The 72,089-nt window shown below is 40.8% G+C and overlaps 1 protein-coding gene and 1 long non-coding RNA gene across 2 annotated transcripts; one reads left to right on the top strand and one right to left on the bottom strand.

Moving 5' to 3' along the window:
- Positions 1–24,270: 24,270 nt before the first annotated feature.
- Positions 24,271–46,533, top strand: LOC122655646 (importin beta-like SAD2). Its single transcript, XM_043849904.1, has 22 exons — positions 24,271–24,448; positions 24,958–25,093; positions 25,176–25,263; positions 25,662–25,814; positions 26,782–26,944; positions 27,066–27,250; positions 27,388–27,561; positions 29,754–29,899; positions 29,990–30,113; positions 30,195–30,375; positions 40,876–41,035; positions 41,149–41,190; positions 41,287–41,405; positions 41,506–41,704; positions 42,368–42,499; positions 43,946–44,049; positions 44,208–44,387; positions 44,791–44,930; positions 45,090–45,229; positions 45,332–45,489; positions 45,786–45,912; positions 45,995–46,533. The coding sequence occupies exons 1-22, from the start codon at positions 24,359–24,361 to the stop codon at positions 46,147–46,149; spliced, it is 3,096 nt and encodes a 1,031-aa protein (XP_043705839.1). The 5' UTR covers positions 24,271–24,358; the 3' UTR covers positions 46,150–46,533.
- Positions 46,534–54,497: 7,964 nt separating this feature from the next.
- LOC122656210 lies at positions 54,498–70,340 on the bottom strand. Its single transcript, XR_006332060.1, has 3 exons — positions 70,216–70,340; positions 59,396–59,400; positions 54,498–54,531 (listed from the first exon to the last, which is right to left on the bottom strand). It is a non-coding gene; the product is annotated as an uncharacterized LOC122656210 (long non-coding RNA).
- Between the last annotated feature and the right edge of the window lie 1,749 nt (positions 70,341–72,089).

Raw genomic sequence — 72,089 nt, 5'->3', positions numbered from 1 at the left:
TGTCGAAAATCGAGTGGATAAGATACAAGCAGACATGGCCAAAATGCGGCAACTCATGGCACAACTAGTCCAGTTAGTCAACAAACTGTCTAAGGGCGGATCCATATCTAGGCCAATAGAGCAAGAAGTTTGGCAAACCAACTCCGTGACCCCCAAAACTCCAATCACCATACTGGTAGAAGAAGGGGAGGACAGCCACCCTACGGACCCTCCTGAGACTGAAAGGGAGAAGAAGATGAGAGAAAAAGTAGCCAAACTGGAAGTGGTTTTCAAGGGCAAAGTCAAAGAAAAAGATGAGGAAGACCTGGTGTTCTTTCCCGAAGGAAAAATCCCTGAAGATTTCAGGTGGAAATTGGATAAGTTCGATGGATCGGGAGATCCTAGGGCACACCTCAAGATTTTTGCCACCATTGCTAGATCATGGGGACTTTCTGAAAACCAAATGAGACAGGCGTTCTTGTATTCTTTGGCTGGATCTACTTTGAGGTGGTTAACACAGCTCGATCACACTCAAACCCAGCCATGGGCCTCCGTGGTTAAGGCATTCACTAAGCAATATTCATATAATACTGAGATGGATATTACCCGGAGAGAATTGGAGACCTTAAGGCAAGAACCAAGTGAAGAGTTCTCAAACTACATCATGCGATTCAGAGAGAAGGCCACAAAGATGTGGAACTGCCCTACTGAGGAGGAGCAGGTCGAGATATTGTTAGAAAATCTATACGGGGAGTACCGTGAGAAGATATACTACCAACATATCAAGACATTTGATGCTCTTATGACGATTGGGAAGAAGATTGAAGACAAGATCTTCAAAGAAAGGCAGAATCAGGGCATGACCCGTGAGGCCTCAGGAAGCTATTCGTCAAGGAAGAGTCCAAGAGCTAAAGGAGGAAATGCAGTAGGAACAAGCAACCAAACGGCAGAAGTCCAAGTGGTAACCGTAGGATCCACCCCTCTTGTGATCCAAACTAAACCCGAAGCACCCAAGAGGACTTTTAACTTTGGAGGAATGACACCCTCGTTGTTATTCACTAAGCTCAAGAAGCAGGGAATGATCAACTCAGTTCCCCCTAGGCCTATGGATTTGAGCAACCCACCAGCCTGGTATAAGCCCAATCAGTACTGTCATTATCATGACCAACAAGGCCATCACACTGATAGATGCCTATTTCTTAAGCATGTGATCCAGGACTTGATTGGCGAGGGTAAAATTGAACTTCAGAAGAAGCAACCGCCAAATGTCACCACAAATCCTCTGCCCAATCATGGGGTAAATATGCTTCAAGAAGATGCTAAGCATATAGATCGTACCATTTTGATTCACCCAGTAGGGAAGAGGAAGCTAATGAAGGCATATGTCTATATAGCAATGTTGACCAAGAGACTTAAAGAGGAAAAAGAACCACAGACTCAACAGGAGATGTCTCAGGAAGTGGATCGACCCGATTCCCCTTTCTATCATCCAAAGTCAGAAGGTGCCACCTGGGCGGATTACCCAATGCTTGCATGGAAAGTCTCATAACCACTGGTGAAGGGGACTTATTCTCCAGAATCATCTACAGGATCAGTAAACATGTTGTAGGAAGAAGCACCGTTCCAAGATCCTACTACACTGATCCAGCCCATTCCATGGTATTTAGGGAAAGATGACCAGCCACGGCAAGTACGAGAAGAGAAGATGCAGGTCTGCATATATTGCGACAGAACTAACTATGACGGGAATGTCCGAACAGGCGGACAGCCATGTGATTGCGGCAGGGGCATAACATCCATCAATCGGCTCCAAAAATCGGATTTCTTAGATTTTGGACTAGAAGGTCTCGAGTCAATGATGCCATTGTGCAAATATGGCTTCTCACCATCCAAAGTATGCCACCTGGTCCCTGAAGAAGAAGAAGGAAATGAAATCACCAGAGTCACACCCCAACTCCTCAAAGCAGTCTCAGCACTGGCTATTGGTCAAGCTCTGTCAGAAGAAGTCTCTCTTATCCATATAGGGGGAGATACTGATGACAGCTCAGATGAGGTGGACGACCAAGAAATCCATGAGGAATGGATAGAGTATGCCGAGCAGAGTCCGACGATGGATGATGAAGGAGTGGTTACAATGGATTGGGTGAATAACATCGGGAGCGATGATAACAGCGACCCAACCAATCTCATCCAACCCATATCGTCAGATGAGGACAAAAGCAGGGATGACGAGGAAATATCCTCACCAGAAGTCCCCAGAAGTGATTGGACCGTATCTAGAGAAGATTTCAAGCATTGGAGCATGAGCGTATTCTACCAAGTGGCAGATATATTGGATGTTTCCACCAATACTCAAGAGATCCTTTACAAGGCCACTTCTCTATTCCCAGACCTCGTGTGCAGTAATTTCGCAGCACGATGTGAGAAATTAGTGGTTCCAAATGAGAGTGATGTACTCGTTCGGACCCTCCATGAGTTGCAAAACATGACTTGGTTAGCCAATGCTTTGGCTCGGGACCTATTTGGAACCCCTCCTGAAGATCTGACTCTGTATTCGGATTCATTCTCCAATCCGGACCCACCTTGAAGAAGTGAAACATGGGATGCATGGATCAATGATATCAGTCTCGGGGAATTTTAGAGTAACCCCACCAGGGGCATCTTTCCTATAGACATCGATGATGAAAGGGAAGAGCAGTTAGAAGAAGAACAATCATCTGAAGAAGATGAAAGTGAGCAAGAATCTGCATCAGAAGAATCCGATGATGAAGAGTCCGCAGGGGAAGAAGAAATAGAGGATGAGAAACCTTGGCAACCAAAGACGCGTCTGAAAAAGTATGAAAACATCTACGGACCCGTACCATGGGCTTTGTCATTCCAGGTGAACAAGATCCATCGGGATGTAGACAATATCCAGGAAATGCTTATGAGAACGGTGGTCTTGGATGATAAGTACCAAAAAGAGCTTCAACAGCTAGAACCCAACAAAGAGCAATGGTCACTCCCTTAAGCAATCAATCACTTGGAGAACTCTGTAAAGCTAACTTTAGCTCTGGCACAAGACCTAAGTGGGACTCCTCCTCTGTCCCCAAATCGGGGCAACAGAGAATACCGTGCGTGGGTAAGAGCGCATGACAGTTTCCATATGTGTCATGTTAATGAGGAAGGAACGGTCAATGACCCAATAGGGAACATCCACCCAGTTATTTCAAACCCTGAAGAGAGTTTCGAAAGTTTAGGTTCTCAGGAAAGGAAGGATCGTAACTTTTACAAGTCATTGGCGGAAGCAAGAAAGATGTACCAAGCGGCTTTGGAAGCTTTTCACGCCATTAGCCAGTTCATACTAGAAGATTCTCATGTAGTCCAACAAGTGGCTAAGAAGCAAGAAACCCTATTGAAAATCCTAGATCAAACCCAGAAGTCTATTGTGGCCTTGTCTGATGAGGGAGCTAAAATCTGAACTTGTCCCAAGGGTTCCCTTATCATCACTGATAGTGACAAAGAGGATGGTGACTTTTGTCCAATTAAGTTGGTCATCAAAGGAAGAGAGTCAGAAGTTGTGGAAACCAGGAGTGGCCGAAACTTCAAGAATAAGGATTTGACAGTGGAAAAACATTGGTCTAGCCAATCAACAATGGTCGTTGAGCCAGAAAACCGAGTACTAGACCAATTAAAGAAGGCCCAAGCCAACATCTTAATCTAGGAATTATTAATGGCGTCACCAGCCCACCGAGAAGCTGTTTTGAAAGCTCTCACCAAGGTTCAAGTGCCCATAGAAATGGGACCTGAAGAATTATCTCACATAGTGGGGGCCACTTATGCCATTCAGTCACTCTTTTTCTCAGAAGAGGACTTACCCCCGGGAGGTAAGAACCACAACCAGGCACTCTACATTACTGTGGAATGTAACAAGAACCAGGTCCCCCAGGTTTTGATAGACAATGGGTCCACCGTCAATGTAATGCCTCTCAAAGCAACAAGATGCATGGGTTTATCTCTAGACAAGATGAAGTCATCCAGTCAAACCATCAGGGCATATGACAATTCTAGGGGGGAGGTAATTGGGATTCTTACTACCAATGTCACGATCGGGCCAGCCCACTTTATCATAGACTTCCAAGTCATCGACATTCAAGCATCCTTCAATATGTTGCTTGGAAGACCATGGTTGCATTCAATAGGAGCCTTGGCATCAAGTCTTCATCAGAAGTTAAAGTTCATACATGACCAGAAAGTGATTACCATCTTCAGAGACCCAAAAATGGTGCACACTTTGGCCAACATTGAAGTAGGTGGTTCACCCTCACAGGAAGTACAGCTGGGTAGGTTTAAAATTGACCACATTCGTACTACCGCTGCAAATGGAGAAGATTGGAGTCTAGAGAAATTTCCGATGATATGGAGCAGGTCCTCTATAAAGATCATAAACAAGATGAAGTACTTTTTGGGACTGGGGTTAGGAAAGAACCAACAAGGGATACCAACATTCCCAGAGATACAAGCCAATACCAACGGTCAAGGTCTAGGGTTTATTCCGAAGGATCTAAAGAAGAAAGCCTCAGGATGGAAATACAGTGCGGCAAATGGTACTCCGTACTTTAAGACTCTGAATGGGTACTTTGTGAAGGAGGGAGAAACCTTCCCTTACTATGGAAATCAAGAACTATGGTTCAATCAAGAGCAGGGCAAACGTCTACCAGGGCTTGAAATATTCTTCGAGAATAAATTGGATTGGGTGGCCATGGAATTGGATCAAGCTAGCAAGAAAGAAGCTCAAGGAGATCATGGGATCGGCGAGCTGTTCGAAGTGGCAGTGATCATTGAAGAAGAGGAAGAGGGACCAACACCACATCTTCTCATACAACCCCTCCAAGGATCCATAGCAAATTGGGTACGAATGATGGAAGATTTTCATATTAATGAGTCTAAAGTTATAACCAGCTCTAGCATAGTTCTGTCTAAGTTTATCCCTGAGTCTGTATCTGAGTCCCGTGGAAATGTCTAGTCCATTAGGTTTGTCTGTACTCTTCCCTTTATCATGAATGAAATTGTTGATTCCAAGTATGTTCTTTCTTCTTCTTCCTATTCTTCTGATGATGATAATGCCTTAGAACATCGTAATCTATTAGAACAATTCGAGTAAAGCAGAGCTCAACCCGTCTGAGAGGACACCCATCCTATAAATATAGGGACCGATCAATGCCCTCGAATGATCAAAATTGGTTCTTCTCTCAACGATGATGAAACATCTCAAATGATCTCTCTCCTCAAGGAATTTGAGGAAGTCTTCGCCTGGTCCTATAAGGATATGCCTCGCATCGATCCAAAGATTGTGCAACACGAATTACCAACATATCCGGATGCTCACCCAGTCAACCAGAAGTTAAGGAGGATGCGGCCAGAATGGAGTGAGAAGATCAGGGAAGAAGTCATCAAGCAGTGGAATGCAGGATTTCTCCAAGTAACCCAGTACCCTCAATGGTTATCCAATATTGTCCCAGTCCCTAAGGAAGATGGGAAGGTCAGGATGTGTGTGGATTTCCATGACCTAAACAGGGTCAGCCCTAAGGATGATTTTTCGTTACCCCACATTGACATTTTGGTGGACAATACTGTAGGCCATGCTCTGGTATCCTTCATGGATGGTTTCTCAGGATATAATCAAATTAGTATGTGCCCGATGGACAAAGAGAAGACTGCCTTCACCACACCATGGGGAACATTTTGTTACAAAGTGATGCCTTTTGGGTTGAAAAATGCTGGGGTAACATATCAAAGAGCGGCCACGGCTATCCTACACGACATGATACACAAAGAAGGAGAGGTGTATGTCGATGATATGATAGTCAAATCTGTTGACCGACAGGGCCATTTTGCAGCCCTCAGAAAATTCTTTGAAAGAATCAAAGAATACAAGCTAAGGCTGAACCCTCAGAAATGTGTGTTTGGGGCCAAAGCAGGAAAATTGTTGGGGTTTCTTGTCAGCGAAAGAGGAATAGAAGTAGACCTTGACAAGATAAAGGCCATCACAGAAATGCCACCACCCCGGACAGAAAAGGAGGTACGAGGGTTCTTAGGCCGTATCCAGTACATCAGCAGGTTCATATCTCAATTGACATCCACTTGTGAACCTATCTTCAAACTCCTAAGGAAGAAAGAGCTGAAAGAGTGGAATGAGAAATGTCAAGATGCCTTTATGAAAATCAAAGAGTATGTACTCTCTCCTCCTATACTTGTCCCTCCAGTGCTCGGTGAACCTTTGCTCCTATATTTGTCAGTAGGAGAAACAGCGGTCGGATCAATGATGGACCAAGTTGGCAAGGCGGATGGAGAAGAACACGCAATTTACTATATGAGCAGGAAATTGTTGGAGTATGAAACTCGATATGCTCCTGCGGAGAAAACTTGCACGTCCTTGGTTTGGGTAACTAAGCATCTAAAGCATTACATGGTATCACATCCTGTCAAGTTGATCTCGCGAATGGATCCAATTAAGTACCTTTTCGAGAAACCAACATTGACAGGGAGGATGGCTAGGTGGTTGTTGCTATTATTAGAATTTGACATAACTTATGTCAATCAAAAATCTGTGAAAGGGCGAGCAATCTCTGACCATCTGGAAGCATTCCCCTCAGAAGTTGATTCCCGACCAACAGAGGACCTTTTCCCAGATGAAGATTTGCACTTCATAGAAGCGGAACCAAATGAAGGGTGTCAATTGCACTTTGATGGAGCCGCCAATCAAAAAGGATTTGGCGCAGGGGTATTACTAATAATCCCAGATGACTTTTACTTGCCGATGGCCTTCCAGTTAGAATTCAGTTGCACCAATAACATAGTAGAGTATGAAGCTTGTGCTATTGGGTTAGAAATGGCTTTATCTGTAAGGGTGGACAAAATTAAAGTTTACGGAGATTCCTCCGTTGTGATTTGTCAAACGCAAGGAAAGTGAAAGACTAAGGATGAGAAGTTAAAGCCCTACCAAGTTTATTTGGAGCAACTGATCCAATGCTTCAAGGAAGTCTCTTTTAAGTATCTACCCAGGAATAGCAATCGATTCGCTGATGCTTTAGCCACTTTGGCGTCCATGGTGGAATGTGATACTCAAGACAAGATCCAGCCTTTCCTAATAAAAAGAAGGACCTGCCCAGCATATGGAGAGCCGGTCAATGCACTCACCGATGATGGAAGGCCTTGGTATGCTCCAGCGATTGATTACATCAAGGAAAGGAGGTACCCTGAAGAGTTTTCAAAAAGAGAGAAGAGGCACTTGCGGAAATATGCTACTCAATTCATCCTCCAAGGAAACTTGTTGTATAAGAGGTCTTATGATGGCATCCAGTTATTATGTGTAGATGAGGATCAGGCTCAAACCATCATGGAAGAAATCCATCAAGAAATATGCGGACTACACATGAATGCAAGGATGTTAGCCAAGAAAATTCTCAGGATGGGATATTATTGGGCCACTATGGAAGTTGAATGTGCTGCCTTCGTAAGGCGATGCCATAAATGCCAGATATTTGCCAATATCATTCATATTCCTCCAACGGAGTTACACTCATTAAATGCCCCTTGGTCATTTTCTACTTGGGGGATTGATGTAGTTGGTAAGATAACTCTGAAAGCTTCAAATGGCCATCAATTCATATTAGTTGCCATCGACTACTTCACAAAATGGGTGGAGGCTCAATCTTATGCAATCTTGACTTCCGCCAAGGTGGCAAAATTCATAAAAGAGACCATCATCTGTAGATACGGTGTCCCTCAGTAATTGATTTCCGATCAAGGCTTGCATTTCCAAGGAAAAGTGGAAGAACTCTGTAACCAATTTGGCATTAAGAGGCATAAGTCTACTACTTACCGTCCACAGACTAATGGGGCAGTAGAAGCAGCCAACAAAAATATGAAAATCATACTGCAGAAGATGGCTGATGCACATAATGACTAGGCAGAGAAACTTCCACTGGCCTTATGGGCATATCGGACATCTATCCGAACCTCTACCAGAGCTACCCCGTATTCTTTGGTATATGGGACAGAAGCTGTGTTGCTAGTAGAAATTCAAGTCTCTTCTCTTTGAGTCTTACTCGATAGTCAATTGCCAGAAGGAGAATGGATAAAGGCTAGATACGAAGAGCTCAATCTTCAGGATGAGAAAAGGATGAAGGTCATAGACAATCTCAAGAAATATCAGCAAAGAATGGCTGGGGCATTCAATAAAGGTGTCCGCACTTGAAGCATTGAAGAAGGAGATTTGGTCCTTAGAGAGCAGTGAGCTCTGATTCATGACCTGAGAGGAAAATTCCAACCCAATTGGAGTGGACCTTATAAAGACAAGACCATATTGCTAGGCCAGGCAGTCCAACTCTCTGATCTTGACAGAGAAGATCTTCGGGGATTGGTCAACATAGACCAGTTAAAGAAGTACTTGGGATACGTAGGCAACTCGATGTATTCGGGGTTTGAACTATGTTTGACCTGATTCCTCTCAAGGGATACGTAGGCAACTCGATGTATTTGGGTACGGTCTCATAAAAAAAAATAAAAAAAAAGAGAGAGAGAGAGGGCATTGTGTTGGTTTCCTCCCATGAATTCTGTCAGCCGATGTCCCTTGCATATATGGGTAAATCTCGCCATTTGGCCTTCTATTCTTTGACCTAGCTTAGGTGTAGAGTCATCTAAAGTTGGTTATTAACAAAGGATTTATTCATTCTATGTCGTAAAATGCTAACCCGATCCTTGATGCAGGTAGTATGAGGGGACCAAAGAAAGAAGGGCTTGACGAACAGTTGTGCCGGTGGACTCTCCAGATGAATATAGATGAGCCTACACTTCTAGAAGATCACCATTTGACAATACTGGGAAGAATTGATTGTTTCAAGCTCCATCATAACTTACTAAGGGAAGTGTCAAAGTGCTAGAATCCCCAATTACATGCATTTCGATTTGGAAACGTCTGGTTGGCGCCGACCATTGAAGAATTCTGGGCTTACATGATGGCACCCCCTCGAGGAAAATTGTTCCTCCCAACCATGAAGAAAGAACAGCTTTTCAAAGATTTGGAAGATTTCTTTGCCATGAATAAGAAGGAGGCGAAGCAAGTTCTCAATTATGACAAGGTGGACGCGTTAAAAGTTGTGAAGATCTTCAACAACCATAGGTTTGAAGAAGAAGGACAAATCAGATGCAGAAAGAGGGCATATTTATTTTGTATGATTAGGAGGTACCTGTTAGCATCTCCAGGAAAAGGCATGTCTCTAATGATTACGAAAGTAGTTAAGCAGATTGAAGGAGGATGCGACATCACTCCCACTATTTTAGCAGAAACGTTCAAAGGGTTTGATACCATGAGTCAGTCTCAGAAATACGGAACACACTTCCTTCATGGATCTCTGGCAATGTTCCAAATGTGGTTGATGGAAAAATTGAAGTTGGTAGCACCAATTCTGTGTCCTCACCTCCGACCCATGCATTATCAAATAAAAAGGGAAAAGTCAGAATTCCACAAGATCCAAGACTGGAAGAAGTATTTGGAAGAAATAGATGTTCAAGAAATCCAATGGAACTGCCCCTGGATGAAGACCGAGGTAGAAAATCAGAAATACTCGGGCGCAATTATATGAGATTCATGAGTCTGACTCACACCAGTTTTTATATCCCTTCCTTGGTATCTCCAAGGCAAGAACAACCTAAGTTGAAGAATTTCAGAACTCCAGAGATGTTGACATAAGAAGTGGTGATTATGTTATCCAAAAAATGTTGTAAATAAGTGATATCAATCCAATGTTCCTATCTTTACTTATTTTTCTGTCCTTTCTCAGTTTCTCTGTCCTTTCTCATGTAATGAAACCATTTGTCAATAGAATTTGTGCTTCTAAAGAAAGGGGTTGAGTCATGTGTGCATTCCAAAGAAGGAAGTATCCAATGAGTTCATAAACACCTTGTTTATGTATACAAAAAAAAAAAAAAGAGAGAAAGTGTACATAAAAAATCAAAGTAGTATTATACAAAGAATAAACAAATATATATAAAAAAGGGGGGAGAGTAAATGTACATAGTTGTGACAATATTTCCAAAAAAAGAGGGGTCACGACTCAGGGGAGTAATCGTCAACATCCAAGTCTCCCCCCTCACCACTCTGAGACATCCTTAGAGCATCTCTCTCAACCTCAGTTTGGGCCAAATCACCCTATAGCTTCCTGATTGTGAGCCGCATCCTCTCATTCTCTCTCCGATAATGGTCAAGATCGGTCCTCTGAAAAAAAAAAGAACGAAGAGTCGAATAATCAAGAGATAAGTTTCATGAGAAAAGATGAACAAGAAAAGGAAAAGGAAGAAAATATTACCAACTGGTGGGTCACATCCACGCGAGAGATGATCATCTCATCCATGCTCGCCATCATACACCTCATATCAGCGTATCGGCTCGCGTCCACCTAGGCACAATATTCATTCAAGCTGTCAAGAACTTGAAAAATAATGGATAAATACCAGGAAAGTTAGATATGCTTACCCCATCATAAAGGAGAGGGAGGCCTAGGTCGGCATCTGCAGCGCGAGGGGGCGGCAAGATGACCTCGACCATCCTAGGGTCGTGGTGACAAATGAACCACGAGCGATACCCTGGGATGTGGTCATCTGGACCAGCAATCCACATAGCTGGGACCCCTCCAGAAGGCCCAACACCCGACTCCGCCTCCATTGCTCGAGAGGCGCAGGATGAACTCCCACTACCATAGACCCCCGGAACTACAGGGCAGTCTGGGAACTGTCAAGAAAAAAAGCAGAGCAAAACAAGAGTTAGCTTTCTACTGAGTAAATAAAAGAGTGAAAGATAGGGGAGGTCTTACTTGAGGCCCCTCTCGGGTGAGGGGGATGCAGACTGTCTCCCGATGAAGGAAGATAATGTAGTCTGTCTTGACTAACACTAGCCCTATCCCAGGCTCGCCTGCCCTCCAATGTTCGATCTCCCCTCAATCCATCAGGGCCGGCTCATGGACTCTAGCATGAGGAGGGCAAGGGATCAGCCGTGTCTCGGACCACTGTGGAGATACTCATCCTCCCATGTAGAAGGAGAACCCCCACGGGCCCTCAAAAAGCAACGGGTAGCCGAAGAATGCCGAGGCCCTGTTGAACAGGTCTGGCTCTAGAATAATCTCCCCCAAATAGGCACGGGGAGTAGTCTTACAGGCAAAAAGGGGGTTAGGAAAATAATAATAATAAGAAAGTAATGATAAAAAGCATAAAGATAAAAGTTATACCATCTCGAGCCGCAGCTCGTTCAGGAGGGCACGTATGGACTCGACGTCCTTATGGCGACTACTCCTGAGCAGGTGGGACTTACGCCACCGCGTAGCCCTGGGAAAAGTAGTTCTGGGATCATCCCCAGCTTTGAAAGTAGGGACCCAAAATCGGAGAACCTCATAGCTCCATGTCTGCAATAAATAGACCAGTCAAATAAATAAATAAATAAATAAATAATAATAATAATAGCAACAAAAGAGAGGGTTAACCAAGGGGGGAAAGCTTACCTAGAGGACATAACACCACCCAATGAGGTTCAGCGACCCCACTACCAAGAAATCCATCATGTAGAGGAAGTGGGCATTCGCTGAACCACCCCAATCATAGCCCGCGGCTAGATCAAAGTCCTGAAAAAATTGGATGTACGCAGCATCAGCTGTCGTCGTCCTGGTCATATCGCTAAATACGACCTCCGTCAGAAGATGGAGGAGGAAGCATCTAGCCTACTGGTCCTGGAGAGCAGAGGGAGACTAGTCAGTCATGACCCTCTCGCTCTAGGACCTCCTCAGGTACGCCACAGGGATCTCTTGACTGACGACCTCGATCCCCAACATCTGCCTGTAGAAGTCTAGGCTCTCCTATGGCCACCCACTTATTCGAGGTCAGGGTCATGGGCACCCCTCCAAAGGGAAGCCCGATGATCATATAGAAGTCGAGAGGGGTGATGGTCATCTCACCAAAAGGAAGGTGAAATGTGTAGGTGCTGGGCCACCATCTCTCTATCAACACCCTCACTGTCAAACTGTCCAACTCTCAAGCGGAAGACGCGGTGATGTGTCCTAAATCGGCCCGCACCACTCGAGATCGGACTGCTGAGCAAAGTGTAGGGTACCACTCTGAAACACCCTCTAGCCCATAATATTTCTTGGGCAAAGGGAGGGACTTACCCTGCAAAAAATAAGAGAAATTGTTAGTCAGGGCAATAATCAAATGAGCTAAAAAAAATATAGATAATAAGAAAAGAAAACTGAATTGCGTGTCACTGGGTGCCTAAGGTGGTATCTAGAGGCATTGCCACGATTTACGTACCAAACGACACTTAAGGTAGTGTCTGATGGCCTCGCCTTGATTTGCATGTCATTGGGTGCCTAAGGTGGTATCTAGCGGCATTGCCTCGATTTGCATGCCCATAGACACTTAGGGTAGTGTCTGATGGCCTCACCTTGATTTACGTGTCACTGGGTACCTAAGATGGTATCTAGAGGCATTGCCTCGATTTGCATACCAAAAGACACTTAGGGTAGTGTCTGATGGTCTCGCCTTGATTTACATGTCACTGGGTGCCTAAGGTGGTATCTAGGGGCATCGCCTTGATTTGCGTGCTAAAAGATACTTAGAGTAGTATCTTATGACCTCGCCTTGATTTACGTGTTACTGGGTTCCTAAGGTGGTATCTAGAGGTATTGTCTCAATTTACGTGCCCACTGACACTTAGGGTGGTATCTGATGACCTCGCCTTAATTTGCATGTCACTGGGTCTCTAAGATGGTATCTTAAGGCATTGCCTCAATTTGTGGGCCAAAAGATACTTAGGGTAGTATCTGATGGCCTCACCTTGATTTACGTGTCATTGGATGCCTAAGGTAGTATCTAGAGGTATTGCCTCAATTTATGTACCAAAAGATACTTAGGGTAGTGTCTGATGGCCTCGCCTTGATTTATGTGTCACTGGGTGCCTAAGGTGGTATCTAGAGGCATTACCTCAATTTGCATACTAAAAGACACTTAGGGTAGTATCTGATGGCCTCGCCTTGATTTACGTGTCACTGGGTGCCTAAGATGGTATCTAGAGGCATTGCCTCAATTTGGGTGCCAAAAGAAACTTAGAGTAGTGTCTAATGGCCTTGCCTTGATTTGCGTGTCACTGGATGCCTAAGGTGGAATCTAGAGGCATTACCTTGATTTACGTGCCCATAGATAATTAGGGTAGTATCTGATGGCCTCGCCTTGATTTACGTGTCACTGGGTGCCTAAGATGGTATCTAGAGGTATTACCTCAATTTATGTGCCAAAAGATACTTAGGGTAGTGTCTGATGGCCTCGCCTTGATTTATGTGTCACTGGGTGCCTAATTTGGTATCTAGAGGCATTGTCTCAATTTACGTACCAAAAGACACTTAGGGTAGTGTCTGATGGCCTCGCCTTGATTTACGTGTCACTGGGTGCCTAAGGTGGTATCTAGAGGCATCGCCTCGATTTGCAAGTCAAAAGAGACTTAGAGTAGTGTCTAATGGCCTCGCCTTGATTTATGTGTCACTGGGTGCCTAAGACGGTATCTAGAGGCATTGCCTCAATTTGCGTACCAAAAGACACTTAAGGTAGTGTCTGATGGCCTCCCCTTGATTTACGTGTCACTGGGTGCCTAAAGTGGTATCTAGGGGTATCGCCTCGATTTGCATGTCAAAAAACACATAGAGTAGTGTCTGATGGCCTCACTCTGATTTACGTGCCAAAAGACACTTAGAGTAGTGTTTGAAGGCCTCGCCTTGATTTGCATGTCAGTGGGTGCCTAAGGTGGAATCTAGAGGCATTGCCTTGATTTGCATGCCCACAGATACTTAGGATAGTGTCTGATAGCCTCGTCTTGATTTGCGTGTCACTGGGTGCCTAAGATGGCATCTAGAGGCATTATCTCGATTTGTGTGCCAAAAGACACTTAGTGTCTGATGGCCTTGCCTTGATTTACGTGTCATTGGGTGCCTAAGGTGGTATCTAGAGGCATTGCCTCAATTTGCGTACCAAAAGACACTTAGGGTAGTGTCTGATGGCCTTGCCTTGATTTACGTATCACTGGGTGCCTAAGGTGGTATCTAGAGGCATCACCTCGATTTACGTGCCAAAAGATACTTAGAGTAGTGTCTGATGGCCTTGCCTTGATTTGCATATCACTGGGTGCCTAAGGTGGTATCTAGAGGCATTGCCTCAATTTACGTACCAAAAGACACTTAGGGTAGTGTCTGATGGTCTCGCCTTGATTTGCGTGTCACTAGGTGCCTAAGGTGGTATCTAGGGACATCGCCTCGATTGGTGTGCCTACAGATACTTATGGTAGTATCTGATGGCCTCGTCTTGATTTGCGTGTCAGTGGGTGCCTAAGGTGGTATCTAGAGGCATTGCCTCAATTTGCGTACCAAAAGATACTTAGGGTAGTATCTGATAGCCTCACCTTGATTTACGTGTCACTGGGTGCCTAAAGTGGTATCTAGAGGCATCGCCTCGATTTGCATGCCAAAAGACACTTAGAATAGTGTCTGATGGCCTCGCCTTGATTTATGTGTCACTGGGTGTCTAAGGTGGTATCTAGAGGCATTGCCTTAATTTGTGTGCCCACAAATACTTAGGGTAGTATCTGATGGCCTCGCCTTGATTTGCGTGTCACTAGGTGACTAAGGTGGTATCTAGAGGCATTGCCTCGATTTGCGTACCAAAAGACACTTAGGGTAGTGTCTGATGGCCTCGCCTTGATTTACGTGTCACTGGGTGCCTAAGGTGGTATCTAGAGGCATTGCCTTGATTTGCATACCAAAAGACACTTAGGGTAGTGTCTGATGGCCTCGCCTTGATTTATGTGTCACTGGGTGCCTAAGGTGGTATGTAGAAGCATCGCCTCGATTTACATGCCAAAAGACACTTAGATTAGTATTTGATGCCCTCGCCTTGATTTGCGTGTCACTGGGTGCCTAAGGTGGTATCTAAAGGCATTGCCTTAATTTGTGTACCAAAAGACACTTAGGGTAGTGTCTGATGGCCTCGCCTTGATTTATGTGTCACTGGGTGCCTAAGGTGGTATCTAGAGGCATTGCCTCGATTTGCATGCCCACAAATACTTAGGGTAGTGTCTGATGGCCTCGCCTTGATTTACGTGTCACTGGGTGACTAGGGTGGTATCTAGAGGCATTGCCTTGATTTGCATGCCAAAAGACACTTAGGGTTGTGACTGATGGCCTCGCCTTGATTTGCATGTCACTGGGTGACTAGGGTGGTATCTAGAGGCATTACCTCGATTTACGGGTCAAAAGACACTTAGGGTAGTGTCTAATGGCCTCGCCTTGTTTCAGGTATCACTAGGTACCTAGTGCAGTATCTAGGGACATTACCTCGATCCATGCGGTAAGTGCTAAGCCATAAATATAAATTGAAAGGGAAAGAGTAAGACTACTGACCTAGCCCCGTATGGAGCAGCAACCGTGGCGAGCGGTGTCGACCAAGGTAACCCCTGAAGGGTACCAAGCAGCCCGGGCATCTCGGCCAGTAGTGCCAAGCAGCGGCTCCCTCTGAGACCGATGTGCACGGAGGTGGAAAGACATGGTTTAGGTCAGGAAACGTAGAAAGAAGGTCAAGAAATAAAAAGGGCCGAGTTTCGCAGCAAAAATGGCAATGAAGAAATGAAGGGGAGGGCCCTTTATTTATAGAAAAACACATCGCATCCACGGCGCCGTGGAGATCTCTAAGGCTCCGTAGGCCAGCGGCCCACGGTGCCATGGGAGATTCCCCATGGAGCCCTGGAATCTGGCACGGTGCCGCCCATACACAGTGCAGTGCGGACTCCCACACGGCGTCGTGGACCCAAAAAAAAAAAAAAAAAAAAAAATCTGTGTCAGCATGAATGGACCATTTGGTCTCTGATGGTGTACATTTTTAACCATTGCCCAGATCATATACCATTCGAATTCAATCATGGTAAAGCAGGTTTGGACTCTGATCATTCAGTTCTATCACTCATGAGGTCATTTCTGCACTCACATGCAAATGGATTATCTAATTACTGTTAAGGCCACATGCAATCCGAGTCATGAGTCCCGTGTACGATTGATCTTTCCAAAGTCACGTACAATCCCATATCCCCAGGACAGTGCATCTAATTTGATTTTCATCCACCATGGAACCATTTTTTACTCATGTTCCCAGGGATGTGCGTCTGATGCGATCCCCAATGGAGTGGTCAAAACCTGATCTTCGGTAGAGCGGTGCCTTATCACCCTCAAAACTTTATCCCCAGTGAAATCCTCAAAACTTAATCCTCGGTCGAGCGGTGCCTCATCACCCTCAAAACTTGATTTTCGGTCTAGCGGAAAACTTGATCTTCGATCGGGCGGTGCCTCATCACCCTTAAAACTTGATCTTCGGTCGAGCGGTGCCTTATCACCCTCAAAATTTGATTGAGCGATGCTCACATAATAGAGATTTGGTTTTTTTGAGTTTTTCTTTTGAGGATTATTGAAAGATTTCATCGTGATTAACCGGCTGTTTTTAGCAACTCTGTTGCCTTTGAGCAAAGCGTCAACAGTACATGCTCTTGGTGATAAAATTAGTTGGTCTTTTGTCTTTACCCTTCGGCTATTGGCACAGGCCTCGGCCAAGGGGGGCAAACTGTAGGAACTGATTTTTTGTTACCCTCTGATTGGCGATGATGACAAAGGGACATGGACAGTGGACGACGCACTATACCTGACCCATAAGCCTAAGAACCATTCTAAACACAAAATGGCCCATTTTAGGCCCAAAAACAAAGGGGAAAAGGTACTGCGCTCCCATGGCGCCGTGGGGCTCCCTCCCACGGCACCTTGGAGGTGTGTACCTGATTTCCACGGCGCCATGAGGGAGTGTGACTTCAGCTTGCTGAGGTCACCCACGGCACCGTGGAAAAGTCCCCCACGGCGCTGTGGACATCTCCACGGCGCTATGGAGGACTTATCTAGCCTAAGGGTGAGGGGTCCCCTCCCCTATAAATAGGAGGATCCCCCTCCCCCAAAAAATAAAGGAATTCCGGGTAGAGAGACCCTCCCCAAGTGTTTTCCACCCCTCTTTGTTCCATTTTCACCCTCCTTTCTCCCCTTTCCCTTATGAGAGTGTGAGTGAGTGAAGCCTTCTCTGATGTGGGTAGATCCTTCGATTATCCCTTCGAGCGTAGAGCATTTTCGCTCATAATCATTGTTATCCCATCAGTGTACGGCTAACAGTCAAAACTCTTTGTTACGGATGTTATTCTGTCCATTTGCTCCCCACCAAATCACTTGAAAGAACCGTTGCTCTGCCCAGAAGGAATCGGCGTCAGTTCATTCGTCCATTTCCCCTGAGCCAAAGGAATATAACCGTACAGGTATAATTACCGCATTCTTGTTGTTTCAATGTAGTTCTTTCGTATTTCCTCGCTTTAGTCTGTGTCTTTCATATATGTAAGGTAGTTTATTATGTTCTAGTTCAATTTATAACGTCTGAATGTAGTTCATAGTATCTCCCATCCCCGTAATAAAAGAGAGAGAACATTTGTCCTTATGTAGCATCTAATACATAGAGACCGGCTTCGGCAGGGCGAGGTGCGTGCTTAACACCTTCCCACACTCGTAACCTGACCCCTTACCCGAACCTTTGGTCAGACCATATGGAGTCACGTAGCCCGATTCCGTTCACAGCGGATAGGGCTACACTTAATGGGTCTTAGGCCCTAACCCTAGGTGGCGACTTTACATTATGTTAGCATATTTTTATGATCCCAATTCTCATTTATCAATATTATACGTTGACAATATTATCCATATCAATACGTTCAACGGTCATCAAGAAGGCCGAGGATACCCTCGTCAGAGCTCGGAGGACCACGACACTTACAGTAGGATTTTAATTTAATTATTTTTGTTTTAATTTCAGATTTGGTAGCGCCATTTCAATCTAGTTCAAGTCCCTTCGGATTTTACATCTCTAATCTCTTAGTCTCATTCTCCCTCTCTAATCTCTTCTTTTGGTTTTTTTTATGTGGTTGTGATGCGTGGCTGCACTTTATTCTTTCAAATCCGTGTTAGTTTTGATAGGTTAGATGCTTATGGGTTAGGACGCCAATTCAATTCCTTAGATGCGTAATTTCGATAGATGCTTGTGAGTTAGGACGCGTTAGTTTAATTATCATTAGTTTAGTCCACCACTTTAATTAATTTGGTTCACTTTGCATTGCTTTTAAGTGAGTAAAATAAAGTGGTGTACATCTCCTTCAGTTCGACCCATAGCTACAATTGATCTGTATGCTTGCGGTTATTATTTTATGCAAACAAGTTTGTGGCGCCATTGCTAGGGAGATTATTGACCATTTTATTTTTCGGATTTTTAAGTAGTTCGAAGTGTTTTAGTTTCTTCTCTTTCTCCTCTTTTTTTTTTCCAAAAAAAAATGTTTTTGAAAACCTCTTCTTGTTTCTCTTCTGTTTTAAAGACTATGCGCCCAATCTAAAGTCCTTCATATGCCCAAACCTTACCTCTTTTGGTGTCCCTCATAGGATTAAGTTACCTATGACGTTACATCTTGACTTGGTTGGGTGGATTGGCATGTGACTTGTCTTTGGAGGTGACCAACTTTGACAACAGGAAAGCGACATAGTGAGTACTATTGAAAATAAAAACGTATAGTAGTCCTCCACTCTACATCAGAATCCACTAGGAGTCGCCCGTAGGTGGCTCGTGAAGACTATACGAGTTCCCTTGCTGTCAGCCTATATGGCAACCTTACAACTTTGGAACCACCGTTTCGATTCTTGAGGGACAGATGCACTATCTACCTTGGACTCCCTCTTGTTTTTGGTGATTTTTCCTAGTTTTTTATTTTTCTTTAATTATTCTAAAGGAGACTTTATATCTATTTAGGTGGCTACAGTGTGGACTCATGATTCAAGTAACCGTCTTATTAGAATACCACCTTCTCCACCACCTTTGACCCCACCTTCGACCATGGGTGACCAACAACCCAAGACTCTTAAAGATAGGTTTTACCTTGCTAGGGCTACACAACCCTCATACATCAATCTACCAGCTGCTACAGGGAACAACTATGAACTCAAGACCCACTTCATTAGTATGCTACCCCACTTCCATGGGATGGCTAATGAGGATGCATATCTTTTTCTTAGAGAATTTGAGGAGGTCTGTGTTCTAATTAAAGTTCAAAATTTAACTAATGATGCAGTTAGGCTGAGGTTTATAAACTTTGCCCTGAAGGACCAGACCAAGAAGTGGCTCTATGGACTGCCAACAAATTCTATTAATACATGGGATGAGTTCACCATTGTTTTCTTGAGAAAATTTTTCCCTTTTCACAAGACCAATAAGCTCAAGAGTGACATCCTCCAGTTCAGGCAGAAACCACATAAGTCATTCTCTAAATTCATAGAGAGATTCAAGGACCTCCTTTTAGAATGCCCTCACCATGGTATTGATTTGTGGCAGCATTGCCAAATTATTTATGAGGGTATAGACTTTCAGACCAAGCAGCTTTTAGAATCTATGTGTTGTGCAGGCTTGACCTCTTTTTTTGATGAGAATGAAGCCTGGACATTCTTGACCAACTTGGCTGAAAAGACTAGGGAGTGAGAATCTTCCCAAGAGGCTGAAAGGACCACTAAGGGGTATCTCATTGAGGGTGTTCCAGCCAAAGAGGCCAAACTTGACAGCCTCATCAAAAGGTTGGAGTCCCTAATCACTAAAGAGCCTATGCCAGTTAACCAGGTCAACCATGGGTCAATTTGCAATTGGTGCTATACACCTGGACATCTTATGGAAGAATGCCCCAACACCTTTGTGGGTAATTCTAACATTGAGAATGTGAGTGCTCGCTACCAAAATAATCCATACAGCAACACTTACAACCCAGGATGGAGAAATCACCCAAATTTCTCCTGGAATCAAGGAAACCAAGCAGACCCATCTAACTTTCACAATCAAGGCCAGCTTGGTCTCCAAAGGCCCAACTATGCACCACAAAATACATGTATGTCTCCTCACCCCCCCCCCACACTTGAATTTTATCACCCCACATCAATTCGAGTAACAAGCATGCATCAAGGTCAAGGGATCTCCTCATATTTTCTGAACACTACTCACCTTCAAATAAAACCACTCATAGCATCGATGGAACCAAAGACTTAGGCTTTGAGTATTTTTTACCATACTTTCTTTTCAGGTATTAAGGCAATAGCTTTCCTTTCACAATAGTAAACTCTATTTCTACTCCACTACTGTTCTCTGAATGACATGGTGGAGCATACACCAAACACCCAAATACTTGGTAGCTTCGCTTTTTGCATAAATCCATAAGACATTGAGACATTAATGCAAGAGTTTTTTTTTTAGTTTCCTTCCAAGGAATTTTGAACAAGTCACCTTGCTTCTTGAGGCAACAGTGCCCTGTCTAGTCCCAAGGAATTCCACTTTCCTTTCTGTTTCTTTTTTTTTTTTCCTTTTTCATTCACTTTCATGCCTTGCCTTGCCACAAACAAATTGGTCTCAACTACTAGCCAAAAGATCAAAGGGTCCATAAACACATAGAGGAATCTTGCCATCAAACGAAATAGCGCTCAGATTTTTCAATTCAGTCCCTATCACTGGATACAAGCCCAATACCGTCCTTGAAAAGGGATTTTTTTATTATTTTCGCATGTTAGGGCACTTAATTCCCTCTCTCTCTTGCTTCGCAATCAAAGAAACGTATGCACAAAACCAAACTATCGCTACAATCAAAATTCACAAAATTCACCAATTCAGTCCAACACGTCTAAATGGCGAGATACTAGATATTCTCTCTGATAATCTTCACTCCTAGGGCTTGTATTAGGAGGATAGTCTACGAAGTTACCATCGATTAATTTCCCCTAGTCCCAATTGAGGAATCTTTCCTGGAACGGGCAAACCCGTGTGAAAGTCAAGGATCTTGTAGCTGGGTTTGACCACCATCGTGAACAACTCACCGGCATACGAGGCAGCAGTGGCTACACATCACAAGGATAAATAATAAACAATTAGGATCCCAGGTGTGCGTATAACACTCTATCACTTATATCATCTCTGAAATGTGATTTTTTTAGGGTAACCTACACTTGTGATCAGAGTGTACATGTGCACAAAACCCGAGGATATACGATACGACAATTGTGAGTGGATTAGACACTTGGACTTAATTTATGGAATATTTTTGTGTGACTTGTGTAGAATGTCATTTATGCACTTGCTTGCTAATTAGTATATTGTTATGGAAGTATTAATGCATGCTATGCTTATTTCCAAATTATGATAGATGATGGATCATGGTAAGGGCGGATTACGGTTATCATGTTGAATGCTAGAAGAATAGGATATGATTATGATTATGGAATCTTCGTGGATAACGAATATGTATCGAATGTTGATGATGTTTATTAAATGTAAAATGATGTATGTGTTGAACATGCGGATATGTGATGAATGTTATCAATGGGATCAAACTGTCGTGAATGGGCGCCAAACTTGTGATTGCCATGAATTAGAATTGTGAATGGTATGTGAGAATGATTGATTGAGATGTGTGTATATGCCGTGGGTTTTGATCTGGATGTGACGGTTGACCGTGTTTTCGGTATCACACTCGATACACTTATATGCTTATGTGTAAGCTAGAGGGGATGAGAGGATAGCCGGGCCACCGTGTTTGGCACTATGGACTCGACCTCTAGATTATACATAGACGTATCCTCTTATTGCATTACAGACTTGCTGGTTAGGTCATTATATACTCAGTGTTAAAACCCTTACCGACAGGGGTATAGGTGTCGGACATGCCCATGGGTCCCGACCGTGTTTCGGGGTATCTCATTGTGAAGTTCAGGCACCGACCAGTATATCAGGCTGAACACCAGGACGGGGTATGTATTGGGGGTTTGCAGACAATCCAGTGAGGGGTCCGGTCTCGCAGGCTTCCACTTGGGCATGAGTTTGACATTGTCGGACTACCAGCCAGGTTATAGCACCACATACCGAGGATGCTACTTGAGTGCCATAGTAGCACTTACCCAGACCTAGAACTTGTTGACTAGGGGGAAAGTCTACAACTGTATCCATGCATTGTGTGATAATGCATCATTATGATATTGTGTTTGCTTGTATGGGTTAATCACTCACTAGGCTCAGTTGGAAGCTCATCCCTCGAGAGACTTCTCTTTAGATATGGATGCAGGTACGATTGAGCCAATCGAGGTTGAGCCGGAGTACCATGGTGGAGAGGCGTACGACGCCTGAGGATTTCCGGGCGATGAGGATCATAGAGTTGGTTGTACTTGTGACAGATGTGCTTATGGGGCACAATAATGCAGGCTAGAGGTCCAGTAGTCATGGACACTGTTCTTATTTTATTTTGAGGATGTTTATGAGGATGATGTAATTAATGATGAATGGTACACTTGGATTTTCTTTTATATTTTATATATGTTTATATGTTACCATGGAATTATAAGCACGTTGAATGATGGAATAATATGACCCTTATTTATATGATATCATTAGCTTTCGAAATCGATTAATTACTTTTAACATTACTTCTGTTGCCACTCTGTTTGAACTCTGATTTATGATTGTATACCTGGGGTTGTGAACATGACACAAAAAAGTGTCGATCCTTGGGATTTGGTGTGGAATACAAGGATATTCCGATCACACTGCCAATGTCTTGGGAGTGGGGTGTGATAGAAACACCAAATAGGAGCTCCGAAAAATAGAAACACAAACTGAAAGAAAAAATGTGCACAATACAGACTTAATATTCATGAATCATCAACTCCACCACCACCACCATCAACTCCACCACCACCTCCATTGCCACCACCGCCACTACCGTAGAATAGAAGAAATTTTTCTCTCTTTGGTATAGTTTAATTTATGTTTATCTGACACATAAATAATATAGATATGTTTGGTATGATTTATGATCCCTATTTCTCATTAAAATAAATCAATATAAGCATATATTCATAAACAACTCGAGAGTTGTTTATGATTTATCACCATAAACTATTAATGTTTGTTTATGCAGGTACCATGAATGAACATGTGCAAAATTCCTACTTAAATGAAGATAAATTGGTAAAATTAACGAAAATTAGAACAAAGCATCTCTTTTGCTTCTCTCTCTCTCCAACCCCACCTCGTCCCCACCCCACCATAATACATAATATATTATTCACTTAAGCATACCAAACCTATTTATCAGTATATAATTTATTATGTCTTGTAGTAACCAAATAATTATTGTTTATAACCCATAACCTATTATCATAATTGATTATTCATAAATTATTCATAAAAACTGTTTCTGACCAAAAAACATTGCCATCTCAAAAGTTTTTATTTACCAATATTAAACAAGGGAAGTAGTTTTCTGTCTGGGAGTGTGGCCTACACCAGTACTCCCATGTGTCTATCTCTCTCCCCCTCAAAATAAGAGGGCATAAGTGTTTTTTCATATGGGGAGGAGAGATAGACTCAGGAGAGTGCTGGTGTAGGCAACACACCCGGATAGAGAACTTTCTCCCATTAAACTATATGAAAGTTCACAAATGACACAATGATCCGGCCCATTAAGACTTAACCCGACCCAGTAACAAATGACAGGCTTTATGCATTATTGTGCCAGCCTTGCGAGGTGAGAAGATCCTAAGCCAAAAGCTAAAACATCGCTTGTGCAATCAGCGTTCCTTTCTTACCTTTACACAACTCCAAAAGTAGGTCCCACACGTGCATCAAATTCCAGTTCACACTATTCTAAAACAAAGGTTCCACCTCAAGCTATATATAAATCTATAATATCCTTTTCCATTTAAATCAGGACAATTGTCTGGTAAAAAGTAAAAGTAAAAGTAAAGGTTATTATTCTTCAATTACCAAAAAACCTTTTCTCCCACTGGTGTCAATTAAGAAAACAGTAAAAATCCTAACGGTTAAAACGGGGTATAGGGTTTTGGCGGCTTTCTAACCTTGCAACCGTACACTTCCGCGAGGGAAGCCGCGAGACACCAAACATGGTCAGGCCGTCACCCATTTTTTGAGTCGCAAACTTAGAACCCTAGAGATTTAAATAGATCTCTCTCTCTGCAGCTTCTTCCTGTCTCTCCTCTACTGCGCACAGAGAGAGAGAGAGAGAGAGAGAGAGTTAGCAGAGTTTATACCTCATAAATATCAGCTCTATGCTTTCATCAGATCTGCTGCTTCCAGAGCACTAACAACTGTTTATATAGTATTCAAAACTCCATAGAATACTGCTTAGATCATCAGTTTTTTGTTGCCGGTCATGGATCTTCCCAGTCTTGCTGTTATTCTTCAGGCGGCACTCAGCCCTAATCCGGATGAGCGCAAAGCTGCTGAACAAAGTCTTAATCAGGTCTTATTAATGATTATTTGATTTTTATGATTGATGATATATCTTTGACCTTAAGTTACTGTCACTTTCATTGCTTTTGAGAATTGATTATCGATTAAAATGGACTTCATTTAAGAGAGAATCTTGTTTGTTGATCATTTCAATGTGTAAAGTTTGTCCTTTCATTGTTAGTTTCATTCGTTTTTGTTCTGCACGCGTTTTCTTATTTTGTTCTCTCTCGCTCTTTTTTTTTTAATTTTTTTGTAATAATCTTGAAGGCATAAAGCTTTTTCAGCATTGGCTTTTGCTTGGTTTTTTTTTATTGTAGTAATTGCTGCATTAATATGGATTTTGGATGACTGTAATGTTATCATTCGTTAACAATGTTGGTTTACTGCAAAGTAATGAAATTTCAAATATTTAAATACTGGAGCTACTTTTGGCAGTGGACCGATTAAAGTTGTTCCATTTTCTTCATATATTTTGCATTATTTGGGCGTTACTTGATGTGATTTTGTACTGTTCTGCAGTTTCAGTACACTCCACAGCATTTGGTAAGGTTGTTGCAGATTATTGTGGATGCTAACTGTGACCTGGCCGTGAAGCAAGTTGCCAGTATTCATTTCAAGAATTTTGTGGCGAAAAACTGGTCTCCTCATGAGCCTGGTATGTTAGTTCGATGAGGTTTAACTTCCAATTTCATTGGTTCTCTTATGGCGGTCTAATGCTTGGCTTTTCATAACTTCAGATGAGCAACATAAGATCTTGCCAAGTGATAAGGACATGGTGAGGCAGAACATTCTTGGTTTTGTTACACAAGTTCCCCCATTATTGAGGTGAGACTATTGGCTGTTTACCTTCTATTCTGGATCTAGTGAACTGATGTGAATACAAGTTTTCCCCTTAGTATCTTTTACACATTTATGATTTGTTTATGTACGCATGTGTTTGTGGTTAGTAGATAAAAGAAGGGCAATTGAATATACTTTTTCCTTTGAGTCTTGTTTGCTTAAAATCTAATTCTCAGATTGTAACTGTTATTTTAGGTTCTTAATTGCTTCGACTAAACGTTTACTTATTACTCTGTGACCTATGCTACACAATTTCTATTGGCTGGTTTCAATGTTCTTTACATCTGTTGATAGTCTTTGGTACTACTGGTTATATATGAATGCAATATTCTGCAGCATAGGTGATTTTTTTTTTCTATGGTATCTGAATTCATATTACACAGGGCACAACTTGGAGAATGCCTCAAGACAATTGTTCATGCTGACTACCCTGAGCAATGGCCAAGCCTTCTCCCTTGGGTGAAACATAACTTACAACAAGATCAACAAATCTATGGAGCTTTGTTTGTCTTAAGGATTCTTGCTAGAAAATATGAGTGAGTATATGCCTTTCAATCTGCAGGTGAAAGATTTTCTTTGCATTTCCTTATTACTGTTTTTTTCTATTTGTAGAAGTTGTTACTTCCTACATGTATCTAATGATCTTGTATTTTTTAACCAACATTATCCTAAAAGGTATCCCATATTCCCGTATAATTTGCAAAAGAGACTAGGATGTCTGTTGTTATGAGTTGATAATGTGAGGAGAAGATGGAAGTTGGATACTAGGATCATGTTGCATCAATACCATAATAATGCCAAACATATATAATAAACCTTGATAAATCTATTGTAGTACTGGGCAAGCAAAGACTCTTCTGTCTCTTTCCCAGGGATTTCTTCTATAGGATCAATTCTTCCAACCCATTTCAAACTTAAATGGAATAAACTTAGGAAGCTGGATTTTGTCATATCCTTTCTTGGAACCCGTTCCAGTACGCTGCCCAAATTTGGTGGACCCGTATCAGCATTTTAATATAGTTAAGATTTTGTACCAATTTGAAATCTCCGAGTGTCATTGTAGGGGTTTTGTAAAATGATTGAAAAGTATAAGGAACTAAGGAAGTGAGGTGAACATGATCTCAACAAAAACCATCGAAATGCCAGGGAATAAATAAACCCATATATGGTGAGCCATACAGTTGCGATAAGCCAGCAAAATGTATAAGTGGCATATCAAGAACATCCCCCATTTATGCAATGGTCAGATTGCCACTCATAGTCCATGTGGCTGAAAAGCGCAGGGATGATGGTATCAAGCAAAAGTATGTTGAAAGCATTTTCTTAGTTTATAGGCACTCCTATTATATTTTGCACAATTTTTTAATCTTCAATGAATTGATTAACCTCTTTTGGTTGTTGTTATTTTACATAGTTTTTCCATTATAGACTATTATATTTGTGTTACCCTTTTCTTAATTTTAACTAAACTAACTTTCCTTAATCATCTTCTCTTTTATGAAGATTCAAGTTAGATGAAGAGAGGACGCCAGTTTACCTCATTGTTGAGGAGACATTTCCTCATCTACTTAACATCTTTAACAGATTAGTTCACATCTCCAACCCATCACTTGAAGTTGCAGATTTAATCAAACTCATCTGCAAAATATTCTGGTCATCCATATATGTATGTTTTTTCTAGCATAGCAACTTGTATTATTCTGGATTATATTTAGTTGAAGAGTGACTTCTTCCTCATGTAGGTTGATAGGATTCACTTATTTTTTTTTTTTTAATTGTTTTCTCAGCTAGAGATTCCTAAGCAGCTGCTTGATTCGGATGTGTTCAATGCATGGATGATTTTGTTCTTGAATGTATTGGAAAGACCTGTACCTTTAGAAGGACAGCCTACAGATCCAGAGATCAGAAAATCCTGGGGATGGTGGAAAGTGAAAAAATGGACAGTTCACATTTTAAACAGGCTCTACACTCGGTGAGTTCTTCAATTCTCTGATCAGAAAAAAAAAAGAGTTCTTCAATTCAAAATTAGCTTCCACAAACTGGTTGTATTCTTTTCATACATTTTGTAACTCAACATGGCCATTTATTTTGTTTAATCATCTTTAACAGGTTCGGAGATTTGAAACTTCATAAGCCAGAAAACAGAGCTTTTGCTCAAATGTTCCAGAAGAATTATGCTGGCAAGATTTTAGAATGCCACTTGAACTTGTTGAATATCGTTCGTGTAGGTGGATATTTACCGGACAGAGTTACCAACCTTATTCTGCAATATCTGAGCAACAGGTTCGTGTGATATTTACCTCATACTATCTTGATATCTCAACTGATAATTTGTTTTATACTTATGTTTACTCAATTGTTTATTCTTGACAGGCTCATTTTTTCTACTTGCTATTTCTTTTAAGGTTTCAATATAGCCCTGTAGTACAAAAATCATTTGCGCTTTCTTTTGCTTTTGAGCCAGGGTGACGTATGATTGATCTTTGTCCTACTTAAATTTTGGCTCTGTGACTGAGCTAAAACTATATTCAAAAGACCCTAGTTTAAATAAAAAGTCATGGCCACTTTACCATCAATATTCTTCTTGACATAAACTAGCAGATCATGTTAAGTAAATTCCTTGGACAAATTAAAGACAACTTGCAAAAGATTAATGCAGTGCTAAGCCCCAAACCAGTGAGATCTAGTGGGAGATCAGTTTGCGAGTCCTCATCAAGCCTAATAAAACACTTTAATAACTGTTTAAAATAAAGAAATAGGACTTTAACTAGACCCAACGATTGGTGAACCATATCTGGTCTATAAACAGATTTAAACAAGAAATATGGTTCAAAAGTGAACCCAACCCAACCATAGTCCATTTTTGCCGTTCTTTTCTTCCTACCGCTGGAAGTCAGTATCAGAGATCCATCTCATTTTTGAGTATCTTTAATTCAAAATTTTGTCACTTTGGAGTCTATATATTATGGAGTGTGGACATAACTATCTCGTCCTTGACTTGTGGTAAGTAAGTTTCAGCCCACCATGTGGCACAATTAAGAGGTCAGTTTTTGTCAGCATTTGGATGATTGATACTTAGGAAAATGATTCAATACATGGTGGGCCATATCATTGAGTTTGGCCTTGAAATTTGACAAATGGCTATCTACATCCTCCCTATCTATCCAGTGGTTAATCTCTCCCTCATTGGTTTGATGGCTGAAAATAAATGGGATAAAAATCACTTCATTGGTTTAGGTGGCCCATGAAATGTGATATGCAGACCATCCAAGTGGCTTTTTATCCATTCAAAAGTCAGTTCGATTAAGTCAAACCACGATGTTTCTTACATTAGTGGATATTGAATTTAAGCTTATCCACAAATGGCTCTGTTTTTTTTTTTTTTAAAAGAAAACTCAAGTTTTATATTCTTTTGGCATATATCTGGTTTCTAAAAATCTGTCACAGGGAACGTCCAATGAGACCCAATTTTTGTTGACAGGTAAAGTCTTAGCCCCTAGGTCTCTTGCTCACATGTCAAATTTCTCAGCCCAAATGGAGTTTGCCAAGTGGCAGAATAAAGCTTTGAAATTTCACGACTACGGTAGAGTGCATAGTAGTGGTTTAAGTACCGTTGGCATGCATGGACATCATAGTTATCAAGGCGGGAAAGCGACCATGGCGTTTTAGAGGGGCAAAATTCAAGGCGACACTGCCATGGCGCCCAAGGCATCCAAGGCGACCAAGGAGCCTGGACGCCATGGCGACGCCTTGATAACTATGATGGACATACATGGAGATGCATGCCAATACACGCTGTATTAGATGGTTGAATTTGAAATTTGACAAGTGGCCTATCTAGGCCATCCACTGTCTATCCAAGAATCGGAATTTCCACACCAATCTATGATGTGGACCTTTTTTTTGGACCATCAAGGGAAGCTTATCTTGATGTGGCCATGAATTTCCCCGTTATTATTATTGTTGTTGTATTATTAAAAATGAATTTTTTTTATTATTGTTGTTGTATTATTAAAAATGAATTTACTTACTGCTTGTAAGATATTACTTCGTCTGTCCTGCAATGACTTTCCCCTTTGAAAAGCACAAATTTTAAGGGGGGACTTGTGGGATTAAAAACTTACTTTCTGATTTTCCCTCCCATCACTATTTATTTGAAATCTCTTAACTTAGTTGTGGTAATCAATGCAAAGCTTCAAATAGTAAAAGTACTGAAATATCCTTATCTAATTTGAAAGGTGGGCAAAAAATTTGAATCAGCCCAAACTGGGAAGGACTGATTTTGCAGGATGAGGGAATATTATTGTTTTTCTTGTTGAATTTTTTTAATTATTATTATTATTATTACTATTTTTATTAGCTTTGTGTTTTAAAAACTTCAAACCCATTATGTTTCAATATTTTTAGTCAGGCTGGTCATTTGAACACTGACTTTCTGGTGATCTTTGTGTTTCTTCTCTGCTCATATTTTGCAGTATATCAAAAAATAGTATGTATCAGTTGCTGCAACCACGGCTTGATGTTCTTGTGTTTGAGATAATTTTCCCCCTTATGTGCTTCAATGATAATGATCAAAAGCTTTGGAACGAAGATCCACATGAGTATGTGAGGAAAGGTTATGGTGAGTCTTCAGAACCTGGCCATATCACCTGAAAACTCTGTGATTGTTTCCCTTGGTACGGCTGATTTAATCTTCAATGCTTCTCTGCAGATATCATTGAAGATTTATATAGTCCTAGGACTGCTGCAATGGATTTTGTAAGTGAGATGGTTAGGAAACGTGGTAAAGAAAACCTACAGAAGTTTATTCAATTCATTGTGGAGATTTTTAGGAGGTACCTTTGCTCGTCTACTATCTGCATGTTCTGAGCTGGAGAATAGTTGTTTATGTTTTTGAACATTATTTTTTAATCTAGATATGATGAGTCACCGGCAGAGTACAAACCATATCGACAAAAGGATGGTGCTCTTCTTGCTATTGGAGCATTATGTGATAAATTGAAACAAACTGAACCTTACAAGTTTGAGCTTGAACGAATGTTAGTGCAACATGTTTTTCCTGAGTTTAGCAGTCCTGCAGGCCATCTTAGAGCAAAGGTTTTTTGCTTCGCCTTCACTCTCATTTCTATGTTCTCGTACATTTGTCAACATGCATGTCTCTTGTATTTTTAATGCACACCTTTTTTTCTCATGTTTCTTTCCTTTCCTTGTATTACTTGCTTTTACTATTTACATTCCCTTTCTTTTCCTTTTTTTTTTGTTGGTGGATAGATGACAGCAAAATTTTATTGCTAAGAGTGCAAACATAGAGTACAAGAAGAACATGTCACAGATTAGGGCCTTCATAGAACGCCAGAATACGGGTAGGTCCCAAGTACAAAAAATCTGTCTGAACTTTCCCCAGCCAGCTCATCTGCTAGAGCATCGGCTTTCCTCATTCTCCAAACATTAGCAAATTACCCTTGGGAGCACAGAAATCTGGCTTCCTAACAAGAAAATGGTAAATTCCAAAATCCCCTTTTGACTTTGCAACCATTGGATAACCTGCCTTGAGTTACCCTCTGCAATTGTGTTCATCCAGCCATTTGTAAAAGATTATATGGTTTTAACATGAATCCGTGGTAATGTCTTGTGTATATCTAATGATCGTTATCTCAATAAATCCCGGACGTGTTTCTAAAGTGTTTCAGGTGTAGGCCTTGAGGTACGTCTCAGGGCGAGGCAGCTGAGGAACACCCTTGTTTTATTAAAAAATTTGCATGCTGTATTACATCCTAAAATATAGAACATGGATGAAAATTACCCTTTGTTTTTTAAGCCAAGAATCAAGATTAGGATTTGGAAAGAAAATGGAGGGGGGGGGGGAAACCATGTCAGCTAGAAATTGATGATATAGTTTAGGAAGGAAATGAAGAGATAAAAATAAACTACAAACTGTGATTTACTATGCATTAAACGGTTGCAAAGGAGTGATTGTTGTTCTCTTACTATTCCAACAAAAATACCGCATAATACATATAACAAGTTTGGAGTTCTACTTCAGGAAGGCCAGCCCTAACACTGATGTTCTGTTCAGCCTGACAACCCCCCCCTCCCCCAACAAAAAAAATCAATTCTCATTTTCAACTTCAAGAAAAAATTCTTTAACTCTGATAATAATTATAAGATAAGAACTATGCTCTAATAATTAATAATACTTAATGCTACTTAAAAACACTGCCTGTAATGATTAAAAACCTCATAAACTTAAGTAGAACTCTAACAGTGATGTAGGGCATCCTAATGTTCCAAAATCTAGGGCTAAACTACAATAGAAAGGTGGTGGGAGATTAGGGTTGTAAGGAATAGAGGAGAAACAGGGAAAGTGTGAGGTAAAGCTATTGTTTTTGGGACTGTGAATAGTAACTTAGAAGAAAAAAGAGAAGAGAGAAGGTACCAGTTTGATATGAAAGAGAGAAAAGAGATCGATCAGCTTTTTTGCGGGGGAAGAGAAGAGAGGGGCCTTCACTTAGCATACACTTCAAATAAAATTTCTTCAATTAAACTGTAATTGATAAGAGGTAATGCAGATCCGGGGTCCGGAAAATGCAAATTTGATCGCTTGTGGGCCCACTTAAACATGCAATAGCGAAATAGTAAGGTTTGATGGCGATTCTGTAAATATGTGGAAGTTTATATAGCCAATGGTAGTGTTGTAAATAAACAGAAGTGTATAATAGGATGACAGTATCATAATTTAAATGGAAGTCAAGTGAAGGGATGCAATGTATTAGTTTAGGGGGTAAACTAGAAATTAAAAGCAAAATAAAGACAAGGAGAATATGGGATAAAGGTAGGGGTATAAAGGGAAAGTAAGGGATTAAAATAAGGAAATAAGAAGAAATCATGAGGGAGGGGTTATCTTCAACCTTCAACCTGCAAGAGAGGCGGAAAACAGCATAATACGAAGGAGATGGCTCCTTCTACTTTTCTCGATCCAGGCTAAAACTTCAGATGAAACATCACCACACCATGTTCTATCTATTCCAGCATGAAGTAATCACAAAAACTATCTAAACGAGGAGTATTTATTGTAATATGGGGTTCCAGGGTATAATTGTCCATAGGGTTTATAACTTGTGTTCCCTAAGGGCTTTATTGTCTTTGTACTCCATTAGTCATTATTATAAATAAAGGTGGGTTGTGTCTCATAGACACAAGTCACAATTCCCAAAACCATCATGGTATCAGAGCATAATCGACCTAGGGATTCTCAATCCTAATCGGCTTTCTCCTCTCTTTGTCTCTCTCGATTTTCTCCTAGCATCACCGCCACCACACCACAATCGCCTAGCCTACCGCCACCAGTACTACTCACTGCCACCCTCTACCGCCACCTCTCTCCTACTCGGTTTCTCTTGGCACACTTTCTAGCATCACCGAGAGGGCGGTACCGCCTCCCATCATCTCCGTTACCCTCAGTGGTGATGTTATAAGCCATCAAGGGCCTTTTTTCCCTCTATCTTGTTTTTCTTGTCCTTCTTGATGTATTGAAGGACTGTTTCTCCACTTTTCCTATGGATTTGTTGGTGTTGATTGATGTTTTAGGGCTTCTCCAACAATTTGTGTGATTTTTCTTTTGGGAACAATGGCACTCAATTTGGGTCTCTACTGCTACATCTAGAACTGATGGGAAAGTTTGTGGTTCTCATGACGGCTTTCCCACCTTCTCTGTCTGCTCCGTTTGCTTAGACGGAAGCAATTATTTGATGTGGTTGTGATCTTGTTATCTTGCCATAGACTCCCACGGGTATTTGGGTTATCTCATTGGTATAAAAGTGAAACCCACCACTGAAGGTGCTGACCAAGAAAAATGGGGTTCGACGAATTCTTTGGTTATGCCATATCTCCTCAGTAGTATGTAACCCCACCTTGCTCGGGGATATCTCTTATTGGACATTGCTGCAAAAATTTGGAAGACGGCTTAGGAAACCTATTCACAAGTTGGGAATGATGCCCAGGTCTATGAATTGCGTAAGAAACTTCATGAGACCAAGCAGAAGGAACTCAGCCTGTCCCAGTATGATTTTGAGCTGCATAGTTTGTGGCAGGAGTTGGACTTTAATGATACTTTTTAGGCCTCTACACCTGTTGATGTTATCGCAATTCAGAAAAGGGAAGACAAATTCCGTGTGTATGATTTCCTTGCTGGCCTTAACATTGAGTATGATCCGATTCGTGCTTAGGTACTTGGCTGGGATCCCTTCCCTACTTTGGAGTAGGCCTATTCTCTGGTTCATCTCGAGGACAGCCGTAGAGCTCCCATGTTGCCGCCTCCCTCCCAGGACCTATCGACTCTTTTTTCTGGCTCTCCCATGCAGCCTAAAGGTGGGGCTTCTCGTCCCAATTATCATTCTGCTACTGATCGAGAACCATCCGGTGTGATTATTGTGGGAAAGAGAGGCTTACTAAGGAATTTTGTTGGAAGCTTCATGAACGTCCCACTGCTTCTTCTACTTCTTACAAAGGACATGGTCATGGGAAGTCCTCTGCACACCATATTGAGACTGTTGCTGCTGCTGCTGCGGCTGCTTCTGATCCTCCACCTAGTGCTGCCCTTGCCACTTCTCAAGATGAACTTACTACATTTCTCCGTCATTTGGTAAACAAATTAGATTCTTCTGCCTCTGCTAATAATGCTTCCACTTCTTCCTCCAATTTGGTACCTCCGGCTTTTGCTTCTTCAGGTATTTATTTTGTTGGTCATTGTGCATCTGTTGCCTCCCGTCCATGGATTATTGATTCCGGTGCCTCTGATCACATGACCAGGAATGCTAGTCTTTTCTTTCAATATTCTCCTTGTTCTAGTAAAGACAAGGTTCGTATTGCTGATGGTACTTTTTCTCTATCTCTGGAAAGGGATCCATCACATGTACTCGTACCTTACCATTAAATTCGTTATTTCATGTTCCTAAATTTACTAACAATCTTATTTCCATAAGTCGTCTCACTTCCCACCTTAACTGTGGAGTGATTTTGTCCCATCTTATTTTCTTTTTCAGGATCTGGTAACGGGGGAAACGATTGGCCCTAGTACGGCTCATGATGGTCTCTATTTGCTAGACGAAGCTGTCCCATCTCACCGTCATGCTCATCAGACCGTTTCTGCTTCAGTCCCAACTGCTCCTCCTGATTTGCTTCTTTGGCATAGGTGTTTAGGTCACCCCCCAATGGGTGCTTTAGTTAGGGCTTTTCCCAATTTATTATCTAAATGTAATTCCATAGACTTGTTTTGTGATGCTTGCATTTTAGCAAAGCAGACCCGTGCATCTTATCCTAGTTTAAATGTTCAAAGCGTTTCTCCTTTTATGTTAATCCATTCGGATGTGTGGGGCCTTACCTGTTTTACCTCTATTACTGGCTATAAATGGTTTGTTTCTTTTATGGATTGTCACATCCGTGTTACTTGGCTTTATCTTATGCATCACAAGAGTGAGGGTTTTTCCTATTTTCAATTGTTTCACAACCTTGTTCGCACCCAGTTTAATGCCCAAATTATAATTCTTCGTAGTGATAATGGGCTAGAGTATAAGGATGGTGCATTCCAGGCATATATTGCAGCACATGGCATCATTCACCAAACAAGTTGTGTTCCCCCGCCGAAAATGGGTTAGCTGAATGCAAGAACCGGCATTTATTGGTGGTGGAATGCTCTCTCATGTTTGAAATGAATGTTCCACCACATTATTGGAGTGAGTTTGTCTTAACTGCTGCCTGATCAACCGCATGCCTACTCACGTTTTGGATTTTCAGTCCCCTCGACAGGTTCTCTAGGGGTCAGATACCTTTCTTATTCCACCAAAAGTATTTGGCCGTATGTGCTATGCAAGGAACCACCAACATCCAAGTAAATTGGAACCCAGGGTTTTGAAGTGTGTGTTCGTGGGATATTCTCCAACCCAGAAGGGCTACAAATGTTACCATCCTGCGTCCCACTGCATGTATGTGACTATGGGTGTAATTTTTAATGAGGCTGCGTCCTATTTTTCTCTGGCATCTCATCAAGGGGGATATTCTCCATGGATTGGTGATGATGATATGCCTGATATGCCTTCTCTTGTTGATAACCATCCTGTCCAGGTGATCCAGCACCAAGTGCCCACACCCGTAGGAAGAAGAAGAAGAAGAAGAAGCCTTGAAATTAGGGCTTAGTTTGGGAGCCGTAGCTTAGGTTTGCATTTTAGTATTTTCCATACTTATTTTTTATTTCAGCTTATTTGTAAACTTAAGTTGAACCAGTTCAAACCATGGTTCAATTTAAGTGATTTAATTAAGTCTTTTATTTTTAGTTGTTAGGGACAATTAGGTCTTTTTATTTTAAGTTTTAAGTTGTTTTATTAGATCCCCACCCCTCCACGATTTAGTGAGAGAGTGTTTTGCTTAGACTAGGATTTTGGCCATTGGCCTTTTATTATAAATATTAAATTTCGTGGGAGGCTCCCCCACAGTTGATTAATTAAAAAACAAAAAAACAGAATTTGTGCTGCCGCCATTGTTGCTGCTGCTGCTCCTTGAGAGTGTTGCATCCTTGTGGTTCTATCAAGGTGGAAAGGGTAGGTGGGTCTCCTACGACTCCTTGCATTGAGACGATCAGGAGGATCTCCATTGCTCAAGCTTGCTGCCAGAGGAGTCTGCTGCAGATTGACACCCAACTTCTATTTCTAATCCTCTAATCCCTTCCCTAATCGATTCCCCTTTAATTTTATTTGAGTTCCATAAACCCTAGACACCCTTAACTCTGTCCAGCATCAATCCTTCTTCAGAATTGTCCCATATTTGGACCACAGTTCCCCCTTAGCATCCCCTCCACTCGAATTTAAGCTCTGTCCCCATTCATCTCTCAAATCCTAAAATTCCGCCAACTTCATTAAATCCAAACCCCTAGAATTTTCAGAACTAACACTTCCAGCCATCACCTGGACTTCATACCCTAGCCGAGTGTTGTTCCCCACCAGTATAGAATTCGACCTTGGCCCCTTGCCTTAATTCCTAGTCTAAACCCTAATTCCCATCACTTTCTTCTTCCCCAAAACTTGAAACCCTAACCCTAATTTTCTGATTTTTGTTTTCTGACTCAAACAACATCAAACCTATACCATTAGCTTCTCCTAGACCTGCCTAGTTTTATCATCTATTACACTCACCTATTATTCTAACCTAAACCCTAGAAATTGACCTAAACTTCAATTCTGCCCTATTGCAACTGCAAAATCAGCAGTCCCTTGGTTTCTTTATCATCAGATCCTGGATATTTGGCCTCTAGTAGGTCCTTTACCTATCTAGAGTTACACTAAGTGGTATCAAAGCTCATGGCTGACCCCATGGCTGTAATGCTCAAGATGTTCCAGAAGCTTGTTGCTGAACAAAGGGCTACAACTGAAGCCCGAAAGGCTACAACTGATGCAATCATGGCTAGATGACAACAATTGGAAGAACAGAGAGTCGCCCCTGGCAGAGACAACAACTTACCCATAGATGAAGACAGGTAGTAGCTCAATTCGGTGGTACAGAGGCTACTTGACAGAGATGGGTATCCCAGAGGTGATTATAGGGGTCACAGATATGGATCCAGAGATCACAGGGATAGACTCAGAGATGACAGAGATGACAGAGACCATTACAGAGATCGTCAGGACAGAACCAGAGGTACCCGTGAGCCTTCTCAGGAATACAGAGATTGACACAGAGGATACAGAGACAGAGATGGAGAAGACCGGGACAGAAATAGAGGTTGGCAGCCTACTTTTGAGGAGTACATGAGATCCTACTTCATTGGAGACCAAGGTCCTAATCGGCGCCACATTGACAATCAGAAGGTGAAGCTTAAACTGAAAGAATTCGATGGTGATCATGACCCTCAGGTATTTTGTGATTGGCTTGCTGCCCTGGACGGTTATTTTGATTGGTATGATTTGTTTGAAGAGAGGAAGATGAAGCTAGTCCGTACTAAACTTGTTGGACTAGCACATGAGTGGTGAAGGACCATTGAAAGGGAGATGGACTTTGATGGGACTGCACCCCGCACATGGGAGGAAATGAAATACGACCTGAGTAAGAAGTACTTGCCAAGGCACTTCAGGTCTCAGTTACAGGATCAATTCAACTCCCTACGCCAAGGGACCATGACTGTATCCGAGTACATTAAGAAATTTGATGCACTTTCTTCTCGCACTGGCATTAGAGAGGAGGGCATCCAGATGCTTTCATGATTCAGGTTGGGTTTGACAAGTGAGATAAACAAAGCAATTGGTGTGGTCGAAGTTACAAACATCCGGGATTGCTTTGAGAAGGCCTTGAAGGCAGAGGAGCTACTGGCTTCAAGTAAACAGCTGGGTTCTACTTCCAAGCCGAGCTATACCGGCGCAAGCACCTCACGACAGGGTCCCTCAATAGGCAGCACCTTTCGTTCTACTGCTCCCCCACGTGTTGATGATAAAGGCAAAGCTCCCGTGGGACGTAATGAACCCGTCACTTGTTTCTACTGTTAGGAAAAGGGACATATTGCTAAGGACTGCCCACACAAGAAGACCACCATCAACGTGGCTGAAAAGGAAGAAGCCCATGATGATGATGAAGAAAAGAGCCTAGATGCTTATCCTGTCAATGATGATGATGATGTGGCTGATTACTACGAAGGTTTGGGTAATGATACAAGAGGCATTCATATGATGATTCAAGAGGCTGCTACCCATCCGGAAGTCCAGCCTTCCCCGCCCATCAAAGGGCTGCTGGCCGCCTACAAGTTCGAGCCACCCGTTGAAGATGATCTTAAGAAGCTTGACCCTGATTTGAATGACCATTCCATGACCTACAGCCATTCATCGGAGATGAATGTTTTCAAGTCGCGGAGAGCTGATGCAGCACCAAGTGCCCACACCCAAAGGAAGAAGAAGAAGAAGAAGAAGTAGCCTTGAAATTAGGGCTTAGTTTGGGAGCCGTAGCTTAGGTTTGCATTTTAGTATTTTCCATACTTAGTTTTTATTTCAGCTTATTTGTAAACTTAAATTAAACCGGTTCAAACCATAGTTCAATGTAAGTGATTTTATTGAGTCTTTTATTTTAAGTTGTTAGGGACAATTAGGTCATTTTATTTTAAGTTTTAAGTTGTTTTTATTAGGTCCCCACCCTTCTATGATTTCGTGAGGGATTGTTTTGCTTAGACTAGGATTTTGGCCATTGGCCTTTTATTATAAATATTAAATTTCGTGGGAGGCTCCCCCACAGTTGATTAATTAAAAAAAACAGAATTTGTGCTGCCGCCATTGTTGTTGCTGCTGCTCCTCGAGAGTGTTGCATCCTTGTGGTTCTGTCAAGGTGGAAAGGGTATGTGGATCTCCTACGACTCCTTGCATCAAGAGGATCGGGAGGATCTCCATTGAAGGTGGTTCTATCCTTCTCCATTGCTCTAGCTTGCTGCCAGAGGAGTCTGCTGCAGACTGACACTCAACTTCTGTTTCTAATCCTATAATCCCTTCCCCATTCGATTCCCCTTAATTTTTATTTGAGTTCCACAAACCCTAAACACCCTTAACTCTGTCCAGCATCAATCAGAATTGTCCCATATTTGGACCACAGTTCCCCCTTAGCATTCCCTCCACTCGACTTTAAGCTCTGCCCCCATTCATCTCTCAAACCCTAAAATTCCCCCAACTTCATTTAACCCAAAACCCTAGAATTTTCAGAACTAACACTTCCAGCCATCACCTGGACTTCATACCTTGGCCGAGTAGTGTTCCCCACCAGTACAGAATTCGACCTTAGCCCCTTGCCTTAATTCCTAGTCTAAACCCTAATTCCCATCACTTTCATCTTCCCCAAAACTCGAAACCCTAATCCTAATTTTCTGATTTTTGTTTTCTCACTCAAACAACATCAAACCTATACTATTAGCTTCCCCTAGACCTGCCTAGTTTGATCATCTATTGTACTCACCTATTATTCTAACCTAAACCCTAGAAATTGACCTAAATTTCAATTCTGCCCTATTGCAACTGCAGAATCGGCAGCCCCTTGGTTTCTTTATCATCGGATCCTGGATATTTGGCCTCTAGTAGGTCCTTTACCTATCTAGAGCTACACTACCAGGGGAGACTCAGTCTATTACCGTCATTCCAACTTCCATTGTTTATACCCGTCGAGCTTGTGGGAAGCAAGTAGAGACCATTACAGTTGCACTGACTCTACCCAGTCAACTAGATCCTCCTGTATCAGATCTGCCAGCTTCTCTATCTCCTGTTAATTCATCTCCTAAGTCTCCTCTTCCTATTATTCAGATCCTTCTCTAGATCTTCTCATTGTTGTCCGGAAAGGGGTTAGAACTTGTATGCAACATCCTATTACTTAGGTGGTTTCGTATGAGTTTCTTTCTTGATCATACCGTGCTTTTGTTTCTTCCTTGTCCTTTGTCTCTCTTCCTATGAATTGGCAGGAAGCACTTCAAGATCCACGGTAGAAGGCAGCTAGATTGAAGAAATGCAGGCTTAGGAAAAGAACAATACTTGAGACTTAGTTCACCTTCCTCCTCTGAAGAAGACTGTAAGCTGCAAGTGGGTGTTTGCAGTAAAACAAAATGTTGATGGCACTGTGGATCGATACAAGGCCAGGTTGGTTGCTAGGGTACAAGGTAGACTTATGGGCTTGATTATCAGGAGACTTTTGCTCCGGTTGCAAAGATGAATACTATCTGTATGACTTTGTCATGTGCAATTAACCTTGGATGGGAATTGCAACAATTGGACGTAAAAAATGCATTCCTCCATGGTGAACTAGAAGAAGTGTACTTGGATGTTCCTCCTGGGTTCGCTATTCAGAAGACTCATGGGAAGGTAGGCGAACTGAAATGTGCCTTGTACAGATTAAAGCAGTCCCCTCGAGGTTGGTTTGGGAGATGTCATGGTGCGATGGTATCTTTTGGTTACACCCAAAGCAATGCTGATTACACACTCTTCATCAAGCAATCTGGATCCAAGATTGCAATTCTTATCTTCTATGTGGACGATATTGTGGTTACTGGCAGTGACACCGAGGATAATACTCGTCTCAAATCATGTTTTGGGAAGGAATTTGAATTTAGGACCTCGGTCAATTGAGGTATTTTCTTGGGATTGAAGTTGCCGGTTCTACCAAAGGTGTGTTCCTCTCTCAACGGAAATACACCTTGGATTTGTTATCTGAAACGGGCATGTTAGGGTGTAAACCTTTAGACACTCCTTTGGAATCAAATGTTCGCCTATCTAGCAAGAGTGGAGATCTTGGGGATAAGGGGGGAAGTTAATCTCTCTCTCCCATACTCGACCAGACATAGCCTTTGCAGTTTAGCATGGTTAGCCAGTACATGCATGACCCGTACACATCACATTGGGAAGCTGTGATACTGGTGGAGAGCCGGTTAGGCGAAGAGGGGAAGCTGGAAATAATCAGAGTTGCAGGGGGAGAGAGAAGAAATCAGTGCTGCCAGTTATCATTTAATTCTTATTGCACTTATATAAGCCTTTGTTTCCATATTGTCACCATTTTGTGTTGACTTAAATCATTGTAAGTTTCTTATCTGAACATTAGGCAGCATGGGTTGCGGGCCAGTATGCACACATCAACTTTGCAGATCAGAACAATTTCCGCAAAGCTTTACACAGTGTTGTTTCTGGATTGCGTGATCCTGAGCTTCCAGTTCGTGTTGATTCAGTCTTTGCGTTACGCTCTTTTGTTGAAGCCTGTAAAGGTATGTCTAGCCACAGCTGAGTTTCTTGTGTTAAGTTGATTCCTGATATTATTTTTGCTTATTTAATTTTGTATTTGGTGCATCTAACAGAAATTTTCCTGTTTTGTGTGCAGATTTAAGTGAGATCCGCCCAATTCTTCCCCAGTTACTTGATGGTATGCGATTTTGACCTATGTTGCTTCTACTACTTTTCCAATTTAGCATTTAGTAATACATTTTTTTTAAAAATGAATATTTGATGTCATCTACAGAGTTCTTTAAACTTATGAATGAGGTTGAGAATGAGGACCTAGTTTTCTCTCTTGAGACCATTGTGGACAAATTTGGGGAAGAGATGGCACCTTATGCTCTTGGATTATGCCAGAACCTGGTATTTTACATTTTTTTTTGGGGGTTGCAATTTGTATTTTTGATTGTCTTCTTGTTTGTTGTATTGGTGATCTTATTTTGTTCCTTTTTTCCGTCAACAGGCTGCTGCATTCTGGAAATGCATGAACACTGCTGAAGTTGATGATGAGGCTGATGACCCAGGTGCTCTGGCAGCAGTAGGTTGTTTGCGTGCAATCAGCACAATTCTTGAGTCTGTGAGCAGGCTTCCCCATCTCTTTGTTCAAATTGAGCCTACTCTGTTGCCGATAATGCGTAGGATGTTGACTACTGATGGGCAAGGTAAAATTTTCCTACTTTAGTGATACTTGTGTATTGTCTGGCTTTTTGTGCTTTACAAATCCTTGAGTTTTCTGTTCACGGCCCTTACTGTGTTAGTTTTCACATGCGTCATGTTTGGAATGCATCATTATATATACAAGTAACTGAGAACCACTATTTTTAAAGTCACATGCATCATGTCCGAAGTGCATTGTTGTGTTTACTCCTTGTTTGGAAAATATGTTTTTACATTTTTTAGGAATATTTTGTGCTGCATGTCAGATTGGTTTTGACTTGACAAGCATGGAGACTTATATTGGGTTTTAAACAGAGTAACAGTTTTTGATTTGTGATGGGGCTGGCATACCTTGTGGAATAATCACTGTTATTATCAGTTGGTTTTACCGAGTATTTTGGTCGGCACAATATGTTGGGTCATTTTATAGAGAGAATACCAAGACCCATTTAAGGATGGCCGTTTGCTACGGGTTGCTTTTCAGATCTGATGGGTTTTATCCCCTGGTCTATGGTATACTGCCCTAATAATTGTTTTAAAGTATTAGGAATTTCCTACAATGCATAGTCCCTATTATATTAGACTCAAAATAGGGGTGATTCAAGTGTGCACTTTCTTGTATTTCTTAATATCGTTGGTGTCCAACTCTGATATCTTTTTCTCTACAGAGGTTTTTGAGGAAATCCTGGAAATTGTGTCATATATGACATTTTTTTCTCCAACAATTTCTTTGGAGATGTGGAGTCTTTGGCCTTTAATGATGGAAGCATTGACAGACTGGGCTATAGATTTCTTTCCAAGTAAGTTTGTATACAGTCAATTTGGTTGTACCTTTGCTTAAATTAACATTATCTAAATATTCCTAATTGCTTGATTTCATTTCAATTATGGTGTTAACTATGGTGTTAACTCTTGTTATTTGCAATTTTGGATAAGGTCATTTTGCCTTCTTGCCTTCCATTCTTTTGGAGTACACTACTCACATAATTACAGTGTGCATTTATTTGAATCAAATACTAAGCCCATCCTCACAACATGTGCAGATCCTGTTGATAATTTCTGTAGTTCTCTTGTACACTGCTTGCTAGCACATAATTTGCATTCTCGAACTATAAAATCTGATGGTCAGCAGCACCCAATTTGCATTCTCAAACTATAATATCTGATCTACAATTCTGATAACAGAATTATGTTCCTGTGTTCCCTAGACCTCCAAAACCCTGCTCTTTCCTATAATGCTGAATCACCAACATCTGTGTTGATCTCTGGCACTGATATGAGGTCTTAGGTGTGGCCAACAATTTGCAGCATGAATTATTGCTATCCTCTTAAAGGCTTCATTTGTTTCCATAGTTGTCACGGTGTCTCGGCGACCCAAGGCGGTGGAGAGGGTCCAAATTCCAGGCGACACCAACCAGGCGCCCGCCTAGGCGACCAAGGCACCTGGACGCCTAGGCGACGCCTTGACAACTATGTTTGTTTCAACAGAAGAATACTTCTTGGAAAATCAATTTTCAGTTATAGAACTTGCATTTTTTTCCCTTGGTATTTGCCGTTTTCTTGACATGACAGGGAAACATATTTTGTCATGGTTGATTGAGGAAAGTGAAGCCATATGATGGGATGCAGTCATATGTTTCATAGGTTAGAATTGTATCATAGGCCCAAATACCACTTCTTTTCTCTTTATTTAGAAAAAAATCCAGAGTATTGTAGGGCAAGGGTTGAGTACGCCCCCAGCTCCAGGTAAGCTAGCGGCTGTGCCCAATGGAGAGGGTGAGATGAGGAGGGCAGGGTAATCATTTCCACAGGGGTGTGGAGAGAAATAGACACAGGTTGGGCACAGTGCCGGCAGGCAGAGCCTTTACCCTTGATTGTAAGTCATCTTCCAAATTTTTGTACCGTGCTTCAATAAAAACATTCTGTTGCTTTTATGATTGTATTATTTTCTTTTTCTTTTAAGACAACTTCTGTATACGATTTTCCATCATGTCTTGGATATAAAAACCTACTCAGCATCAGTGTCTTGATACTGTCTTCCCTTTTGCTGATTCATGATTACTTTCAGTAGTTGATTCATTTTCTTCAGTTTTCTGAGGAGTGATACAAGTGAGTATTTGTAATTGTTTTAGTAAAGTGTATTGTTTCTTGTTCTTTATTACACATTCTTGTTGGCTTGTTGGTTTTTAGCGGCTTCTTGTACTATTCTATGCACTTTGAGTCTCATAATATTCATTTTGATGTAGATATTCTGGTTCCGCTGGACAACTATATTTCCAGGAGTACCGAGCATTTTCTAACTTGCAAGGATCCCGACTATCAGCAAAATCTTTGGAATGTACTTTCATCTGTGAGTGTACTTGATCTTCATTAAAATTGCTTTTTTGTTTGTACATATGTGATAAAAGGCAATGAAATAGGTACAGAGATTCAGTTTTTCGTCTTTTTGTTGCTTTTGTCGATTTCTCCCCTCCCATGGTGATCAAGTTGTTGATTCTCTCTGTGCAGATCATGACAGATAAGAATATGGAAGACAATGATATTGAGCCTGCTCCTAAGCTCATTGAAGTAGTTTTCCAGAACTGCAAAGGTCAAGTGGATCAGTGGGTTGAGCCATATCTTAGAATCACTATTGAACGTTTACGACGAGCAGAGAAGTCATACCTGAAATGTCTTATGATGCAAGTGGTGAGAATCTCTTACCTAACACTTGGAAAAGAAACGAAGAAATGGAAGAAAAATAAAACTGAATCCATAGTTTAAATGTACAATTTCCTAAAGCACTGCCATTTCAGGTGTTTGCTTTATCTGTCCATGAACATGTTTCAATATAATCATGAAAGCAGACTTTGCTTAGGATCTTGGGCCGGTGATTAGCAAAGATACCAAGCATCACCACTTGGTGTCATATAGAAACAAAGTTTTCTTTCTGATCCTGAACAACATGTATTCTTTTTGGTTTTTGCAGTACTAAAACATGTTTTTCTTTCATTTCTGTAGTTTATATGGCACACGCTACTAAATATATTCCTCCCATGTTGAAGCTTGCATTAGGTGTAACTTTTAATAAAACATCTTAATTATTTTGCAGATAGCTGATGCTCTTTATTATAATGCGACTTTGACCCTGGGTATACTCCAAAAGCTTGGTGTTGCAACAGAGGTTTTTAATTTATGGTTTCAGATGTTGCAACAAGTCAAAAAAAGTGGTGTACGTATAAATTTTAAAAGGTGACTTAAATATAACCTGTTTGTTTGTCTCTCCCTCTAATATATATATATATATATATATATATATATATATATATGTGTGTGTGTGTGTGTGTGTGAACTATGGTTATTTTTATTGCTTAGGTCTTGTTATTGGTTATAAGTCTTTCATGATTGCAGGGAGCATGATAAGAAGGTTTGCTGCTTGGGATTAACATCTCTTCTTGCACTTCCTGCCGACCAGTTACCAGGGGAAGCTTTAGAACCTATTTTTAAGGCAACACTAGATCTGCTCCTTGCCTACAAGGATCAAGTGGCAGGTACATTATTCTTAGTTGGGACTTGTGCTCATTATCTGTTCAATAATGGGTTCCTGCGCAATCTTCAGGATATTTATTTATTCTTTCATTTTGTATGGGCAGAAGCAACAAAGGATGAGGAGGGTGATGATGATGATATGGATGGCTTCCAAACTGATGACGAAGAAGAAGAAGATGATGGATCTGACAAGGAAATGGGAGTTGATGCTGAAGATGGAGACGAAGCCGACAGTGCCAGGCTACAAAAACTAGCAGCCCAGGTCTGTGAGATTTGAATCACCATGACATTTAATTTTTGTTTTGACCTGCCTGGCATTGTTGGGCGGCACTGTTTTTTGGCATGATGTCAATACTTTTGGGGAGATCATTAGTTTTCAAATTTAAGTAATACATAAAATATTGTTAAAAAAAAAAAAAACTGAAAGTTGCAGCTTCATATTGGCATTCTGGATTGTATATTCTATCTGTATTTTCATTTTAGGTTTCTGGAAAATGGGGTCAGTTTGTATATGGTCTGTACCTAATATATGGGAAAATCGTTGGCTTGTGCACACAGGCAAAGGCCTTCCGACCAAATGATGATGATGACGATGAGACAGATGATGAGTATAGTGATGATGAAGAATTGCAGTCACCGATAGATGAAGTGGACCCCTTTGTTTTCTTCGTGGATACTGTAAAAGGTATTTAATACTTATCTTACTATTAAACTATTAGATTAGATGGTATTTGCATTGTCTGACACTGTAACTTCTGTGCTCCAAGGTATCCAAGCAACAGATCTGGGGCACTTCCAGAATCTCATGCAAAGGCTTGATTTCCACTACCAGGCCCTGGCAAGTGGCATTGCTCAGCATGCTGATCAGAGGAGAGCAGAGATAGAGAAAGAGAAACTTGAAAAGGCAGCAGCCACCTCATGACTTTAACGTGGTCGATCTTTTTTCACTTGAAATTTTGCATTGCTCCCCCTATTCTTGCTTGCATACTGCGGTAGAGAAACCAAGAGTCGTTACAAGTTCAAATGGAGTTTGGTTGATTTGCCAGTGAAGGTGATCAGTGATCGGAAAGGTCTTTAAGGTTTTGAAGTGTTTGGACTTGAATGTGTCCTGGGTTCCTAAAGGAAATGACAGCAAAAGTGGGAACTCCGTCTTTGGTATGGTTCTCCCACATGCTTCAGTGCTTGCTGGGTAAAATATCTCTGGTTGGTCTGGCTTTTCTATAGCAGAAGAGCTGCATTCCCATCGGTTTTTAGTCCTAGGTTGTAGTCACCATTTGTTTGAGAAGAAATTTCCCATTCTTTCTCATGTTTTTTTTGGTGGGACATTCTTTCTCATGTTGGTTCAGTTCCAACGGAGTATATTGGTTTAGGGACCCATGCATCTGTCTTTTTGGCTCAAAGCAGGGAGGGTTTCCAGTATAGAGTGTATATGATTTTTCTTTTAATCAGAATCAGCATCCTGTGGGAGGGTGTTTGATGGTTGTATTGATAATTTTTGGTGGAAGGTTGTCTGCTTAGTACATTTTAATTTCTTTGTTAGCTAAATGAGGGTTTGGGTTCTTTGCAGGGCCTTCCATGTGGGTAGGTCTCTGCTGATGTAAAACAGTAATTTATTCTTTATATCATCTACTCTTTAATGTCAAGAAAATGAAAATGAGTGACGCCCGACCTTCCCTCGAATCTTCTCCATATACTGCTCTCTGAAACTGCTGATAGTCCTGAAGTCCCAAAATTTTGTTTCTGTTCTCATATGTCCACCATATTCAGAGATTCAAATAAAAAACCAAAAACGGAAAATAGAGGAGAATGTTCCAGGATTTAGTGTTTGGGCTTGAGCTTTGGATTGGCCATTTGGATCCTGAGTCAACTCGTTCAAGTTTAGGCCTTGATGGGCCAAGTCTGGACATTTCAATGGGATTTTCAGCTGGTGCATTTGCATTTTCTGGTGTTCCTCATTTCTCATTGTCGTATGCTTTCAGATAGGTTCGAGCCTGGGTATGTTGCACTGGTTTGGGTCTCAGCTGGACCTTCATCAGTGCCACCAAAACTCAGCATCGTGGCTGAGTGAAACAAATGGGCTGTTACTCGGCCTCATCGGTCTCTGTCCCAATAGGAACTCATTGGTCTTAGACTCTCGGCATAATTGGGTCTAGAAAAGAAACGCAGAAAAAGGCCAGAGTTGAAGGGTATTGTTGAATTGCCTGAAACAGATAGGCCTGTAAACGGATCGGATGTGATCGGATCCGGATATTGCCTGGCTGAATACGAATACCTCTAAACAGATTTGGATGAATTTGGATGCGGATTGGATTTTCAACCATCTGTTTAAATCTTTGCCTTGTGTAACCTGGACCTTCCTCCACCTAGCGGATACAATTCACTCTCAATCCAAAGCTCTTGGATCATGATTCTCTTTTCTTCATATTCTAGAACCTATTGAATATTCAAAAACCCCCAATATCATTATTTACTTAATTTTTTATTATTAGGTAGTTGGATTTTTTTCGGAGTATTTTGATTTTTTCTCCGGATATTTCTAAACAAATAAGGATGTCCCTAAATGGATATGGATGCGGATTGAATTCAGATTTTTGGTTATCCATTTACAATCCTAGAATCAAATAGGGAAGAGCACCCACCTTAGAGAGAGAGAGAGAGAGAGAGAGAGAGAGAGAGAGATCTTTAACACTGGAGATGGGAGTGAACAACTCACCAATTGAACCCTAGGCTTAGTTTGTCGAAGTACCCCAAGATTCCTCAAGGTAGACCGCCTATCTATCATGATAGGAGGCTACTAGATCTTCGCCGTTTAGAGGTTCTAGTATTATACTTGTACTTGTACTTTTACTATCGAAAGTAATGAGGAAATTTAACACAAATGCATATTCATTACTCTTAACGTCTACTTAGAAAATAAACTACCTCATAAAACAATGAATAAGCATAAAAAAAATTAAGGGAAAAAGTTCTCTGTCTGGGAGTGTGGCCTATGCCAGCACTCCCATGAGTCTATCTCTCTCCTCCCCATGTGAAAAGACACTTCTGTCCCCTTGTTTTAATGAGGAGAGAGATAGACACATGGGAGTGCTGGCGTAGACCACAGTCCCGTACAAAAAACTGCTTCTCAAATATTAAATAAGATATATAAATGTGTGTGTTGTCATGGGATTTGACAATCATTCTCCAACGATTGAACTACATCTTGATTTCATCTTAAAATGCTCCCATTGGATGTGACATCCTATTGTAGACATCGCTCCTCTATCTCGTATCATTCGCCACCTCGAAGCATATCCCATGAGTTTTACAAGGTTACATTTCACTTAAAAATTCTAAATTACATCTCATGAACTTATAAACCAACTCTCTCCATTTAGGATTGCCCAAGTGTGTACATTTATTAAATAGGGAAAGAGTGAAGGAAGAAGAGTAACATAATAAAAAATAAAGCATGCATCTCATACATCACACATAATCTCATAACCAGCCCATGCTGCAACACAAATGTTATGTAAAAAAATTGCATTGCATAATAATTAAAATAGTTATCAAATTATACCCGTGCCCAAAAATCCAGGCTAATTTGAATTTTTGGTTGATAGTCTGGAATCCGAGGTCATAGCTACCAGTACCTTGTAGAGCATTGACCGAGTAGTCGAGATGAAGAACGTAAGCCCGTTGGTGAGGACCTACATACTGTTAAGAAGGTAAACACCAACTCCTTGAGACTGTACAATTCACCACCAAATGTACAACCTAAGGTAGGTATCATCCCTTGATTTCTAAGGTCCTACCCGAATACATGATACATTAAGCCTATAAAACATGTAGGGGAGGTTAATACGTGAAGGCAATAACGATCGGGGTGTTTTGGCACCGTTTTAGCAAAGAAGAGAAGAAGGAGAGGAAGGAGGAGTTATGGCTTGGACTGCCAATTGAGTTTGTATGTGTAATACAAATTGAGAAACTCATCAAATTACTTCCCATTTGCAAGATAAAGCTTTAATCCAACGAGTTTTATGAAGTTGGAATCCAATTCCATGCATGCATGTTAAATCCTAACTCAAAAATCGAATTCTTCTACTCTAGCAGATTGACCCATGTTTAGTTAAAATGATGTAACTTCATCATCTGAGCTTCAATTGCGTTGATTCTTATTTTGTTAGAAACTAGACCCATAGAGCTTCATTTTGTTAGAAGGAACCATTGTCCAATTCTGCCTCTAAGTGAGCTGAAATTTCACTTCAACTCAAGCAAAAACCTTTGTTTTCCCTTTCGAAAATCTGCAGTTGCATTTTCTGGATGATCTACTCTGGTCGATCTGGATGGACCAGTCCAATCGACCAGAGCTGTTGTACTGTGTAAACTGCATTCCAGAGGTGTAGGGCCCAATGTGTCACATCGGGGATCCCCTCGCCATGTCCCAAATACTTGGTAGAAATAATCCCCTGACAATGAGACCAAGCGGGGCTCGCATATCATCCCGTGTACACGAAAATTGGAGAAATAAGCTGTTTTCCTTAAAACTACCCTTGGCCAAACAGGCCCTAAGACCACTTACTATATAAACTACCTAAAACTCTAAGATACATCAATGTTCAAATCGTTGGAGGGGAGGATGAGAGAAAAGAAGAAAAAGAGAAGGAGAGGAAGAAGAAAGGCTAGAAACCCTTCTTGGTTTTGAATTTCTAAGGTAACATCCCTTCAATTCAGTTTCCCCATCCCCTATATTGTATCTTAAATTCTGGTTATGACCAATTTCATATTCTAATGTATGGAAATCTGATCCATCATGCCTGTATGCTCAATTGCCATGGAATGGGTGCTTAGGAACATAATACCCTTGCATGCATGCCCAAAGCCCTTTTTGATTCCTCCTTTTTTACTTTTCCTAAACTTGAAATCATCATAAACACCAATTGCAACCATGGAAATGACTACCTACCATGCTATTTAATGAGTTTAGATTATGGATTTGTAAGATAGAACTCAATTCCTATGCATGCATGCTCAATCCAAATCAAATAGCCTAGTTTTAGTACTGTGATGACCTAATTCTATCTATTCCTTTTTTGTTTGGATAATTGATGCATGTTGGAAGTCAAACTGTAGCCATGCATGAATGTCTTGATGGAATATGAACCCAACCCATCATGCGTAATGAATTCCATCTCAAGTCTGTGGAATACCATCAATTAGACCTAATTAGAATGTATCATGCTTGCTGATCATCATCCTAGTCCAATTTGGGACGAACCATGCAAAAATCCCCAGTAACCATTCAAATTTGTGTGCTACACATGGTCTGGTTGATCCACTCTGGTCCATCTAGATGGACCAGTTCAATCGACCAGAGTTCGTCCTTGAAACCAGAATTTGGTTGAGACCCTGGAAATTATCTTTGAGGGCAGTTAAGATTAAACCACATAAATCCCCCATGATCCCTTCAGCCTTGTTGCAATTTGTGTGATTGGTTGATTCGGATGGGTCAGTCCAATCAACCAGAGTTGGACCTTAGAGCCAAATTAGGAATCAATCAGTTGGGGACCCCCATCCCCTAGGACCATTGGAATAGAACCACATGTAAACCCCAAAAGAAATTCCTCACTTTTACTACAACTGCCATGACTGGTCATTCCACTTTGGTCGATCTGGAAGAACTAGTCCAATCGACCAGAGTTGCTGTCTGCCCTGTTTTGGGCCTGAACCTTGATCAAACCAAAAATTAAGGAAACCCTAGGACTCTAACCTCACTCAAACCATATTTAACATATACTAATGATTTAATTAACTTAGGTCATAACCCCGTGTGTGACGAAGCGAATCGAAGTCCAATCGGGACCCCACAAACAGAAGACCAATCAAGTCTTAGCCAAGGTGAGTGGGGGTATGCCATTCATGTAGGTGTAATACTATTGTTGTGTGTGTTGTTATAGTTATATAAATATATTGTAACACTTTAAATTCTTGTTTGTTATTATGGAGCTTGAATGGAAATTGTTGAAATACTGTATTATGTTGGAATGCATGCATATAAGATGAATAGATTAGATACCGTAGCAGGTTTGGAAATGAGGAGGGTGGTGGCCTGTAGTTATGGGATGCGGATGACACCACTCAACTATTACAATGTCATATAGAAAGCATGTGGTTAGGATTATCATCACTTGTACTACAAACCCTTGCCAACAGGGGGTTAAGGTGTTGGATATCACAATTGTGTGAGGTCAATGTCCTGGAGGGGTATTGGTTGGTCAGTAGATTCATTGGGTCATTAGGACAGGTGATGTCGGTTGGCCCATCAGTTAATAGGGCTGGTGGCAGCACAGTAGTAACATAGAAGGCTGGTCGGGCTGACCTTGGGAAGGGATGTCGGAGCTGACTGGTCTTCTTGACAACTCAATGGGTGTATCACTGGAAGGGGTTAGAAGCCCACACTAGAGATACATGTATTGAGGATTGTAGTAGTACTTACTTACCTAGTAATTTAGTTTTGTTGTTAGGTGGACTAGAGAATAAAATCTGATCTCATGCATATAGGATCATTGTGTTGCATTTGCATGCATGACTTATGATTCACTCATTGGGCTTGGTGAATCTCACCCTCGTGGAATCTTTTTTTTTTTAGATGATCTTGCAGGTGGAGATATCCCTATGCGGGAGGATGATGCTGTACCAGAAGATGATACCAACTTGGTCTATGCGGAGATGGAGCCCGAGGGGCATGATCCCTCTTATGAATGTGATTACTATGCTTCTTTGTGATTGACCTGATGGTTTGAACATTTTTATCTTTCTTTTGGTGTACTGGACACTTACCTTTGAATAAATAAGTTTTTTATTGTACATAATATGTAAAACTTTAAAGAGGTTATGTAAACAAAGTACAATATGAGATGAAGTGTAGAAACAAAGACTGAAATATATAAATATTTGATTTCCATGTGGATAATCTTTTAGCTTCCCGCTGCTCTCTGTAGCTTTAATCATTTTCTATTATGGATATATGGTTTGTGAGTTGTATTTACTGCTTTTGAGATCATGGAGGTGATTGGATACCGTGGGTATCCGGCTTGTCAGATCTTCCCAGGGGGTGGGTTCGGGGTATGACATATTATGTATTATGGAGAGCAACTTTGGAATCAAAAGGTCTGAAGTTAAGTAGAATTAAGACCGAATACATGATGTATAACTTTAGTAGCTCTAGGACGAATAGTGAAGTGGTGAATATTGAGGAGGAGATCTCCCAGAGTGACCGCTTTTTAGATATCTGAGATCAATCGTAAACAAGAAAGGCGGTATAGATGATGATGTTGCTCAAATGATTAAAAATAGGGTGGATGAAGTGGAGAGATGTGACTGGAATACTGTGTGATCGGCGTACCCCTTTAAATCTTAAAATAAAATTTTATCAGACTGTCATCAAACCAGCTATGCTGTACGAGGCAAAATGATGGCTGTGAAGAGGAGCCATATAAATAAACTTGGTGTTACAAATATGGGGATGCTGAGATGGATGAGTGGGAAAACTAGGAAGGATAAAGTAAGGAATGATCATAGTAGAGTTGGGTTGGGAGTAACACTGGTACATAATAAACTTAGAGGGAGTCGTTTGAGGCGATATGACCATGTTCAATAGAGGCCTTCAAGGACCCCAGTTCGGAGGAGCAACATGATCCTGATTGATGGAACCAAAAGAACTAGGGGCAGGCCTATGATAACGTTAGGAGAAGTGGTGAAGAAAGACATGCTTAGCTGCCTTGCCCCTAGTATGACCTCAAATAGAGCTGATTGGAGATCAAAGATCCTTGTAGTCGATCCCATTTAGTTGGACTTTGTTGTTGTGATGCTTCAAGCCCTAGAGCAGAGTGGGGGGCAGTTAAGAATCGGTTCGTAGCCAAGGAAGATTGATGCCCTAGAGTTTGTGTCGATGTGTATGGTACCCCCTTGTTCTACTTCTTTGTTTTTATTCTATTATCATCCATTTTGTTTTGTCATTGTTGTTTACCCCTCCCCCATTTCTATTTCGTTATTATTATTATTATTATTATTATTATTATTATTATTATATTGTCTCTTTTAGGATCCATGTAGCCGACCCCATTAAGTTGGGATAAGGCTTGGTTGTTGTTGTCGTTATTGTTTAATAATTTACAGTTAATAAATTAAGCAAAAGAAATTTACATAATTCAACTAGTGGATAAGTCAAAAAATTATGTTTCAAGGGTATTATCATCATTACAATAACTTGCAATCATATATAATCAAACACTTTAATTTGTTGCTCAAGTGATGTGCATAATGTTCCAAACTAGAGATTGAGCGCAATATAGGCATTTAGGTCCTATCTCATAGTACCCCAAAAGGATAATTTGACCATCCTTAAATTAATTAATCTTTTTTTTTTGCTGAAGATCAGCAAATAATTATTAATGCTAAAAGGATGTACAAGATTTATGGTCATACCTAAACGGAAAAAAATACAAAGCAAGGACATGATTTTTAACCCCACCTTTGACATTGCCATTAGCGGAAAAAAAAACCATGGAACAAAGAAACTCAGAATGGAATAAGGTTCCACCTTCGACATTATCATCAGCAAATATCTAAAAATAAAAAAACGTTCAAAAAACGCATGATGCTTCCCAAACTAGTTAAGAAATACATCTTGAAATCAGGTTTCAAATCTAAATCACGACCTCTCCTGAATGTCCCATAAATATCCTCTTGAACAAAAGAGTGCTAGAATCCCAAGAAGAAAAAGCTTGCAATCTTTCACATTTTTTTTGCTAGAGAATCTGCCACCACGTTCTCAATAGGAATCCCTCTTGCATTGATGAAAAGTCTAACTGTACTTGAATGTCCTGGATTTCCAAAAGAGCAACCATCAATGTTGGTTTTGATAAATCCCTCGTATGGTTTCCTCCAAATGACTTATGGGATCCTACTATTAGAGTGATTTTTAACAACAATACCCAAGAATCTTGAAAAGATTAATCATCAACTGTAAAGACTTTACAACAACTACATGGATCCTTTTCCTCCAATCAACTTTATTCGAGATCATACTTGATACGCTATGCATGTATTTACTCACCATTTCTCCTAATGTTATTTTAGGTTTGCACTTGCCTCTTTTAATTCCTTCAATATAAATCAAATCACTCTTCCATACTAGGACATCCAAAGGCCTCTATTGAATATTGCCATGCCACCTCAAACAAATTTCTCGTAATTGATCAACTGTAGAGACTTTGCAAGACATAAATGTTGAAGCTTCTCGGATGTCTCGAAATTTGATGTCCTTTACATGATGGAATAGCCTACCTATACCATCAAATCTACGACTATTTCTCTCGTACCATAGATGTATAGGACTCAACATAAATCCAGACAACCAAATATATTTCAATGTGACGACTGCTGCCTTTGATCTCCACCATATGAACATCTCTTGCATTGATAATTTGTTCGGCCAAGGTAATTTAAACAAGCTTATGAAGGTCTGCCATATTTTGATGGTGAATGGACAAGCTTATGAAGGTCTGCCATAATTTAAACAAGCTTATGAAGGTCCTTAATTCCCTAGTTAAAGACCAGATCCGCTTGTCACCACCTGCTTGGGAACTGATGTTAATCTTAAAAATTTCTTGGAACACATTTTGCAAAAAAATTGAAGAAATTTATGGAAAATTCCAGCTAGCATTACAAATAAAATCAGCTACTCTTGAGGATGGATTGAGGAATACTGTGGCTATGAATTTTCTCTATACCAATGGTTGGTCTATAATTTTATATTAAGGCCATCTCCCAAAATCCAGTGTTTCTTCAAGGACACAAATACCCAATTTTTTTTTGATACTAGACCATATAGAAGATGCAATGGTATATTTCTTCAATTGACCATCCTCAATTAGGTATTTAGCATGCATATACAACCCGAGAGAGGACATGTTGTTCTTGATGGACCAACATAACTTACATAACAAGTTTTGATTTGTCTTTTAGTTTTCTAATCCCAAGACCTCCTTCCTCAATAGGTTTACATACCTAATCCCACTTTATAGTTATTCCTTTGGCTTGTTTAGGGTTACTACTCCAAATGACACCGCTAACTTTACCATCTGAACCTCTCCAACCATAGAAATCATTTTCCTTTTCAACCAGTTAGATGAGCTTTGAATTTATCAACCAGAGGAAAGACAAATTCTTATTTCACCCTTCCCTTGAAGATGCCTATTTCTAGATTTTCGAGTCAAAGAAAATACATGCATGCAGGGTGTATCAGAGGGTTGAGGCACCATATTGATACCATCCCGTGCTTCCATTGGCCCACCTACGCATGCCACACTCCCCCATAGAGAACTCTTGCCCTAGATTCAACAAGTCCAAATTTTATGGAGGTAATTCTAAGATTTGACATTCAATAAGCCCAAATTTTGTTGGTGCCGCTCCGTGCTTCCATTTGACGTGTAACTAATTGATCCAAAGTTTATACTCACTAATAACAATGAGATGGATGGTTGATAAGCTTGTCTTTTTTGGTTTTTTGGTAGAAAGGATGTTAAGCTTGTCAAGGCAGACTGTTGAAGTGAGGTTTTTTTCTTCCCGTTTCCTCTTATTTACGGGATTCCGATGCTAAAGTATTTCTATATAGTGTGGCATTAGAAATATCAATTCAGATCGTCTACGGCGCAGCTGTTCGTAGCGATCAGTGCGGTGTAGACTGGGTCGTGCACGCAATGATCGCCTTACCCTCGTTCGGGTATGATGTTTGGACAGGGGTAAGACGATCTTTATGCGCACGGCTCAGTCTACGCCGCTCAGACCGCTATGGGCATCGCGCCATAGAGGATCTGGATCCTAGAAATACAATTAACGTCATTGAGCAACAACTGCTTAGCTCAGTTGGTGAGCCGTGGTGCGTTTCATGCCCATGCTCACCAAGAGGTCTTGCGTTCGAATCTCTTGACTGGTATCTTATCTCCTTCCCGGTTCGATCCCTCCCCTTTCTATCAAATATACATGTAAAGCTCCCAATTACCAAAAAAAAAAAATAAATAATTAGCAGCGTCACATCTTTTATGACGTAAGCAAAAGCCACCTGGGACTTCAAAAAGACTATAGTGAATACATGGAGACTCGAGGTAGACCACAGGTGTCACAGATTGCAGATGCCACACCCTCTCTCTCTCTCATGCAAAAGGCCTACAAAAGTCTTTATCAATTTTGTTTCTCTCTCACCGTTTAACCGCTTCTTCTGAAAAACCTTCTGGCCTTAACTGTGTTCTGTTACATCAAAGGATGAACAAGTAAGCCTAAAGTGAAGCCAAGGCATGGAATGAGATTGAGTTAGCATTCTTAACATCCAGTTGATGCATTGGCCACTGATGAGATGCGGCAAGGAAGATCAAAACTTGGACAGAGGAAAGTTTGGTTACTGGAGAAAATGTATCCAAATACTCCACTCCATACACCTATGTGTAGCCTTTGGCCACCAATCTGGCTTTCAAGCGAGCAAGAGAGCCATCAACATTAACTTTGACAACATATACCCACCGACAACCAATAGTAGATTTCCCAGTTGGTAATGGAACAAGATCCCATGTCCGGCTATGTTCCAAAGCCAACAATTCTTCCTCCATAGCTGTTCTCCATCCAGAACTAGATAAAGCCTTTGCAATGGTCTTAGGGATAGAATAAGATGCAACAATGGAAAGACATGTCCGAAAAGTAGAAGTTAAACTAGAATAAAAAACGTGGGATGAAAGAGGATGTTGAACACAACGATGTGTACCTTTGCGAAGAGCAATGGGAAGATCCAAGTCAGAGGGTGGAAGACTAAGGGCTGGTGCAGGATCCGCAGACGGCAAAGACGTGGCAGTAGGCGGAGGATCAATAGGGGCAGCTTCTGCTCTCAGATGACGGCTATAAACATTTTTAAGAGCAAGAGTATGCACATGAGACTGAACAATATATGTAGGGATATCATCATCCAAACCAGATTCCACAACAGACTCATCCGTATAGGACTGAGATTCAAAGAACGATACATTAGCAGTGATGAAATATTTACGAAGAACAGGAGAGTAGCACTGAACCCCTTCTGAACACGGGAATATCCAACAAAAAAGCATTTAATAACTTTAGGGTCTAACTTGAATAACCTGGGATGATGATCCCGAATGAAGCAGACATACCCAAACACAGGGGGTGGTAAATGAAAAAGAGGATTGGAAGGAACAAGTAAAGTATGAGGAATCCACCACCTAAAAGATCAGAGGGCATGTGATTGATAAGATAGCATACGGTCAAAACGGCATTAGCCCAAAAGGATTTGGCCACCTTCATTTCAAAGAGAAGGGACTGGGTGACTTCCATCAAGTAACGGTTCTTCCGTTTTGCCACACCATTCTGTTGGGGTGTGTCAGGACAAGAAGATTGATGAACAATACCATGAGTAGTCATAAGGACAGTAAATGGGACAGAAAAATATTCTCGAGCATTATCACTAAATAAAATTTTGATGTAACAACCAAACTGATTTTTAATTTCAGCAACAAAGACAGAGAATATAGAAAATAATTCAGACCGACATTTCATTAAATAAAGCCTAGTAAACGAGAGTAGTCATCAACAAATGTAACAAAATACTTAAATCCAAGTTTGGACATTACAAGAAAAGAGCCTCACACATCGGAATGAACTAAAGAAAAAGGTGGTGTGGCCCGTTGACTCTAGGTGGGTAACTCACACGGTGGAGCTTCACAAACTGACACGACTCACAATTTAAAACTGAAAGAGAATGAAAACTAGGATAAAGCTTCTGCAAACTCTATAACGAAGGATGACCCAGCCGACAATGTATCTTATGGGGGGATAATGTACTCGGACATGCAATAGAAGGTATGTCCTCAAGAAGACATAACCCCCCCGATACTTTGCCTCTACCAAACGTCTCTTTGTTTGGAGATCTTGAAAAACACAAGCATTAGGGAAAAAGGGCATTGAACAATTGTATGCCTTAGTGAGTTGACTAACTGACAAGAGATTAATGGGAATTTAGGTAGATATAATACTAAAGACAAAGACAAGGTGGATGTGGGCTGAACAATACCAATGCCTTAACTGTTGCAAAGGAACCGTCAGCCAGGGTAACACTAGAAGAAGAGGTCTGTAAGGAGGAAAAGATACCTGAAATTCCAAAAATGTGATCTGAGGCTCTTGAATCAATAATCCAGGGCCTAGAAGTGAAGAGACACGTAGTGGCATTATCTGTCTAAACAAAAGTAGCAGTGGAAGAAGACTCCTGAGATGCCTTGGCTTGATTATACCAAGCATACTCCTCCTCTGTCATAGTCAAAGTCACATGACGCTCCTCCATAGGCAAGAATGGGGCTGCAGGTTTAGTATTAGCAGTGTTGGCAACCTTTGGTTGAGAAAGCTTGCCATGAAGCTTCCAACAGAAACGCTGGATATGACCAGGTTTGTCACAATGGTGGCAGGTCTTCACAGAACCAGATTTATCAGACTTATCAGATATGCCCTGTGCACCAGATGATGGAGGTATACCAGAAGTTTGAGTTTTACCAGTACCACGGCCTCCTCCACGGCCACTACTAACAAGTGTAGTGCTATCATCAGAAGTAGAATCATGGGTAGTGTCTTGAGATACACGGAGAACTCATGAAAAAGTGTCTGCAAGAGAGGGAACCTTGTCATCACCAAGGATGTGAGATCGAACAGAATCAAACTCTGGTCCCAAGCTGCCTAAGAAACTCATAATTGCCAACTGCTCACGTTGGTTCTGCATTTGTGTCACATCAGATGTAATGGGCAGTAGGGCATTCAACTCCTCATACATTCGTTTAAAATCAACATAGTGTTGTGTAAGAGGACAACCCTTTCTATCAACACGATAAAATTTTTGTGACAACTCATAAATCTGTGAAAGATTATTATGTCCAGAATATAACACAGCCAAGTAATCCCACAGCTCCTTGACGGTATTAATATGTGTCACAAGATCAACAATATTCTTATCCATGGAGTTCAGCATTTGACCTAAAATACGGGAATCAACAATCTCCCATGTAGTCTCATCTGTACCCTCAGGTTTCATCCCTGTCAAGTGATGTTTATCACCTCTTCCTGTGAGAACCAATGACACAATCTTCTGCCATTGCCAAAAATTATGACTGCCAACTTCTTGGAAGTAAAAAAAGTGGATGAAGAGGATACCACCTCAGTCACCAATTTTGCATCCTTCTGTGCGTCACCCATCAAAACCAGCAAGAAAATAGAGCCAAATAACACAAGATATAGACCAGACAAACCCCCAAATAGCACTAAAAAAATCAGCAGCAGACAAACTCAAATGGAATCAATACCGAACAGCAATAGGTCAAACAGACACCAATTTGCCCTAAAAAATCGATTAAAATCGATCTGAAAAATGAATTCCACCAGTATCGAGTTCAAACCAGCAAGCATTCCCCCCCCCCACAAAAAAAAATGAAAGAATCGATTTCCATATTAAACTTCACAAATTCCAGCAATATCGACCATAAGTGCCGATCTAATCACAACCAATGTGTAACAAAAACAACCAAAGAGACATCGAACCTGATTAGTATGAAATCTCAATGTATTCAAGCCATCACAAGCACCTTCACGACTTCAAAAGAGGGGTGAGAACACCCCCTGCTGCAGAAAAGAAGCCAAGAGTCTTTAAGAATCGATCACAGTCTGTCCCCTTGCTTTCGTTGGTTGTAGAGACAATGAAGGACCGAGAGAAAAAGAATGAAGCGTGTATCTATTGATCAGATTGCTCTGATACCATGTAAATAATGAAAAATATGCAGAGAAAGAGAGAAAGAAGGAGGAGAAGAGAGAGATCAAGAGAGCAAGAAGCTGGCTGCTCTCACTTAATGAGAGAGGGCCAGAGAAGAGATATATATAGATGTAGGGTTGAGTACAGGGGCAGAAAAGGAAAAACAAAAGAAAAGAGGGGAGCCCATCTTGGGATTAACACTATTCCCTGACGCTAATCCCGAGAGGGATATCCTCCCACTCTAACAAGTTGTATTCAACAATGACTCTTATGAGCCACTAATTATATAATACACTGCCTAGGTTCACGGTGCTATCTCTATACAAGCTGTGAGCTAGGGTTTCCCTTAGTTCTTTGTTCTTTCTCTTCTTCATACTTCTAAACGCAGGTACTGTTCTACCCTGTTTTGATATTGCTACATGGTATTAGAGCAGGTCTGATCAATACTTGTAAACCCTGCTTCTCTATTTTGGGAGTTCCTTTAGGATTTCTCTTCTTTTTGGTTTGCAGCAATCCCTGCTGCATTGTTTCTATTAAACATTAGTTGATGAAACATGAAGAACTACATGCACTGCAATGCAGGCCACGCCCGCACCCATGTGGCCAACAAATGGACCATAGTTATACTCTTAGAAAATACAAAAGACTTCAAGCAAAAATGGCACAAGTCCATCTTAAGTCTCATACAAGTGGAGTCCATGCAAGTGGGGCTCATCCCAATAAGCAACAACAATTGCAGTCAACAATTTTGGGTCAACTTCACAATGACACCTGTACCAATTATGAAGGAATTAGACCATGAACCCTATATGGATGGAAAGATATAGAAGTCTACTTTCCAGCAAAAAAAAAAAAAACACAGTGCATGATTTGCTATTTTCTACAAGGATTTATGGCCGTTTTGGTAAAGTGTGTCAGGACTGACTGTGTATACGGGATTTCATCTTATGAGAAGTCTCTCTAGATCTCTTCTCCTTCCTTAGTGCTTGGTGATGTGTAAGCACTTTGTTGGCAGAATCGTGGGCTAGAAAAGAGAGAATGAGAGAATAATTGCTTGTATTAATTGATAGGTAAGCCCCTCTATTTATAATAGAGGGGAAAGTTACAATAGACTAAAATAGGCGATGTGAGACTAAAACCCACATAGCCGACTTACACTTAATAACATAAAAACTACCCCAAAAGGACCATAATACCCCAACGGTATTTTGGAGTACATATTCCAACACTCCCCCTCAAGCTGGATTATACAAATAATTAAAGAAAGAAGATCCAGCTTGAACTAAAGAAAAAAGAACTCCATAATAATGCAATAATGCTAACATGCTAACACTCCCCCTCAAGTTGGCGCATACAAGGTACTAATGCCCAACTTGAACAAAATGGGAAAAATAAGTTGTAGCAGAATCCAACTTCAAGACGAATGCAGCTCCTAAATAAACCTTCAAGAACTTGAAAAAAATTGATCTTCAAAACTTGGGCAGACTTGATCAGCAAACCGGGACTGGAATGTCTTCCAAAAAAGGCAGCTTTCAACGATCTTCAATAGCTATCCAGTGATGAATCTCAGATTGTCATAGTGACATAGAATCTTGAAGTGAAATAACTAGAGCAGCAAGCAAATAAAACAAATCGAATCGGATAAATGAAAAAACTCAGATCAACCCAACTGAAAGTCCTCAAATAGGCAACAACCAAATATCTTCAATACTCTTCAATACTCTTCAATACTTCAATCTCCCCCTTACGGCAAACTCAACCCAATAACGAAGGATACCCAATGGCAATGGTGGAGAAAACTGATCTTCTATGTTTTGCACCAATGTTCCTACAAGTTCTGCGTTCTGCAATGTTTGCAGGTGTATTGTACATAATCCCCCCCTCAAGTGTAGTAATACACGTGAACAAATAATGGAGATGATGTCAGGTCTAATGGCAAAAACATAACTTTCCAGAATTTTCCAAAGGTGCTATACGTAAGTAAAAAGGAAGGAATGGCAAAATTGTAATTTACTTGAAGTTTCCAAAGGTGTTATGGGTAAATACCAAAGGTATGGGATATAAAGGGAATTAGAATTATTGAAAGGGAACGGTGTTGGAAAAAAAGGATGGGTGTAATTTGGTTGAAATCCATTTTTAAATACAATCCAAGCCAAAAGGTCAAACTGGTAATAAACCAAAATTTTCAAGGGTCAATTGGTAAGTCAAATAGGGGAATGGCAGAATTGCAAATAACATAAAGTTGAATAAGGGATGGCATAACTGTAATTTAGATGAAATCTAACTACAAATATCACCTAAGACAAAAGGGTAATCTTGGAATGAGAAGTAAAATAAGGACATGGGGAACTTAATGCTAAAAGGAGGGGTATAAATGGAAAATTCAAATAATGAAATAAGGGGCAAAGGAATATGGAAAGGAACCAAAGCACTTGTTGTTTTATACCAATTTGTAGAGGAAGTCTTCTTCCTCACGAAACCATTTGGAGGCTGGAGCGAGAACCAGGGAGATTGAAACCTTCACGCAACAAGAAGAAAACCAGCAGGATACGGTGGATTGAGGGGCAGATCAAACCAAAATTACAACGAGGTGAACTCGATTATGTATTTTATCGCTGAGATGAATAACAATCCGAAAGAAGATGAACAGGATTTGTCGTCCAGATATGGAAAGAGTGGAAACAGAGACCAACTAGGCGGGGAACCAGAACAACGAGAGAACCCATCTCGTGAGGTCTCTCTTTATCGAAGGCAGCAAACCACAAGTTGATCGAACTCCACCATACGGCAAGGGTTAATTCTGAAAAATTTTCTGCCACTAGAAACTGTCGAAAACGGTAAGAACCAAATAAGTCTTCGACATCATCTTCAGCAAATCAGCATCGATTCAAAATATCAATCATCAGATTCTTCAACCTTCCTACTCTTCACCAAGGCGGAAAACCCATCAAAAAACAAGTAACGATACTGGCGGTGGCTCAAGAACGAGATCTGAAACAGAGTATGATGAAGTAATCGAAACCAGGAAAATTCCCCAATTGATACAACCAAAGGAACCGTGGGTAGAACAGATTTTCAGACCCAAATAAAAGGTGAGCCCAACTGCAATACGGTTCCCACGAAAATAAAACTCAGAAAACCATCATAGCAACGGTAATAGCAAATCGATACTGTCGTCAGCAAATAGATTGTAGCAAAACCAAATTTATGGGTTCTTCAGATTCAAATTGAGAGCAACACCTTCAATCGATTCCAGCAAACGACAGGAACAATAGAACGATAGCTCTGAAAGAGAAATCAAAGATCTTCCTCACGACAAGAAAAGAGAAACCGAACAAAAATAGGGAAGTCCTGAACTCCAGCCCCTCGATCAACGGCAAATCGAGAAAAAAATTGGTTGCACCGTCAACGATAGGTTGGTTGTGGGAGGGCAGCAACTAAATCATTGGTTTAAGTTTTCCTCATTAGTGCTGCCCTCTTATAAGAAAAAAGAGGCTAAAAACCAGAAGAAGGAGAAACCAAGAGAGAGAGAGAGAGAAAAGAGGAAGAAGTCGATTGAAGAAAAAGAGGGGTTTTTCTTTCTTTCTAACCTAGATCAGACCTGCTCTGATACCATGTTGGCAGAATCGTGGGCTAGAAAAGAGAGAATGAGAGAATAATTGCTTGTATTAATTGATAGGTAAGCCAAAGTTACAATAGACTAAAATAGGCGATGTGGGACTAAAACCCACATAGCCGACTTACACTTAATAACATAAAAACTACCCCAAAAGGACAAGAATACCCCCACAGTATTTTGGAATACATATTCCAACACACCTCTTCCAATGATCTCTTGGTTCATTCTCTTCACATGCACTTCCCAAGAGTTTTCTTGAAGACTACAAAGTGAAGCCCCCCTTATGTTGCAGCCCCCTATGTTTTTTTTGGGTGAATAAAGAATTCATTACCAAGGAACGAAAGGAAACAGGGGCCCCCAAAGGGGGCTACAAAAGCCCACGGCTAAACCAAACTTCAGCTAGAGACGGCTGAAGGAGAGAGAAACATTAGGGACACCCCAGGAGACAACAATAAGTCTGTTCCTTGGGGTGTCGTTACATAAAGAATAGGGAACTGACAATAATTTGGAGGAGATTTCAAAGGAAATGGAATCCCAAATCTGTTTATAAGAACGAGAGTTGGAGGTCCATTTCCTGATATTTCGCTCCATCCATATGTGGTTTAGAGCAGCACAGAAAGCCATCTTCCCAACAGTGTCGCAAATAGTGGACCCTCCGAAGGTCATGTCAACCCAAATCCATTCTGTAGAGAAAGGAAGAATCCTTCTTTGAGCAGGCCAACACTTGGCCAAAATGCCTTTCCAGATGGCTCTGGAGGTAGGGTACTTAAAGAACAGGTGATCTGAGTCTTCAAAGTTGTTCCAGCAAAGGCAGCAAGCAGTTGGAACTTGGATGTGACGCCTACAGAGGAAAGCTTGAGTAGGGAGATAGCCCCCTATGTTAGTATTTTCTCTTATGTAATATTTAGGGCTTTTCCTTTCTTCTTTTGATCTCAACCATTGATGGAGTCAAGGGCTAAGATGTTGTAGTAACTATTAAGATTTCTTGTATTTGACTATAAAAGGCCTCACTATTGTCATTTGTAACAGAGACTAGAATTTGATAAATGAAAATTGCTTTGTGCATTTTGTTAGAACCATGATTAGTTCTCTCCTTTGAACCAAGATTGAGTTCAACCTTAAAAAACCTTGAAGAGTTGAAGCTTTTCTCTATCCCTCGGCATCCTAGAAGAGTAGCAGACACAACATTGAAGAGTCGTGCAAATTTCTCCTTCTTAGTACCAACTTTTGTGGCCATACTTGTTGGCCTTTCTTACACCTTAAGAGTGTGTAATTTACCTTTCCCAGTCTCACGCTTCCGCCACCTGCATTACACTGCTTGCTGAAATTTACTGCCATCTTGCTGATTTCTGCCCTATGCAGAGGGTTTCTACGCATGGGTGTTGTTTCTTTAACGGTTGATGATTGATATAGCTGTGCTGTTCTCTTCTCCTGCAGATGATATACTTGTCTGAAACTATCATATCAAAGTAAGATTTTTCCTTTTCTTGGTCATCAGATAAGATTTCTGCAACTTCTGGACAAACCCTAATCTTGAAAAGGGGTTTTTCAAGAAGCCATCGTTCTGTCATCAGATTTCTGTGCAACTTTGTGATTACTTTCTCTGTATTCATAAGAGTATTCATCATAAATTCAGGGCAAGATGAACCCTCTATCCCCTGCGATTTCAGGGGTTCCTGTTCTCCGTGCAGAGAGAAACTATTTCTCCCTGCAGTTGGCCTTTTTCAGTTATGTAAGGGCTATGGATGGTGTGGCTCCCTAATATTACCTGTGATTGATATTACATTGTGGTGTTAATCTGGAGACTAGAATTCTAGTTCAGTGCAATTATTTGGTTTCTTCCCTGTGTGCTGAAGTTATATCTGTTTGATTATAAACGGGTGATTTTAAACCTTTTGTGGATTCTGTCAATGTTCAAATAACCTTTATTAAGTTGAATGGTGCCTCAAATTATCTACTCTGGGCGCAGGCTGTCAAAATTAATATTAATGCCAAAGGCAAAGTGGATGATTTGACTTCTTCCCAGTCTTCCACTGTATTGTTACAATTCGTCAAATTAAGGGGGAGGGGGAACATAAATCACCCGCTTCATCTTTCATAAGATTCAGACGGTCAGAAATCACCCGCTTCATCTTTCATAAGACTCAGACGGTTAGAAATCATCTACTTTATCTTTCATAAGACTCAGATGGTCAGAAATCATCTATTTCGTCTTTTATAAGACTGAGGCGGTTAGAAATCACCCGCTTTATCTTTCATAAGACTCAAACGGTGAGAAATTACCCACTTCATCTTTCATAAGACTTAGACGATCAAAAATCACCCGTTTCATCTTCTATTTGTTGAGGTTTGGTGTCTTGACTTCTGATGATGGACTGCTATGTGGAGACTCCGGGGGCTATATGGGTATATTTCGGTAATTTCCTGTATACTATATAGCGAGAGTTCTTTCTCAGTAATGTATAGGGTTTCACTATAAATCTATAGCGAGAGTTCTTTCTCAGTAATGCAAATCTGAGAGAGGCGTGAGGAACGAGCGACTGTAACCCTATTCTCCATTGATAGTGAAACAGATCTCATCTCACCGTGGACGTAGGCAACCTTGCCAAACCACGTAAATCCTTGTGCGCATTGTGTGATTGTGTTTGCGTTTATTTCCATTATTCTCTGCATCGTGTTAGGTTTTACACCTATTAATCTTGATTGCCTGTTGTATCAGCTGGACATAAAAAATGCCTTTCTCTATGGTGACTTGATTAAAGAGGAGTATATAACCTCCTGGGTATGTTGTTCGCAGGGGGGGGGGGAGCATTGGTAAAGTGTGAAAACTTCATAAAGCAATTTATGGTCTCTCCCCGAGCCTGGTTTGATAAATTCCGCAAGGTTGTTACTTAGTGTGGATTTACCCAGTGTTAGTCAGATCATTCAGTGTTTGTTTGTCACTGTGATTCCAGGGTGACAGTTCTGTTTGTATATGTTGGAAGATATTATTATTTTTGGGAATGAGTCTTCTGGTATTGGTGAGGTTAAATCTTTACGATAGCATTTTCAAATAAAAGATTTGGGTACCCTCAAGTATTTTCTGAGGATTGAAATTGTGAGTAGTAAAGGCATTAATCTCTATCAGAGAAAGTATGTGCTTAATCTTTTGTTCAAGACTGAGATGTTAGCATCCAAACCCATTGATACACCTATGGATCCACATCAGAAGTTTGAAGGCTAATGATGGTGAGGAGCTTATAGATAAGCATTAGTACAAGAAGCTGGTTGGTGAACTTATTTATCTTATTGTGACCAGACTAGATATTTCTTTTACAGTAGAAGTTATAAGTCAACTTACGTAGTCACTTAAATGGGCTCATTGGGAGGCAGCTTGTTGAGTTTTGCGTTATCTTACTGGAAAGGTCTTATATACAAACCTAATAGAAATGTTGATCTTAGTGGATACTCTGACTCTAACTGGGCCGGTGTTGAAGGTGATAGGAGATATACTAGTAGATATTGTACTTTTGTTGGTGAAAATTTTGTTACTTGGAAAAGTAGAAACAAACCACAGTAGCGAGGTCTAGTGCTGAAGTTGAGTATAGAGCTATTACTCATATTGCAGATTTGTAGCTAAGTTAATGTGGTTGAAGTCTCTTCTTCAGGAGCTTAGCATTTCTATTACGAAACCTATTGATATGTTTTGTGATAACCAAGAAGCCATTTATATTGTGTGAGCACACTATGCACATCAAGGTTGACTGTCATTTTGTGAGAGATGTTGTGATGAAGAAATTGATTGCTACACCATTGTTGGTTTTGGGAGTCAGCTTGGTGATATGTTCACCAAGGCATTGTTTCGTTTAGCTTTCCTTGAGGGTCGTTCCAAGCTGGGTGTGGGGTGATGTTTGTTGTTTGATGGCTATTACTGAGAGGGGATGAATCAGTGATATAATTTTCTTCCTAATTTTCCTTTGCACACTGTGCTGGTTGAATCTGTTGGCACTAACTGTTGATCACAGAGTCGTGTACACACCCCAACTTGACTGTCAAAGGCTTTACAAGGTGTGTACACCCATCCTGCAACCCACAAACTACAAAATTTGATGTATACAACTATACACAACATAAACAAATACACCCACAACAAAAGATGTACGTGGTTCAGCAAGTTGCCTACATCCACGGAGCAATGCCACTAGGGCTTTGTATTTGCTCAATACTCAAATTTTGCTACACCTACAGCTGGGAGCACCCACACCCAGGTATACTTAGCATAGAACTGAGAGGGCATTAAAAATGCCAATACAAGGATGTCACCCACTACCAGGAGCACCCACTTCTAGTATTCAACACCCACTAAATACCCCCTTTACAATAATAAAGGTTTTTGGGCTTATAACAATGCCCTTCAATTTTCCACAGTCTAGGATAGGTCTTTCAACACAATAATCCACCTATCACTAGCATACAATAGATATGGGATGAAGCGAAAGAAAATATAGAGCTAAGAATGCTTACAACCCACATACAGGATGTCTAAGATGTCTTTGAGATGAAATGGAGCCCACTGAAACTATCAACTCTGCCCTTGGTGGAGAGACTTGAGCTTTCAAGTGCACTGCAATAAAGGGAGGACCACAGTTTCTTCTGGCTTCCTTGTCTTCTTCCTCTTTTTGTAGTTTCTCAATAAATACAATCAAAGTTTCACTTTCTTCATTAATGGAGTTCACCCACCATTATCTTCCTTCAATAATGCTCACAAGTGTTAGGCATAGGGAGATTTGAAGCTCTTCGATGCTTTCCCACAAGCTCACAATCACTCATTGTCTCTTTCTTTTCTCCACTTTTTTTTTTCTGGAAGAGTTGCTGAAAATGAACATTAAGATTCACTTAAAAAGCCCCCAAAACAATCCAAAATTGAGCTTGGTTCAGTCACTCAAATTGGACCGGAATCAGTCTGGCAGATTGACCTTTGCTCAGTCTGACCAGAATAACTTTGTGTAAAATTTCAAATGACCTGATTCTTGTTGCATATGAAAGAAGACTCAAAGTGCGACAATTTACCCAGAAATAGTCTACTCCAGAATATGCTCGGATCATGCTCAAAAGTCTACTCAAAGATGGGTGAACTGCAACGTCCATCCAGTCTGATACTTTAATAGGTCGGTCAGAGTATTCAGCTCAGTCAGCCCAGTCAGGTCGGGGCGGTTGGCCAAGTTGAGGGGTCAGCCAATTTTACCTCTGTCCACTCAAACTTCCATATTTGCCTCATCCGAACTCTAAATGACCCGATTCCAGCGGCATTGGAAAGAAGACTCGAAGAGCTACATTTCGTATGAAGACAACTTCAACCAAGGTGGAATGCACGGTTCCCAAAAATTGGATTGAACCTGACTGATGTGCAACCACTGCTGTCTTCAACTATCTCACCATGCCTGAAGATCATTCCATAACTTCCCACTCCGACATCGGTTTATCATGATTTAAATTTTCCCGGTAAGCTGACTCAAGGATCTTCACTACTCATGTTTTGAGATCCTCCAGATTTTGGTTATAAGGCTGCTAAAAAATTCCGCGAAGCTGCTGCTACAACACCAAATGGCCTTCTCATCACTGATCTGCACTTGGTTGCCAACAATGACAACCTTTATGCAACAATGTTTATGTACCAGCTAGAGGGAGAGTATTGAAGTTGTAGTGATGGCGATGTTTATCATGTGCGGTGTTGTTTATTGATATAATAAGTAGTTGTGACATGGTATCAGAACCAGGAGGTCGGGTCTTCAATCCCGGGTAAGTGCGAGGGGTTTGTGTTATGTGTTGTTGTGCCCCTTGGTGCCAAGTGATGGTGTCACATGCAGAGCCGCATGTGTGTGGACCTGCATGTGCGTGGGGAGGGGGGTTTTGTGTGTTGATATACATTGTTGTAGCCCTTACTTAACAGCTTGAGCTTTTAGGATAAGTGGTTATAACATGCAACGTGGGTTAAGTTGTTAAACTAAGTAGTCTACCGTGGGGGTTCTTGTCTTTGTTTCAGTTGTAAACTTGTAATCAACAATGATTCTTATGAGTCACTAATTATATAATATATTGCCTAGGCTAACGGTGCTATCTCTAGTCTCTACACAACTGTGAGCTTGGTTTTCCCCTAGTTCTCTCTTTTTTCTTCTCTTTTCTTCTTCATCCTTCTATACACAGGTACTGTTCTAACCAGTTCTGATATTGCTACAAGAATAACCCTAAACGGTAGTCACATGACATATTTATAATAACTAAAACAAGAGAAATTACAGCATCACCCTTACTTTATGTGCAGTCGCACATAAACATAAAGCAGAAATTATCCAAGACTAAAATAACCCTGCGGTACAACTTAGTGCTTAATTTCTCAACAGGGTTAGAACTTAATGGTACATGAATAACACATCTTCAGTAGTTCACATCCAAAACATTTTTCATACGTGACACAATCATAACAATGAACATTAGGGAACTAATAAAATCAATGCAACCCAATGAAACAGCATGGACAAAATGAAAGAGGTTTGTACCTCCAACAATGAGATGTAGTAGAAATCTTCCATATGCTGCATAAGTGCACTACCATCTCTAATTGAAAGGAAAATATTAATTTCTGTATGTAATACTTTTTCAATGAGTTCCTTCTCTCCCTTCATCTGTACAAAAATGTTATGGGGGAAAAGAGAAACAAGATCAGAAACAAAAACAGATGATCACAAACAACATAGTATTGGTCAAATTACTTCCACAACATATGAACTCATGAAAGAAAAGAATATCAACAGCATGTATGTTTCAATGGATCAGGGCTGTGATTTTCCATACTGATAAGCAGCAAAAGAACCTTGCACAGAGATTCTTTTCCACATAGAAACCTAGGTGGCACACCAGAAGGGTTCTGCAGTACATTATTTCTACAGTTTCTTATTGGAAATTGATGAATCAACGAAATCTTTTGAGCTTGTGCAAGGCCTCAAGGAATATCAAGTACCCTCCTAACCTCTGGCTAGTTCTCCTCACTGCATTGCTCTTAATTGCCTGATTTTGAGGGTTGTGGCTGCTTTCAACTTCAGAGTGTGAATCTAGAATTGGGGATTACATGGCGGGGAGGGGGAGGCAAGAAATTAATTGCTTTGTTTTCTTTTTGTAAGTACTCCTACTCATGATAGGAGTCTGTTTTCAGTTCATATTCAAAATCGTAGTATTTTTTCACTATGCACATGCTGTGCATGCATTCTTCACTCTAGCTTGCAATGGATTAGATAGAAAAATTTTCTTACTTGTTTAAACCAAAATCAATTCAATTCCATGCCATTCCAAATTTTCATGTTCTCCCTTGAAAGGCACATTGCTTAGAAATTTGGAAACAAGTACAGAATATTTAGGCTATCTAATTTGATGCTCTTAGCTGGTTACTAGTCTTGAATCTTGATATCCCTGTAACAGTGGATGAAAGGTTACTACAGGCCCTTTTTTATTTTTTTTTGACAAATACTACAGGCTAATGATAGTTTAACTTTTAAGGTAATTGCATGTAGATTGTTTTGTAGGGCTTGATGTAGGATCAATCTAGTGCCTATAAGATTGAAATCTGAGGGTATTTTGAAATACAATTAGAGAAAGTTGAGTTTGGGAAATTGAGGCAAATCAGGTTCCAGCTTGAATAAGTGGCCATATCTGACTGAATTCATATATGGCCACTTGTTCAATATAGCAGTGTTGATATCTTTGGTTTGTATTGATTGCTGCTTTATGAGAAATGCTCTTGGAAAGGGATCCCAAACCAGCCTTTAAAGTCCTGTTTACCTATGGCTGTATAACTCACTTTCTTTTTTGTTTGATTAATGGACTTTTTAAGTTATTAACTCAATAACTATTTCTGATATGAACAGAGTGACCATTCTTCCTCACTTCAAACCAGTAATGTGAGAGGTTTTGAGGAAATTCCTGGTCTGGACAGAGTGACTATATAGATTATAGGCTGAGCTTACCCTCTGTATTTTACTGAAATGTTGTCTTTTGGACTGAATCTTCAAAACATCATGAATGTCAAGGTCTCATGGTTACTTGTAAATTCCAAGCTCTACTTGATGGGTCTTTAGCTCAAATTGGCAGAGCACTTGGAACATGAGCATGTTCAAGGGGGATGACAGTTCGAATCCACCAAGGCCCTTTTTATTCAACTGTTCATAGCATAGTCAGTTATGGCACTAATCCACATAAGAACCCAATTTTAATGGCATCTTTGAAATTTGACATATTTTTATAATAACTTTGGTTATGTTAATGAGATCTTTTAATTTTATGCTAAGGTTGGTAAGAGAGAAGGATTTTGAAAGTGTTTTTTTGTATAATTTAGAAGGAAATAGCATTATTGTAATTAATATCAAATTTGGAAGAACAG

The sequence above is a fragment of the Telopea speciosissima genome, chromosome 3 (assembly GCF_018873765.1).
Source record: "Telopea speciosissima isolate NSW1024214 ecotype Mountain lineage chromosome 3, Tspe_v1, whole genome shotgun sequence".
Taxonomy (NCBI): Eukaryota; Viridiplantae; Streptophyta; class Magnoliopsida; order Proteales; family Proteaceae; genus Telopea; species Telopea speciosissima.
The sequence above is the reverse complement of the archived record's forward strand: the minus strand, read 5'-3'. Positions and strand labels throughout refer to the sequence as shown.

Excerpts from the sequence above, each read along its gene's own strand:
- LOC122655646 (XM_043849904.1), top strand. The coding sequence starts at position 24,359 with ATGGATCTTCCCAGTCTTGCTGTTATTCTTCAGGCGGCACTCAGCCCT. Across the intron at positions 41,705-42,367 it reads GTTGACTACTGATGGGCAAG|AGGTTTTTGAGGAAATCCTG; the intron begins GTAAAATTTTCC and ends TTTTCTCTACAG. Across the intron at positions 44,388-44,790 it reads AATGTCTTATGATGCAAGTG|ATAGCTGATGCTCTTTATTA; the intron begins GTGAGAATCTCT and ends ATTATTTTGCAG.